The 72,089-nt window shown below is 41.3% G+C and overlaps 2 protein-coding genes and 1 pseudogene across 2 annotated transcripts; all 3 read right to left on the bottom strand.

Moving 5' to 3' along the window:
- Positions 1 to 4,342: 4,342 nt before the first annotated feature.
- Positions 4,343 to 5,698, bottom strand: LOC126061490 (elongation factor 1-alpha 1-like; annotated as a pseudogene).
- Positions 5,699 to 11,631: 5,933 nt separating this feature from the next.
- On the bottom strand, positions 11,632 to 26,841 carry CRHBP (corticotropin releasing hormone binding protein). Its single transcript, XM_049866207.1, has 7 exons — positions 24,209 to 26,841; positions 23,702 to 23,795; positions 23,259 to 23,416; positions 21,284 to 21,494; positions 19,432 to 19,580; positions 15,661 to 15,778; positions 11,632 to 12,273 (listed from the first exon to the last, which is right to left on the bottom strand). The coding sequence occupies exons 1-7, from the start codon at positions 24,287 to 24,289 to the stop codon at positions 12,116 to 12,118; spliced, it is 969 nt and encodes a 322-aa protein (XP_049722164.1). The 5' UTR covers positions 24,290 to 26,841; the 3' UTR covers positions 11,632 to 12,115.
- A 37,745-nt stretch (positions 26,842 to 64,586) lies between these two features.
- Positions 64,587 to 70,030, bottom strand: S100Z (S100 calcium binding protein Z). Its single transcript, XM_049866218.1, has 2 exons — positions 69,757 to 70,030; positions 64,587 to 67,998 (listed from the first exon to the last, which is right to left on the bottom strand). Exons 1-2 carry the CDS (start codon positions 69,895 to 69,897, stop codon positions 67,840 to 67,842), a joined length of 300 nt encoding a protein of 99 aa, XP_049722175.1. The 5' UTR covers positions 69,898 to 70,030; the 3' UTR covers positions 64,587 to 67,839.
- Between the last annotated feature and the right edge of the window lie 2,059 nt (positions 70,031 to 72,089).

Genomic DNA, 72,089 nt, shown 5'->3' with positions numbered 1-72,089 from the left:
AGAAATGGTCCTTGGCACTATTACAAGCTATCACATCAAAGAGGTAGATGCTCCTGTTTATCCTTTACATGTGGGGAAGTTGATGCTTCAAGGGGAGCAGTGACTTGATCAAGAGCATAGAGCTAGTTAGTGGTTGAATCAGCTCTCAACCCCCAAGTCTGGTGCTGAAGTCTGAGTTCTTCCCCATACATTGCAATGCCTGTACTCACAGGACTAGGCCATGCTTCTGAAGCTGTATCCCTGGTCCCATCCATTCTACATAGCAAGATTGCATTCTGAGCTGGTCCTGGGCAAAACTGAGAAAATATACCAAGTTTGTCTTTGACAACACCCCTAACTCCATAGCAAACTTTCTTTTCACTTAACTTCTACAAGCTTTCAGCCCAGCTAGTGGTTCCATGAGTACCTTGTTGGTCGTATAGGTAACCTTATTGGGCCATTCATTTGCATTTGCCTTCTTCTCATGTTATGCATCTCATATTCTTAGTTTCAGCCACCACGCTGTTTTATTTAAAACTTATCTGCCAATTCTATGCCTCAAATAATGATTAGCAATACATTATTTGGTCAAATTAACTACTGACTTGTAAGTTCATTACCTGGTTACCTCTGTATGGTTTAAATCCTTTAAAACAAGCAGGTACTCATGAATTACTTGCTTAATTAAAAACACACTTTAAAGAGTAGAAGAAAAAGGGTTATAAGTGCAGGAATTTCAGTGGTGGGTGGTATTTTCAGTCAAGTAGGTCTTTTGCTGTCCCTCAAATTGCATTACATAGGTAGCTGCTAACTTTGTGCATTTGGCAGACTTGCTCACATCTGAGCCATTAATAGCACTGGACGCAATGTCTTGTATTTTAGAAACGTCTGAGGTGGGGTGGTAGATTAGCAAGAGAGGTCCATTTTTTAATTAGGAAACCCATTCCAATACCTGATAACCCTTCTGCTTACAAAGATCAGGGTTCTATCCGGCTCATCAACTTCATGTCCTAGTGTTGACATTGTCCTTTTTCTTGAAGCACGGAACACTTCTAGTTTTCAATTTTGCAGCTGCAGAGGCATCAAGTACACTGTCACTAGGGTATACCCAGACCAAAGCCCAGAGGCCAATTTGGAGACCTTGACTTTCAGTATGTTTGTTGTTGTCGTTGTTGTGTGCCAGTTAGTCGATTCCAACTCATAGCGACTCTGCCGCATAGAGTTTCCAAGGAGTGCCTGGCAGATTTGAACTGCTGACCCTTTGGTGAGCAGCCATAGCACTTAACCACCACGCCACCAGGGTTTCTTCAGTATGTTTACAAACCCTCTAATCAAGCCTTCTTTCTCTCACCCTTATTTCCTCTTTTGCCTCTTTGCTTCTTCCCTCTTTGTATAGTTGTATTAACACATGAAGAAAAAACTTTTCAATGCAAAGAGAAAAAATGGATGGCAATCATTGCAAATGACCAATTACAACTGAGGCCATTCAACCTGCTTATTTGAACACACAGAGGGGTTTCTCTCTTCTGAAATACCCCACTGCACAGAGAAGAGTGTATTCAGATACAATTTTGTGTGATTATCTTATAATAGGAGCTCATTTCCACAACTCTCTGTTGGGTGTAGTTGAGCACATAAACACAGAAAAATCTTACTCATCAAACTCTTATTTTTCTTTCATGAAGGTTGTACTTTGCAGCTATTAAAATCCCAAGAAAGGAAAGTTTGAAGTTGGGAGAGATCTGGAAGACTCTTTGTCATAGAAAACTTGTACTGTGACAAATGTATTTCCTCCCTGGGGAAAAACTTCGTAACAAGCAAAGAAAAACTCATCTAGTAAGAGGCAAAATTAAATAAATAGACAAGCAGAAACATTAAGTTGCATTGATGGACCTATTTTGCAGCCAAACTAATGAATGAATGTTTTTAACTAATACTGAAGAGAGGGCAACTCAGTTTGAGAAGACTGGTGTGATACTGACTTTTACATCATTTATTCCTAGAGTTGGGTATCTTATTCTTGAGGCCCTTGGATAGACTTCAGAGACCTGTGAACTCTCAGAAATTGTGGAGGTATTTTTGTGTATATGAGCTTTTTTTTTTTTTTTTCTGGAAGGTGAGCTATCGTTTCTGTCAGATTTTTAAAGGAGTCTAGAAATCACTGTTCTAAAATTATTTAAAGGATATGGATAAATTGGATATAGTTATATCAGTTAAAGGTTGGTGCTCATGAGATCAAACTTGTGAATTTCAGGTATTTCACTTTGGAAAACAGTCAGGTTAGGCCTGCCTGGATAGTTACAGCAATATAAGACAGGACAATTAGGGAATAGCTAAGATTTTGATTTAGACAGGCCCACGGTATGAGGTATGATAAGTAACACTTGCTGCTATAACAACAACAACAAAAATATCAGTGGCTTAACAAAATAAAAGCTTATTTCTCACTCTCACAAACTCCAATGTGGGTAATCCTGATTAACAAGCAGGCTTCCATGTAGTCATTCAGCAATTTAAGCTCCTTGCATCCTATGGCTCTGTCTTCCTATATGGCTTTGGAATCCTCCATTCGGACCTCTGCATTTAGCCAGTAGATAGAAGAGAGAGAAGGTTTGGAGGGCCACATGAGAGAAAACTCTCTACCAAGGGCAGGCCTCACTTCTTTCCACATTTAGTTGGAATTCAGTCACATGACCAAACCTAACTGTAAGGGAGGCTGGAAGATGTAGTCTAGCAGTATACCCAGAAGGTAGAAGAAATGGATTTTGGTGAGCATATAGCGTTTCTTCCCTACCCACTAGAATGAGGTGACAGTATGAGGAAGGGGTTGGGGGCAAGGAAGACATGCCACTTTAGGTACTGGAAAAAGTCCAATGTCATAGGCAGATGAAGGTATTCCACAGATGACAGTGGCAAAAGATGCAGGCTTATAGGAGGTAGAAAAGCTTCCAGAGGATAGTATGGGTACTCTGACATAAAAACTAAGAGCAAAAATGCTCAGAATTTCAGTCACAGAGGCAGGAAGAATTTGAGGATTCAGTTATCATCAGTAGAGCCCCAGTCACCCAACTGGTATTTAGGAAATGTGCTTGGCTGTTAACCAAAAGGTCAGCAGTTTGAACCCATCAGCAGCTCCGCAGGAGAAAAGACCTAGAGATCTGCTTCTGTAAGGATTATAGCCTAGGATACCCCGTGGAGCAGTTCTACTCTGTCCTATAAGGTCGCTATGAGTTGGAATCAACTCTATGGTACACAATAACAGGGGTGGGAGTAGGTCCCTGGATGGCACAAATGGTATACACTCATCTACTAACCAAAAAGTTGGAGGTTTGAGCTACCCTCAGCCCACAGTGGTGCCACAGAAAAAAGGCTTAAGGATATGCTCCTGTAAAGATTACAGCCAAGAGATCCCTACAGAAGAGTTCTATTCTGCAGCACACAGGGTTGCCATGAGTCGGGAGCTATCGACAGCAATGGTTCTGGTTTTGGTTTAGGGGTAAGAGGTTTGGCAACAGCTAAGGTGAACTAAGAGTTGGGGAGATAAAAGAATTTGAATAAATGAGACCTCATAAAAATTAAAAACTTTTGTTCATCAAAAGACTTTACCAAAAAGTGAAAAGATGCTGACTAGAAGAATGTCTTTGGAAACCATATATTCGACAGGAATCTACTAACCAAAATATATATAAAACTTTGACAACTTAACAGAAAGAAAAATAACCCAGTCATAAAATAGGCAAAGGCCTTGAATAGACATTTCACCAAAGAGGGCATTTAAATGTCCATCAAACACATGAAAAGATGTTCAACTTCAATAGCCATCAGAGAGATGCAAATAAAAACCACAATGAGATACCATTTCCCTTTCACTAGGACGGCTAAGGTAAACAGAAAAACAGAAAATAAAAATGTTATTGAGGACGTGGGGGAAATCGGAACCCTTATCCCTTGCTGCTGGGAGTGCAAAATGTTACAGCCATTGTGGAAAACAGTATGGTGCTGCCTCAAAAAAAAAAAAAAAAGAAAAAAGAAGTACCATAAGCTGTTGCTGTCAAGTCAATCCCAGCTCACAGCAACCCTACAGGACAGACTAGAACTGCCCCACAGGATTTCCTAGGCATAATCTTTTTTTATTCTCATTAAACTGTGTTTTAATGAGTCTCAAAATTCTGTGACAGATTTTTGGTCAAGTTGTTTCCATTTTAAAAGTACTGATTTTAAAAGCTAATAATTTAATACTGCCACACACAAAAAAGAAATAGTCAACAAAACATTCCTTTCCTTCTGGAGGTTTTACCATGCATTGTTACCATTAACCACTCTTTTACTATTAAATTTAAATGGCAGGTGTTGTGGGTAACATTCATTTAGCCTTCCGAGCTTTCTGAGCAAATTTGGTGACCTTGCCTGCTCCAGCAGCCGTTTTGTCCACTGCCTTGATGACACCCACAGCAACTCATTGTGAATAGAAAAATGACCCAGAGGACAGTCACAGAAGTGCTCAGCCTACATGGGCTTGCCAGGAACCACGTCAATGATGGCAGCATCACTAGACTTCAAGAATTTGGGGCCATCTTCCAGCTTCTTACCAGAACAGTGATCAAACTTCTCTTTGAGCTCAGCAAACTTGCAAGAAATGTGAGCTGTGTAACTATCCAGCACAGGTGCATAGCCAGCACCAATTTGGCCTGGGTGGTTCAGCATGATCACCTGAGCAGTGAAGCCAGCTGCTGGTGGGTCATTTTTGCTGTCATTAGACTCATTGCCATAGTGAACATCTTTAACAGAGACATTCTTGATATTGAAGCCTACATTGTCCCCAGGTAGAGCTTCACTCAAAGCTTCATGGTGCCATGAACAGACTTTACTTCAGTGGTGACATTGACTGGAGCGAAGGTGACCACCATGCCTGGCTTGAGAACACTAGTCTCCACTCTGCCCACAGGGACAATGCCAATACCACCAATTTTTTAGACATCCTGGAGAGGCAGACGCAGGGGTTTCTCATTTGGATAAGTTGGTGGTAGGATGCAATCCAGAGCTTCAGCAGCATGGTTTCACTGGCATTGCAATCCTTTTGGGTGAATTTCCATCCCTTGAATCAAGGCATGTTAGCACTTGGCTCCAGCATGCTGTTACCCAGAAATTGGCACAAATGCTACTGTGTCTGGGCTGTAGCCAATTTTCTTAATGTAGGTGCTGACTTCCTTAACAATTTTTTCATATCTCTTCTGGCTGTAGGGTGGCTCAGTGGAATCCATTTTGTTAACACCAACAATTAGTTGTTTCCCACCCATTGTGTGAGCCAGAAGAGCATGCTCACAGGTCTGCCAATTCTTGAAGATACCAGCTTCACATTCACCAACAGCAGCAACAATCAAGACAACACAGTCAGCCTGTGATGTTCCTGTAATCTTGTTTTTGATAAAGTTTCTGTGCCCTGGGGCATCAATGATGGTCACATAATACTTGGGGTTCTCAAATTTCCACAGGGAGATATCGATGGTGATACCTTGCTCACATTCAGCTTTCAGTTTATCCAAGACCCAGGCAACTTGAAGGAGCATTTTCCCATCTCAGCAGCTTCCTTCTCAAATTTCTCAAGGGTTATTTTATCAATCCCATTGCATTTGTAGATTAGGTGACCAGTAGTGGTGGACTTGGCCAAATCTATGTGTCCAGTGACGACAAGGTTGATATGGGCCTTTTCCTTTCCCATTTTGGCTTAGACTTTGCAATAGTTTTCACCAACACCTGTGTTCTGGCAGCAAACTCATTGTGAAAAAGCGCTAGGTGTAATCATTACAGAAGCAGACTGCCACAGCTTTCTCCCATGGAGCGACTGGTGGGTTCGAACCACTGACTTTTTGTTTAGTAGGTGACTGCTTAACCACTGCACCACCAGGGCTCCTAATAGAACTACCATGTGATACGACCCAGCAATTCCACTCGTAGGTATATACCTAAAAGACCTGAAAGCAGAGACTCAAACAGATACTTGTACACCATTGTTCATTGCAGCACTATTCACAATAGCCAAAAGGTGAAAGTAACCTAAATACCCATTAGTAGATGAATGGATAAACAAAATGTGATACATACATACAATGGAATACTACTCAGCCAGTAGAAGAAATGAAGCCTTTTTTTTTGTGTGTGTGTGCTTTAAGTCAAAGTTTACAAATCAGGTCAGTCTCTCATACAAAAAGTTATACACAGTTTGCTATGTACTCCTAGCTGCTCGCCTAATGAGATAGCACATTCCTCCTCTCCACCCTGTATTCCCATTCAACCAGTTCCTGTCCGGCTCTGCCTTCTCATCTTACCTCCAGACAGGAGTTGCCCACATAGTCTCATGCATCTTCTTGAGCCAAGAAGCTCACTCCTCACCAGTATCATTATCTTATAGTCCAGTCCAATCCCTGTCTGGAGAGTTGGCTTTGGGAATGGTTCAAATCTTGGGCTAACAAAGGGTCCGGGAACCATGACCTCCAGGGTCCCTCTAGTCTCAGTCAGACCATTAAGCCTGGCCTTTGTATGAGAATTTGAGATCTGCATCCCACTGTTCTGCTCCAACAGGGATTCTCTGTTGCGTTCTCTGTCAGGGCAGTGATCAGTGGTAGTCAGGCACCATCTAGTTCTTCTGGTCTCAGGCTGATGGAGCCTCTGGTTTATGTGGCCCTTTCTGTCTCCTGGGCTCTTCTTTACCATATGTCTTTGGTGTTCTAGAAGTGTAGTCTTAATACATGCTACAATATGGATGGAACTCGAAGACATTATGCTGAGTGAAATAAGTTAATCACAAAAGAGCAAATATTGTATGACCTCACTTATATACACAGACAAGAAAAGGCAAATGTATGGGAACCAATGTTTATTACTGCTTACCAGGGGCAGGAGGGAGGAAGAAAAGGGTGGTTAACAGTGATGGAAAAATCACATTGATTAAGGATAGGGTTTCACAGCCAATTATTTTAATTGCTATCAATAAGTTGTACACCTGTAAAAAGTTGAACTGGCAAAAGTTGTGTGCAGGTATACTTACAATGATACACACAAAAGAGCAGCTGCTGAGGCTGCTTATGTACAACCAAACACCTCATGGGATCTGGCTCCTTGGTTTGGAGGTTTAGGGTCATAATTTCATGGAACATCCCAGTCAATTAGACTAATAACGTGTTTAGCGCTTCTGTTCTCCTTCCTAGTTTGTTGCATTGTGCCTGGGGTCTTAAAAGCTTGCAAGCAGCCATCCAAAGCACAATTGTTCTCTATTCACCTGGAACAACAGAGGAATAAGGAGAGTCAGGAATAGGAGGATATGGAACTTCTGGCTAATTGCCTCCATGAACAACTACCTCCTTTGCCATGAGACCAGAAGAAATGAATGGTGCCCTCCTACCATTACTGAATTTTTTGATCAAAGATTCTATAACAGAATCCTGATCAAAAAGGGGGAAAATGCAGAACAGAATTTCAAATTCTCAAGGAATCCAGAATTTCTGGTCCCATAGAGGCTGGATGAAACCCTGAAACTTTTGTCCTGAGATAATCTTCAAACCTTAAACCAAAAATATTCCCCAAAGTCTTCTTAAAACTGAACAATAGTTTAGCTTAACTAGTAAAGAATTTCTGCCTTGAGCATTGTGCTTTTTTTATTATTATTATTTTATTTTATTGTGTTTTAGGTAAGAGTTTACAGTGAAAATTAGGTTCTCATTCAAAAATGTATACACAAATTGTTTTGTGACATTGGTTTCAATACAGCAATAGGTCAACACTCTCCCCCTTTCCCTTTCCATCCTAGGTCCTCTGTGTCCACTTTGTCCAGTTTTCTTGTCCCTTCCTGCCTTCTTGTCTTTGCATTTGGGCAGATGTTGCCCATTTGGTCTCATATACTTGAGTGAACTAAGAAACATGTTCCTCACAAGTGTTATTGTTTATTTTATAGGCATGTCTAATCTTTGGCTGAAAGGTGGACTTTGGGAGTGGCATCAGTTCTGAGTTAGCAGGGTATCCAGGGGCCATAGTCTAGGAGGTTCCTCCAGTCTGTCAGACCAATAAGTCTGGTCTGTCTTTCTTTTTTTTGTGAATTTGAATTTTGTTCTACATTTTTCTACCACTCTGTCCAGGACCCTGTATTGCAGGCCCTGTCAGAGTGGTTGGTGGTGGTAGCCAGGCATCATCTAATTCTTCTGGGCTCAGGCTGGTGGAGGCTGTGGTTCATGTGGTGCACTAACCCTTTGGACTAATATTTTCCGTGTGTCTTTGGCTTTCTTCATTCTCCTTTGCTCCAGACATGATGGGACTGATGGACGTATCTTAGATGGCCACTTGCAAGCTTTTAAAACCCCAGATGTTACTCACCAAAGCAGAATGTAGAACATTTCCTTTATGAACTATGTTATGCCAATTGACCTAGATGTCTCCTAGACCATGGTCCCCCAGCCCTCAACTCCAGGAACTTGGTTCCTCAAGATGTTTGAATGTTTCTAGGAAGCTTCTATGGCTTTGCCTTGGTCAAGTCGTGCTGACTTCGCCTGTATTGTGCATTGTCTTTCCCTTCACCAAAGTTAACTGTCTACTATCTAGTTAGTGATTTCCCTTCCCCACCCCTCCGCTCTCTCATAACCATCAAAGGTTTTTTTTTTTTTTTTCTGTGTGTAAACCTTTTCTTGGGTTTTTATAATAGCAGTCTCATACAATATTTGTCCTTTTGTGATTGACTTATTTCACTCAGCATGATGGCTTCCAGATTCATGCATGTTGTGAGATGTTTTGCAGATTCATCATTGTTCTTTATCGCTGCAAGTATTTCATTGTGTGTATGCACCATAGTTTGTTTATGCATGTGCCTGTTCATGGGCACTTAGATTGTTTCCATCTTTTGACTATTGCGAACAATGCTGCAGCGCACACGGATGTGTGCATGTCTACTTGTGTGATGGCTCTTAGTTCTCTAAGATATATTCCCAGGAGTGAGATTGCTGCATTACATGGTATTTCCATTTCTAGCTTTTTAAGAAAAGCATTGCCCTCTTTTAAGATTTTTCTGTATGGGATCAAATTGACAACAGCAACTTGAAAGATTAGATAGGAACCTAAGGGGGCAGTGAGTTCATGTTAATGAAGGAGGAACAACTCAGAAGGGTGAGAAGGTTGTACGACGCGAAGAATGTAATCAATGTCACTGAATTATACATGTAGAAACTGTTGAATTGGTGTATGTTTTGGTGTGTTCTCAACAAAAACAAAAAAAAGAATAAGGGGACCTGTGGTGGCATATTTCTTAAAAGTAAGAGATAACAACAATAATAAAAACCACTACTACTACTAACACTTATGTACAAGACATAGTTCTGGGCTTTCTATATAAATACTTAACCATTTTAGTCTGGACAACAACTGAGCAGTGGAGACTTTTAAGTGACTTGCTCAAGTAAGTGGCAGTACTGAGGTTCAAACAGGTTAGGCTCCAGAATCTATGATTTTAACTATTATGGTTATGGAAGCAGTGGTCAAGAAATCAAACGAAGTATCATCTATAGTACAGTAAAAAAAAAAAAAAAAAAATCAAATGACATATTGCGTTGGGCAAATCTGCTGCAAAAGAACTCTTTAAAGTGTTAACTGTCACTCTGAGGACTAAGGTGCACCTGACCCAAACCAGGGTATTTTTAATTGCCTCATATGTGTGCGAAAGCTGGCAAGTAAGGAAGACCAAAGAACTGATGCATTTGAATTATGGTGTTGGTGAAGAGTATCGAGTATACCACGGGCTGCCAGAAGAACAAACAAATCTGTCTTGGAAGAAGTACAGCTAGAATACTCGTTAGAAGCAAGAACGGTGAGGCTTTGTCTTAAGTACTTCGGACATATCATCAGGAGGGACCAGTCTCTAGAGAAGGACATCATGCTTGGTAGAGGGTCAGAGAAAAAGAGGAAGACCCTCAATGAGATGGATTGATAAGTGGCTGCAACAAAATGGTTCAAACATATCAACAATTGCGAGGATGGCACAGGACCAGACAGTGTTTCATTCTGTTGTACACAGGGTTGCTATGAGTTGGAACTCACTCGATGGCACCTAACAACAACAACCATCTTTCTGAAAAAGTCAAATTTGGCCAATGTTTCATATAACCTTTTATTTGCTCAATGGAGGTGCCAGTGAAAACAATCTTGTAATTCTTCCTAGAGATTTTATCTGCCATTTTGTTTCCAGAAATCTGTCACATCCTTTTGGAACGAAGAATAAATCAAGGACCTCTAGTGGGGTTCACTGCAGTGGCCGTCTTTCCAAAAAATGTAAACTATGGTATAATAACAAGCTTTGAAGTTAAGTACGTCTTAAGTGAGTGACCATAGAATGCCAGAGCTGGAAGGAAACTCATAGAGACCACAGTTCCACCTGTCTCAGGTATAAATAAGTGCAGAGAAACTAAGTAGCTGGCAAAATGTCCCCTAGGAATAAAAAAAAAAAAAAAAAAATAGGTTGTCTTAATTTCCATGGTAAAATCCTTACCTCCTTACCATGAACTGTTTTCAGCATAAGGGAACTACAAGGGTTAAGAGCCAGTCACTTCTAGTGGTGATATAAGTGACTGCATTAATTCTTAGGTAGTTATTACATGCCATTGATTTGGTTTTGACTCATAGTGACGCTATGCACAACAGAACAAAACTTTGCCTGCTTCTGAGCCATCCTCACGATCGTTGCTGTGCTTAAGCCCATCATTGTAGCCACTGAGTCAATCCACCTTGTTTTAGAGGGATTGTGAATTTAGTTTCTATAAACTGAGGAAGCTAATCTCTTATATAACTAGTCAGAAATTACATAGTCATCCCATCCATCCACCTACCCACCCAGGCATTTATTTACTCATTTGCTAAAATATTTGCTTATTCCAAAGTACCTATTGAGCCAAAACTTGTGCTAAATTCTGGGTATTTTCAGCACTTTCAATGAATATTTTTCTCTTTGCACAGTTTTCAGATTTTGATAACAAGCCAAGGATATGAGATTCCAATACAGTCCATTATAACATGACTTTATATGAAATATGTTTTGGGAATTCTGATCCGGTCATTAATGATGGCATAGTTTGCTGCTTCCATCATTAATCCTAAGTAAGGAGCTCACTTAGGAGTATTTCCTTTGTTGCTCAGAGCTTCATTTTTTTGCTGCAAAGTTTCTTTTGCATTCTATATGCTTAGTCTCAAACACGAACAAGGCTCAGGAAAGACAATAGTCAACAGCAAACTGCCTCCAATACCGGAGAAGTACCCAGATTTCATCAAAGTTGTGACCCTGAGAGTGGTAAGGTCCTTGTTGTAAAGTACATAGACTGTGTTCAAGACATGCATTCTGGGTTTTCTCAGGTCATGGAAAGCTGATCCCTGTACCCTGCCAGGACCAATCAGTTAGTGTTGCTTGCACAAACACTGCAATTCTACCATCTGTTCTAAGTAATTCTAGTTCAATCGAGAGTTCTCCTAGCTCTAAGAAGTGCAAAATGGCTTAGTCCAGCATTCGGTTCCGCACCACATGACAACATTATTATCTGATGACAACAAGGGTGAAAACTACTCAGGAAGGGAAACAAAACACAATGTCAAGGGGTCAACATTCTGAGTATATTTATTTATGTTTGTGTTTGTGAATGAGAATTTTCTCCATGCTACAAATTTTGTTAAAACAACTTGTTAGAAACCAATAATAGACACAACTATTATCTAGAACAATAAACAGAAAACAAATGCTACTACTTTAGCACACACAAGACTGATTTTTTTCTGTATAAAATTTATATGAGGGCCACTATTTTTCTTCCAGCGTGGTATTTTTCCCTTGAGATACAATATATTGCACATTGCTTTGTCTTTGTCTTACTGTTCAGGCTTGTAGCACACGAAAGAATTCTAAATATTTCTATTCTTAGTGTTTTCTACCAAATGGGTGCTTCTTTTCTGCCACATGATCATTTATATATTACAAATGAAATAGAAGCAAGGTACAAAAATTAACACAGTCATGTGGATGTGGTATGCTGGGAATACTGACTGGTATGAGCTTGTAATAAGCTGGGCATCAAAATCATATGCAATCGCCATGTAACCAGCAGCATCGGTTGATTATTCAAAGATGAGATAAACAGAACTCCCTGATACTGTTCCCATTTGGGTTTTCCAGTTCATATGGTTGTAGCAGACGATACTCAAACGTCACGCGGTTTATGTGTTTTCCACTAGAGACCATGCGTACCACGGTGTTGTCACAGCCAATTTTCATTTGGGCTATAATTGACAGGAAAAAAAAAAAGTTTCCCAGAAGGTTAGAAACCACACAGCCAAACCATTTCTGTTGACCAGCATAATTTAAGCACGATGAAAGCAAGGGAGCGTATCTTATTCCCGTGTACTCAAACCATGGTAGTTGAACCAATTACCATCAAGTTGATTCCGATTCCTGGCAACTCCACATATGTCAGAGTAGAACTATGCTCCATAGGGTTTTCAGTGGCTGACTTTTCAGAAGCAGATCACCAGGCCTTTCTTCTGAGGTACCTCTGGGTAGACTTGAAACTCCAACCTTTCAGTTAGCAGCTGAGCACATTAACTGTTTGCACCACCTTGGGTCTCCCATTTTTAGTATAATAGATAATTGATTTCGAATAGTGAAATTGGAATCAGCCTTTCTCCCTCATGTCCAAGAATACTGTCACCTAAATAAAACTGGCTGGAACAGGGGAGAAGGTACCTCCTGGGCTTTGCCTTGTTTTTCTACCTGCAAGACTTTGTAGGTAAAGACAGATGAAGGCAGCAGTCTGCCAATCCCGTACCTTTGTTCTAGTTGAGGGTTCTCAGGGGACAGTACTGCCCTGTAGGGACAGGTTGGAAATCCATAGGGGTAGTTTTGGATTATAATATCTGGGGGTGCAACTGGCATTTAGTGGGCAAGGGCTACAGGATGGAATATCTGCTGGACATTTTTGCAGGTAAAACAAACAAACAAAAATGCTGTTTTGTTTATTGTTTTCTGAGCCTAGGTAATAACTCTGTTATACACATATAAACAGAAAACATCTTTTGCATGGTTTTAGTATAGACTGAATATACTAGTTCTTGTTCTATTGTCCGCCTGTACTTTTTCTCTCATTTTTTTCCCCTATACTTCTTAAATGGCATGGCTTCTTACCTCCTTACTTATCTTAATCCAGTCTTACTCATTATCTGAATAAGAACCTGACGACTCATATATATCTACTAGTGCAGATGTACCTGAGCGGTTATATATTGACATTTATTTTATTTTGATTAAAAATTACTTTCATTTTATATCTCTGGCCTCAAGTTGGTTCCTGAGGCAAACCTTACCTGCCCTACAATATTCCTTTCTTCTATTTTAATTTTTCTCAGTCTTTTTTTCCCCCTACATTGTCTTTACAAGGCCTAAGATCTGAGAAACACTAGCACTGCCATTGTATAACAAGTACCTCACAAACATATACCTGGGTTTAAATGAAGTAATCTGGCCAGAGTCGCTGAAGTAAAAGTCAATTTGGGGATATTAGAACTATAAACCCTGTGATCATTATTTTACTATGAGCACCAGGGAGTTCGGGTCAAACCTATACCCGGAGGTCCAAATGTATTTTTCTTTAAATGATTCGGAAGGTCATTCTTTTTCTGATGTTACTCTGAACTTTAATCTATTTAACATGCCCTATTTCCTTTACTTAATGTACATATTATTTCAAAGTATTTTGACAAGCTTCCTAAGAAAATCCAATTTAAAGGGCAGGGTTCCTAATAGTTCTTCATTGTCTGAACAGTTTAGGAAGGGCTTATCAAAAACATGGTGAAGTTTAAAATGAAGCAATGAGTCATATAATTCAAGCCTTAAAATTGTTCTGCCTTCAATTATCTAGGTAATTTTAGCCTAAAGTGGTTTGTTGGCCTCAGTCTCACAACTTTACCTAATTCGAGCCATATAATCCAAGCAGAAAAATTACTCTGGCTTCAATTATCTAAATTTTAAGGCATGAGTGGTCTTTAGTACTGTTCACCTTTTTACCCAGCTGAAATGCATCTCCTTAAAGGTGCTCTCCAGCTACCACCATGGAAAGAACTCAGTGCCTCAGAGAGTGCACCTCAGAGAGTGCATGCAAAAGGCGAGAGAAACCACCTGCGCTGACAGTTTAAGCCACGGCTCAAATGTAAATTAGCATAATTTTCTAGTTTCAGCAGAGTAGGTTTTTTACCTTGATAGGAAAGTTTGCCTTGAGCCCAACCAGTAAAAAAAAAAACCAGTTGCCATTGAGTCAATTCTAACTCATGGGGACCCCATGTGTGTCAGAATAGAACTGGGCTCCATAGGGTTTTCAATGGCTGACTTTTTAGAAGTAGATTGCCAGGCCTTTCTTCTGAGGTACCTCTGGGTGAACTCGAACCACCAACCTTTCAGTTAGCAGCTGAGGACTTAACTCATCTGAAACTTTATACAGGTATATGGGAAGGAGGAGTACATATCACACCTCAGTCCTTACCAATGTATATTAATCCTATTTCAGAGGGTGTTTCATTTATTAAGTTCCCAGCATTAACTCAAAGAGACAAAATAAATAATGGTGGGCAAATCTGGTATTATTTAAAACAGGGAATAGCTGACCGAAAGGACTATGTGTGGCGTACACTTTCTGATCTGTAGCTTGATTTTCTAGCTTGTTCATGATCTGTGGTGACAGGAGAGAAAGGGCTATGGCAAGAAGTAAGAGTTAACTATGAGATTAGAGATTGTTGTTTTTCCTCTTCTGTTTTATTTTTGTCTCTTTGAAAATAGTCTAACATTCCTGCATTTGAAGTGAAGATGTGGGAACTGACCTTTATAGAAATGTTTCATGGAATCTTTGCCCTCCCACCTTGGACTTCATTAATCAGTTTGATCACCAGTGGGTCAGTGGTCGGTAATTCCCACTCGCCCTCACCCCACCTGAACACAATCCAACAGAGCGCTTTCCCTGGCCCATGACAAAGATGCGGTTCTGTTTGGCATGCAGTGCTCTAAACCAGTCTTTTATCATCAGTCAGTGACCACTTTCAGACTTCAGAATTTACCTCTAAGTTGTAGCAGCCTTTGAAAGGCTGGTTAAGCTGCTAGAAATTGCAGGGGAGATTTCAGCAGTTCTGAGAATTTCTAATAAAGTTTACATCTCTACTGTATATAAAAATATATATATACATGTATATGTGTATGTATGCATATTTACGGAAAACTTATTTAGATATTACTTCATTATTATGCTACTGCTAATTGATACAGCTACATAAGCTTTACAGTCGTCAGACAAAATATTTAATTTCTAGAGGATAAAAGCAGGGATCCCCAAGAGGGTGGAAGGACACAGAATAGGAAAGCTTTGTCGTTTTCATAGTTTTACTTAGGGCCAACCTTGAATACACATCTTTATGACTCATACGTTCCTCTCCCAGTGTCAGATATTTGGGGAATGGATTCTATGCTATGCACAGTAGGATATAGGTGCAAATGTAAAACCCTTACACTGGCTCAAGGTACAAATTGAAGTTTTTCTGGTGAAACTTGCTTTTCAATCTATAAAAAATTTAGGATGTTCAATTTAAGGAAGTAATTTTGATAGGCACAGAAATAAAGAAACACCTCACCAGGGCCATGAAAGGGGTAGCAGAGGTCAGCCAGAGGCATCATCTTGGAAGGGTCCAATCCAGCTCCTCCCAGCAGCTCCACGAAGTCTCCTACCCCGCCACAGCCTGCTGAGGATTTCTAAAAGAACAAAGCAGCAGAAAAAGACATTTAGACGAGTTATGAAAGTCAAATCATCCGGCCAACGGCCGGCTTAGAGAATTTACTCAGTCAGCCCCAGGCACCCTGCCAGTGCCATTTAATTTCTCATCCAGGATCCCAGAAACTAAAAGACATTTAAAAGGAAAAAAAAAACTCATAAGAATTGCTTTCCTAGATCGATTGAGTAATCATTTTTTTAAATGTGTCTGCACGTTTTCTTTTTTTAAGTTTGAGAACTGGGATGATGGAACAGGCGTCTGTAAACTCCATAGCAGGCATATGAAAATGGAACTGGAAAATGCTTTGCTTGCCAAATCATTTGGCCATATGTACGGAATTATTTGAATTCCTTAATGTAGATAGCCAGGGTTAAAGGAAGTCAAATATCTGCATTTTCTAAATAAGACTTTCACATCAGTTTTTTCTTCAACTCACCTCTTTTCTTTATGAAGGACGTTTTACGCTATTAGGACACAATATTTCTACTGGTAAGAACTTAGATCAGTTATAGAAATATTAAAGAGAGATTCCTAATTTGGGGCCTAAGTGAGCCAGAATTTCCATGATCTCTTTGTCAACTAAAACAAATTTATTTCAAGCTACTCAAAGGAAGAATCGATTCTAAGACTTGGTGACCCACTGTACCCACCTTTTTCTGCTTCTCTTCATCTTTCCACATTGTCTCATCCATCCATAGCAATTCCTTGTGCCTCATTTTCCCACAGAAACAAAGCAACCGCTTTCAGTCTCAAATGTTGCACTTTGGGCCTCCCATCTTTTGTGATCAGAGCTGGCCTCATGGGTGTGTGGCTGCAGCACCTGTGCCCGTGCCCAGGCTTAGAAAGGCCCCGTGCTTGGTTTGATGCTCTCCTGTCACTGTCTTGAGATTCTTAATTTTTTAACTAAGGCGCCTTGTGCTTTCATTTTGCGCTTTGCCCCACAAATTGCATAGCCAGTCCTGCCTGGAATCCCCTTCTCCACTGAGGCATACTCATTAAGAGATCCAGTGGAGGGTGGCAAGGTGTTCAGAAGTTAACCAGATAGTCCCTGACATGCAGGAACCAAAATCTAAGTTAGAGAACTTTAAGCACACACATGAATGCACAGACATGCATACACAAACACACACATTCAAACATTTAGAACACTGAAATGCAATTGGAATGAAACAACAAGTTAGAAAATAATGTAACAGCAACTGTTTGGCCAATGAAGGGAGGCAGGTAGGACTGCATATTTTTAAATTAAAGGGTCTGCCATGTGCTGGAGTCTATGCTCAGGTGCTTTCCGTGTAATTTCATCAAATGAATAAACAGAGGTTTAATTAGCCCCACTGTGTACAGGACTTCATGTCCTTGTATGGAGAGCTTAATAAGTTATTTAGGGGTGAAGGAAAAAAAAACAAAGCTTAATCGTCTTTCCCTTGAGTAGATGATGTTCAGGGGGAATATCTCTTAAGACTAAACTTTCTACTTGACTCCATAGGTTCCAAATTTTGGCTGGCAGTGAGGGGAAGGAAACAGACTTGGCAGAGAAAAATGGGAAATAAGGAAATTGGGAAGAAGTGGAAGCTAAAATGAGGAGAACAAAACAAAGAAGTTGGAGGCACCTAATCCTTGGCATACAGTGACTTTTCTCTCTGCTTCCCAAACCTCTCAGCTGTTCTTAAACACAAGGCAAAAGTTGTGTTGGGGTCTCTCGGAGGTTCAGTTCTTCAACAGCAATCCTCTGGATTTTTTTGTTGAGGTTCTACCTCCCTGGAATATGCCGCTATCATCTCTTGGCTAGACTATGACATTGGCCTCCTAAGTGGACTCCTTGACCACTCTTGTCCTACAGCCCATTTACCAGGTGGGAGCCAGAATGATATTATAGTGTAAATGAGACCATGTTGCCTACCTGCCTAAACCTTCAGTGGCTTCCCACTGCTCTTAGGATAAACTCAAACTCTTTAATATGGTCTGCAGGGTCTCCATGACCTGGCCCCGTCCATCTCCCTGATGTTACTATCTCATACCACTCCCCCTCTACCTCTTCCTTCTCTCCACTTCTGGAACACAGCAAGCCCATTGCTGTGTCTGAGCCTCTGCACTACTGTCCCCTTTGTTTCCTGCTCTTCCCATGGCTTCTGGGTCCTTCTTGCCTATTGCTCAGATCTCACTTGAAATGCCTCCTTCTCGGAAACATCTCAAGTAGCTCCCCAACTCTCCCTCTACTCCCTGGTCCCTAATCAATGTCTATCACACCACTCTGCCTCAGGTTCTGTATAGCACTTATTGCTACTTGAAATACTGTATCATTTTGCTGTCTTCTCCCTCTAGAATGTAGGTTCCCTGTGAGTAGGACTTGTTTCGTTTATTGATAATTTCCAGCCTCTAGAATAGTGCCTTGCATATGGTTGTTGTTGTTAGGTGCTGTCGAGTCGGTTCCAACTCATAGTGACCCTATAGGACAGAGTAGAACTGCCCCATGGAGTTTCCAAGGAGAGGCTGGTGGATTTGAACTGCCGATCTTCTGGTTAGCAGCTGAGCTCGCTGTTAACCACTATGCTACCAGGGCTCCTTGCACATGGTAAGCACTCAAAAATATTTTGTAAAGGAATACTAGAACACCATAGATGCTAAATTCATAAAAGGAAAAATACCAAGGTTACTTGCTATAGCGAAGAATAACTTAAAACGCTGCTCTCCCAATCTGCTTTCACACTTATACAGCTGTACTGAAGACACCTGTTTATACCTTGTCCTTACCAAAGGGTTATTCTTCCATTAAGGCCCAACTAAAAAGGCAGACACCTGCCCACGAATTCAGGGCTTTAAAGAAAATGGATATATTCCTTTTCTCAGTCCTGCTCCAATTTATTTGGTTTTCACTGAATTCTGTCTGAGTAGGAGCCATAACTGTCTTTGATGTTAACAAGTGCCTGGGCTTTCTTAACCTAGGCTTATGAAAAAGCAAAAGGAAATGAGGACGACTTAGAGGGAAGAAGCTAACAGTGCAAGGAAATGTGGTTAGGCCCAGTGTTAACTTTAAAGTCATGGGAGGACAAGTTGATAGGGATCCTCGGTTAATATTTTTGATACAAAATGTATTGAATTAAATGGAATGTAAAAATAGTTCTGAAAAGTTTACTGTATTCTGCAATATAAAAATCCAGTTCCGCACTTTATGCTACACTAAGCATTCCTTCATAGCACAGTTCAATGAGAGAGATACTTCCTTCATGTCAAAAGAAAATTCCAATAATCAGAAAAGCAGCTGTGTAGATGACTCATCCTAGGTTCCGCTAGGAGAGAATTTTTGTAAAAGAGGCAGGCACAAGAGAATTCAATTGTAATTACATACCACAACTTTACCAGTTGAAAACATTTTACATCACAAGAAAATATTCAGAGAGTCAGATGGGGCACCTGAGTATGTGACGTGCACCATAACTGAAATAGAAGAGGCAGGGAGGATGATTAAGAGCAGGGAAGGCAAGTATGGGAGATTTAATAGCCAGTCAGAGGTGGGATGATTGATGAACACAACTGATCCAACCTGCTGATGTCCCGGTTCATTGTGTACGATCAAATTTGCTCTGATAGAGCCGGGGTCTTAGGAAATGATTCAGAAGCAAATAGGTAACTCACCTTTAACTGAAGACCATTTAAATGTCCCAGGGTGAGATCAGATATTTTTATTGCCACGGGATAAATTATGGAGAAGCTGCAGTTGCGATGCTGATGTGGGACTACCAGGGTAAACCTTCCATTTGGGGTCTGGGAGATGACATTGCAGGCTTTGTAGGGGAAAACAAAAACATACCACATTTGTATTACTTCATATGCTGGGTTTTTATTTATAGAAACTCATTCTATCTTTTTTCTAGGCTCTTCATTATGGCCTAGGACCTGTGCCCAGGAAGACAGTATATATCACAAAGGCAATCTGGAGACAAAGAGTTGGGGAATAAAAATCATCAATGACGTGGACATTGTCAGGAGGCTTGAACTGACAAAGGGGCTTCTAATCTCAGGGGGTTACCTTGTTTATAACAATGACAAAACAGAAATCAATACCCAAACAAACAATACTATCTGGAAGTAGTTCTAGGAGTACTTCCATAAGTAGGGTTCTGGCCCAAGCTGGGGAGTCTGAAAGAACTGAGGCCTCAAGGTGAAGCCAGAACTCAAAAGCTGTCTGTCTGAAGCCTTCATGCATCAGATCAAGAGCCATAATGTTACTCTTTAATATAATACATGAATAATAAAACAGTCACAGGTTAGGCTGAGGAAGATTAGAGAGACAGCAGGCTTATGTCTGACAGAAAAATAGTTGCTAGGTATTAAATAAGTTGACTAAAAGGTAAAGTTTTAATATTTAACGTATTCCCAGGAATTTCTGAAATTTTTTGTTTTATGCCTCCAACTTAGGTTTAGAGTATGATTCTTCCAGCTATGAAACTAGAAGCTGCAGAATTTGTACTTTTTTTTTTTTTTTTTGCCAGTTATGGAGACATACGTTTTCTGATTGATCAGAACAGGTCAGAAGTGCCTCTTGCTGCCTTTTTATATTTTTAATTACACTTAATTTCAAGAAGAACTAAAATTTCTAAATGATTATAGAAGCTTTCTGAATTTAAGCCAAACAAAATATAAAAGAAACAATTCATTTTTTCCTCTAGGATTATTTTGCTCCAGGGCTCTGAAATAGCCTTTTCTGGGAGGCTTCTTTCAAAAAAAAAAATTTTTTTTTTAAATAAAAATCTGAAGATTAGTCAGTCCGTTATTCTTGGGCAGATTAGGCTCCATTCTTCAACCACATAATATTGTTAATGTTAACATTATATACAACCTAGGATGAACGTTTTAGCTTTTTATTTTTTAAAGAATTTTGTCTTGATGAGAAGAAAACAAGCAGACAAACAAACTCATTTTGATTAAAAAATGCGGTCAGGCCTAACCTAAAAAAACCTAGTGCCGTCGAGTCAATTCCCACTAGGCTGTTCAGTTTTACAGGGTAATTAGAGTGGTAGGCTCAGAATCGGGGCAACCTCTGGTCCAACCCTGTGTCCAGGGAATGAAGTCTGTGTACCACATCCCAGACAGACAGCCTTTCAGCTTTTGCCTAAATAGCCCTAGCACTGCTAGTTCCTATCTGATCCCTCAGCTTAGCCTGCATAAATGTAATGACTTGGAGGGATCAGTTGGTCACTGAACGCATTATAGCACCTTAGGAGATCAGAACAAGACGTTGGGGAAAAAACAGAATTTTAGCTGCTGTAATGTGTAGCACAAAACTTAGCCTGGGAATAAATTAAAAACTGGGATTTGATTTTCATGATAATGAATAGAAAAATATCTTTTAGGTCATTTCTGATTACAAAAGAATTCCCATTTAAATCATTCTTCAGCTCAAATTTCTTAAGTCTATGCAATGATACTAAGCAGGCTTGACCCTCAAAGTCTTGCTTTTCGACTGAGAAGACAGGGGCCCACTTACGGAAGAGGTTAGGATCAGTCTTTATAGTTAATGTGAATCCATTTCCTGGTTCCTGGACTCGAAAGAAGATCATGGCCACGTTCTGGGAGGATCTGACGCTCCTTCGGCTAAGACCATTCTCACAGTAATCTATGTACCGCTCAGTCATGGGGAGAGGATGATCCTGGGAACTGGGGAACTTCTCCCCCTTGAGAATCCAACCATCAAATACCTTCCAACAACAACAACAAGAAAAACAAGCAATCATTTCTATCAGCTGCTGATATCATGGGTGTGTTGAAAGAGGGGAAAAAGTTATCCAGCAATGGACGTTCAGTCATAAGTGAGGAACTGACACCTACACTCCCCGCCTGCTTGCTTCTGACTTGTATGTATTTTGACTGTGAAGATTGTTTCACAAGTAATATGTTAGTTTTTTCTTTATACTCCTTAAAGTACATATAGCTTTAAATAAAAGTACATAACTTTACTATACAGGCATTACCGGGTTACTAATAAGATCTGGTCCTAGGTGTGTCTTTAAGTAAAACTTGTAGGTAGGTCAGAACAGGTGCATATGGCTCTTATTCAGACTTACTTCAGTGCAAGAACAGGCTCCGAGCCTTTTCAAGGATTTAAAAGCCGCACCTGCAGCAAGCGCAGGTGATTGCGATGAAGAAGAGAGGTTGTTCAATTGTTTCAAAATGAGGGCAAATTTATATAACATGAAAGTGTAAGTCAGTCAGGTGTTTGTGGATATTAGGAACTCAGGGACTTACTATATACATTTTTATCCTGGTCACTTTTTGCCATCCCACCTTCTGAAGAATTCCACAAAAGCATGACTTAACTTTCACTCCTCTCTTTACTCCCGGAAATGTAAACCACAAAATACCTCAAAAATAGCAAAAGAAAAAAAACTGAAGCAGCAACTTGACATGGTAATGGCTATATACACCGATTTTCCTCACTTTAAACTATTATCATGTATTACTTTAAAATATCAATAACTTGCTTCAACACTCAAGACAATGAAGGCTGGTAAGCCACTTAAAGACTGTTTTCCTTGTTAACATTTACATTTGGACAAAGGATTGGTTTTACTCTCAAAAACCACAGGTGGGCAGGATCTCAGTTTAATGAGTCCATCCCAGCCCATATTAGCAAAATTACTAACAACCCAATTACGAATCACTTCACCAGACCATTCCCCTTCTAATGTGTTTGACAGGTTAAAAAAAAAAAAATTCACATTGGATGTTTTATCACGATTATTTTAATTGGGCAATAGAACTCTACCAGCCATTCTAAGCTGACCTGTGAGACTTAAGGGGAATATCTGGAAGTTCAAGTGGGGATATTGTGAGGTTGGGCGCCTTATCATCCCCTCCCACCTGGCTCAGATTAGTTTCTCTCTCAGCAGCCAGTGCTCTACTGCTCCCAAACCTAGCCGCCCTGGCATTGAAAACAGACTGTGAGCCTTGAACAGCTCGGCTGAGAGAGGAACTAGCAGGAGAGGGGCAGGCAGATCTCAGCCGGGTGTGGCTGGCTTCTACCTAGGACCGGCTGGCTTCGGAGCGCCAGTTCAGTTACGTGTTTTCATATTGTTGTTTTCATTTATCGTGCACCCTAGGTTGCACCACAGCGTTTCGTATAGCGAGTTCAAGTTATTTGGGAGCGCCCAGGTCCCTGAGAGCGCACTGACCAAACCAAAAACCAAAGCCACTGCCATTGAGTCGATTCCGACTCATAGCAACCCTATCGTTATTTAAATCTCTGCGGCGTCCAAGGCACCCGACCCTGCTGGGTGTGGGACAGGGGCTCGGGGTTGGGAGCGACCTGGGGGTGCCTCTCAGACTCGGGCACTGACGCGGTGTTTAATGAAGAGTTACCACCCGTGCCCCACGCTCGGCAGCCCCACGTTGGGCGCAGCGTCCCAGCCCATCGCACCCTCCCGTGTCCCCTCGGCTGGGGCTGCGCGGCGGGCGCGCCTCACCTTCAGGAAGTCCCCGCCCTGACAGTCGATGGAGACCAGGTCGTAGTGGATAGTGATGAACTCCTCTGGCTCGCCAATGAAGAAGGCGGCGCAGTGCAGCTGCGGCTGGTTGGCGGTGAAGGTAAACTGGCCCTGGAGGCTCAGCATGTCCACGCACCCTGGGGGGAAGGCGGCGGGGCCAGTGGGTCTTGGGGTTGCAGCCACCGCGCGCCCTGTGTTCTGGCTCGACAGTACCCCGCGCCCCGACTCCCAGCCCCGGGCGCGTCACTCCCTCTCTCCCCTAGCGCGCCTCAGCGGACCGATCTCTAGCCGGGGAACTGCGCCCCGGCCGGTGCTAGCCATCCCTTTCCTCGTGGCGTCCCGAGCCAGCAGTCTCCGCGCATAGTCCCAGCCTCCCCGCCTTCCTCCCGCCCGCGGACTCAGGCCGGGCGGCGGAAACTCACGCAGAGCGCGGCGGTACAGCTGCTCCCCCGCCAGCTCCCGCTTCAGGTTGGCGCTGAAGAGCAGGAAAGGGTCGTAGTCAGCCGCTTCCCGCAACTGGAAAGAAAAACGCGTCAGTCCGGAAAAGTTCAAGGAGTGGGAAAGAAAGGGACCCAGGGGAGCGGCACCCTCCCTGTCCTGCAAGAAAAAATAATAAAGAGAGGGGATCAAGGTCCTCCCGGGTCAGGAGAAGCCCGGGAGGTCTTAGATCCTTTCTGTCAGGCCAGGGTATCCAGCTGCCGGGCGCAGGCAGGCAAGCGCCAGAGGAAGGCTGGCAGGGATATGCTCAAAGACAGCAAGGAAGACCAGTCTAGGGGAAACAGGGAAACTAGGGGGCCAGCAGGCAGGGAAGAAAGAGCTAAGACCAACAGAGGCTGAGAAAAGAGGTCCAGCAGAGGCAGCCAGCCCATTGCCCATGGCAGAACACTTATGCAAGGAAGATGCGATGGGTCATTGTAGGAGTAGCTCACCTCCAGGGACCGACTATCCCCTCTTGGAGCCATCAGGAAGATCAGAATGAAGTGACACTGAAGTTTGAAGGTAGATGACATGCTGGCCTTGCCTCTGCAGCTGGTGTGCTCTGCTCCCGATGTCTAGGGGTTTCCTTCCCACACCTTCGGCTAGGCTGAGAGCTGGAAGCTGGTAGGGTCCCTTGGCTGGGTCTCTTTATAGTGCAGTGGGGAGGGGAGGCTCTCTGGCCCTCAGCTGAGCCGAGCTCAGTAACCATGGGTTACCCTGTCTCAGTGACAATGTGCGTGGTGATGACGAGGGTCCAGCTCTCAGCCACAAATTTTCAGCGTGGTCCAGCATTTTTCACCAAGAATGATTTCAGTCACTATAACTTGGTGAACAAAAACGTGGGAGAAAGAAAGAGAGAAGGACAAAGAAGAAAGGGAGCATTTTACTTGGCCTCCCTAATGATGCATTCCACTCTCCTGTGGACATTGGGCTAAAGTGGTAGCAGATGGGATTTTTGGTTTTGGAAAGCAAAGTGACAAAGTTACACACATGCATAACATATCCAAACACATATAACTTTATCGTACAGCCTTGTCCCATAACCTTGGATGGAATCATTCAGGAAATTGTCAGAGAATATAGTACTCATTCAACTGCCTGTGCCTCTCAAGAAACTGGAAGTGTTTTTGGGCTCCAAAGAGAAGCTGAACAAGGGCTGCAAGTCTGATTTTAGGGAATTTTGCAGTGTTGCAGTTCAAACTTTTTTTTTTCTGTTCCTAAATCTTTGCTTTAGCCTGGTCCACATTTCTTACAAGCATTTCCTTAATGGAAAGCTACCTCTCTGGTCTTTGGACTGCTGGGCTTTAGCTGAGCCCTGACACATAGCCTGAAGTTTACAGGATGTACACACTCCTGGGCCAGGTAATTACAGCCACGACCTTAGCCTTCGCCCTAATCATTGAGAGATGAAGCCATTCCATTTCACCCCCTTATCTACCTGGATTACTTAAACACTCTTGTAGAAAGAATTGCTGAGAAGCTTTATTATAACTGCTAAAATTTATTAGGCTAAACAAATGAATTTTTTTGCTGTTGTTGCTAGTTGCCATCCAGCCGATTCTGACTCCTGGTGACCCCACGTGTGCAGAGTATAACTGCTCCATAGGTTTTCAAGGCTGTGACCTTTTGGAAGCAGATTGCCAGGCCTGTTTTCTGAGGCAATTTTGAGTGGGTTTGAACCACCAACCTTTTGGCTAGTAGTGGAGTGCTTAACCATTTATGCCACCTAGGGCTCTATAAACCAATGACTTAAGGATCCAGAAATAAGTTACTAAGTATAAACTTTGCTGATTAGAAGAGAAGAAAATTGCTTCTCTTTTATATCCAAAATTGTGGAAAATATGGGAATACTCCACTTTTTGGCTTTCCCACCCCTTTCCTATCTACTCTGTAAGCAAGGCAACTGCAGGTTCTAAAACTTTCTTGTTATTTTACCTTTGCCTGACAGAAAACAGTTACTATCTATAGCTTTTTTGTAATTAAAATTATTACAAATCATGAAACCGTAATACAGGGTTTTAACTCAAGAAAATGATTCTATTTTTAGTTGATCACTACTCAACATTAAACAGTAATTTTCCTAGTAGTGATGTCAGAGGTCAATATTTTCATACACAAAATAATTGACCCTGGAGGGACTACCTCTTAGTTGTTTAACCATAAGGTCTTCCTTGTGTGGTGCCTTTCATGTTGATATGATTCAACAATAACCACAATAATGGACTCAGACATACGACAATCATGAAGATGGTACATGACTAGGCAGTGTTTTGTTCTGTTATACATAAGGTTGCCATGAGTCAGAGCCAACTTGATGGCAACTGTCAACAACCATAACTATAGTCCATCTTTGTAAACAATCCTCAGACTGCAGAGAGGCCGGCAGCAGAGATATGCCTGAGAGGAGAGGTGTGGGAGATAGATGCTGAAGCAGCAGTGAAAGGGGGAAGAGCACCCAGTGGTTTAGGAACATTGGCCACTGTGTGCTTCTCCCATTCCATGGCCTGCTTAGACTTCTGAATTTTAGAAAGGGTATAAAGAAACCTGAGAGGAATAAAGGAGAAGAAAAACAAACGACTGAACCCCAACTTGGCTTAGCCTCAAACATGTCAGGCCTTCTTTAAGTCTATCTCCTACCTTGCTTGTTCCTGAAGGGAACCACCACCTGCTCTTAGAATTCAGTTCAGCACTCACCTTGGAACCTTTGCCACTTTGAGGGTCTGGCACCTGGGTGTCGTTCCAGATCAATGCTGCTTTCTTAGCTTAACCATGGGGACATTCTTCTCCAACACCTCCCCCACCAGACACACAAATAAGCACATGGACAACGAAGATGTTCCTAAAGTGTATTCATGATGCTTCCAGCTCAGGACGCACACACAGGCAGAGCTGGGAGGAATGATGGTGAACAGAATGACCCACAGTAACCTCCAATTTTACACGACAATCCACAAAGTATAGCATAATGTGGACTTCAACCCCACCAAATCCTATGTGGGGAAAATACAATGCGTCCTCTTCAACCAGCTTGGTGGATATCTACTAGGTCAGTGGAAACTGATTTTCTTTAATTAAGGGTAATTAAAAGATGAAAACTAGAACCTAAGGGCGAAAATTAAGATAAAACTGGAGGACCAAGGAGAGCCAGCTAGCCATTTTTTATGAATATAAGTGTTAAAAATTGGCAATAGCAATGGAAGAGTATTTTAATTTAGATAGAAGGAAAAGTTTCTGGGCAATAAGTAGGACTATGTATAAGGACTGAAGACAAATTGTTTTTGTGGACTGATTTAGCCACTTAGACAATTAGCTTGATATTTGAAAGCTAAGTTGTTGTTAGTTGCTGTCGAGTTGGTTCCGACTCATAGCGACCCTATGCACAACAGAATGAAACACTGCCCCGTCCTGTACCATCCTTACAATCGTTGTTATGCTTGAGCCCATTGTTGCAGCCACTGGGTCAATGCACCTCATTGAGAGTCTTCCTCTTTTCCACTGACCCTGTACTTTGCCAAGCATGATGTCCTTCTCCAAGGACTGATCCCTCCTGACAACATGTCCAAAGTATGTAAGATGCAGTCTCACCATCCTTGCTTCTAAGGAACATTCAGTACAACAAACTGACAGACATGTGGGGGTCAAAAGCTATAAAAAAAAAAAAAAAAAAGTTCAAACAAATTGGATGGTTGTTTTGAAATATGTTCTGGGTAAACTCAGAGTCCAAGCATGCTGGTTGGAAATTATATGTACGTCCTCCTACATTCTCTGGACACGTTTTAATTTGTCTCCAGATTTTTCTAGACAGTCTCTTCAATGCTGATGTTCGTATAGTGTCTGACAGGTGTTTTTTAGGTCTTTAACTGTTGTGAGGCGGGATTAACGTTTTTGTTATTGTTACATGATTAAAACATTTTTTCTTTCACCAAGTCCCAGAGCAAATTGTTGCCTGTGCTAAGCCTGAATGTCAAGGTGGTCACACAATATCAGATCCATAGTCAACCTATGAACACGGGGTAGGGGATTAAGAACTGTGCTGAGAATGAAGGGTGCACACGGACAACTTCGAACTAGCATGCGGAGGAACTCTGTGTCACCCTGGAAACATGGCCGACTACTTGATTGTGACAGGCCAGTGGAAGGCTGTGCACTGTCTGCATATGCACTGTCTGCAAGTGCAGGCTTATGCACTGAGGTGTCAGAAACAGCAAGGAGACTAACCTCAAAGCCCTCTCTATCCTAGAACCCTATAACACCATTAAGCGCTTCCTACCTGTGAAAAGGAGCCCTGGTAGTGCAGCGGTTAGGAGCAACAGCTGCTAACCAAAAGGTTGGCAGTTCAAATCCACCAGCTCCTCCTTGGAAACCCTATGGGGCAGTTGTACTCTGTCCTATAGGGTTGCTGTGAGCTGGAATTGACTTGACGGCAATGGGGTATACCTGTAAAAATCAACTTTTTATTTTGTTGGTCTTAACAGAAGATATGGACGACGCACGTTTGCAGACCTTTTTTCCCCTATTTCCTGATCAATTTTTTGAAATGTTGGGAAATGAGACATATGATTGAGTTCTTTAAGAAATAAAAAAAGGTAATCAAACAAAACCGGTCGTAGTCAGCCAAAAACAATTTTTTTCGGTTGCTTTCAAGATGGCTTGTTTGAATGAATTTGACTATTTTTATAGCTAACATTTATTTTTCAGACCAGGAAGGACGAAACTAAGCAAATGCCCTTTGGGGGAAGTAGTATAAATTAGTCTGTGAATGAAATACTTATGCACAAGCTATTTTCAACCCAAATCCTTTATCTTTTGCTATGATTCAAATGACCAGGGGGCAGTAAAATTTAAGACTTTGGAAGGTTCCAAGGGGCTGATACTCAATTTGAGCTTAAGCCAAAAGGGGAGTTAATTATCAGGGCACAAGGATGTCTTGCAGAATGTATGGGTGACAACACTAAATACTGTTGTTAGGTGCCATCAAGTCGGTTCTGACTCATAGCAACCTTATGTACAACAGAATGAAACACTGCCTGGTTCTGTGCCATCTTCATGATCGTTGTTATGCTTGAGCCCTTTGTTGCAGCCACTGTGCCAGTCCATCTTGTTGAGGGTCTTCCTCTTTTTCATTGACCCTCCACTTTACCAGACATGCTTGTCCTTCTCCAGGGACTGATCCCTCCTGATAACATGTCCAAAGTATGTGAGACGAAGTCTTGTCATCCTCGCTTCTCAGGAGCATTCTACCTGTACTTCCAAGACAGATTTGTTAGTTCTTCTGACAGTCCACCATATATCCAATATTCTTCTACAATACCACAACTCAAAGGCATCATCGGTTGTTCTTTGGTCTTCCTTATTCATTGTCCAGATTTTGCATGCATATGAGGTGATTGGAGACACCATGGCCAAAGGTAGGGGCTTGAATGCTGCTCCAGGCTCTCTGTCTGCAGGCTCTCTTCTCCCATTTCTGCAGTCCCTGTAATGGTAAACTAACCACCAGCAATTCCTCAGCTCTACATGTCATTGTTGGACAAATAAAAATGCCCTGAACCCTTGGTCTCATAATCTTCAGTCCACAGAACTTGGTGGGAAGAGGCTCAGAGGCCAGAGGGTTGGCTCCTGTCATAGGAGTTCCCATGACAGCCGTATTGGTGGAGAAAAGCAGCAGCAGTTCCCAGAAGAGGGGATGCTAGATTTACAAAATAATCGGTATCTTAAACAATAATAACAAAAATCTGAGTTCAACAGACTCTTTGTTCATTAGTTTTCTCATTTGTAAGAGGATTATATGTATATGTACATATATCCCTTTTACAGATGAGAAAACTAATGATCAAAGAGGCTAGCAGCCAAGCACTATCTACCCATCCATCCCTCCCTCCCGCCCCCACTCCCCACCCCTACCCATTGCCATCAAGTCAATTCCGACTCATGGTGACTGTCATGGATTGAATTATGTCCCCCCTCAAAATGTGTGTATCACTATTATAAGATCTTGAGAAATAGTAAACCTGAGAAGAACACATACTTTTGTGGTTACGAGGGGGGGAGGGAGGGAGGGTGGGAGAGGGTTTTTTTATTGATTAATCAGTAGATAAGAACTGCTTTAGGTGAAGGGAAAGACAACACTCAATACATGGAAGGTCAGCTCAATTGGACTGGACCAAAAGCAAAGAAGTTTCCGGGATAAAATGAATGCTTCAAAGCTCAGCGGAGCAGGGGCGGGGGTCTGGGGAACATGGTTTGCGGGGACTTCTAAGTCAATTGGCAAAATAATTCTATTATGAAATCATTCTGCATCCCACTTTGAAATGTGGCGTCTGGGGTCTTAAATGCTAACAAGCAGCCATCTAAGATGCAGCAATTGGTCTCAACCCACCTGGAGCAAAGGAAAATGAAGAACACCAAGCCCACATGACAACTAAGAGCCCAAGAGACAGAAAGGGCCACATGAACCAGAGACCTACATCATCCTGAGACTGGAAGAACTAGTTGGTGCCCGGCCACAATCAATGACTGCCCTGACAGGGAGCTCAGCAGAGGACCCCTGAGGGAGCAGGAGAGCAGTGGGATGCAGACCCCAAATTCTCATAAGAAGACCAAACTTAATGGTCTGACTGAGACTGGAGGAATCCCGGCGGTCATGCTCTCCAGACCTTCTGTTGACACAGGACAGGAACCATCCCTGAAGACAACTCATCAGACATGAAAGGGACTGGTCAGCGGGTGGGAGAGAGACACTGATGAAGAGTGAGCTAATTATATCAGGTGTACACTTGAGATTGTGTTGGCAACTCTTGTCTGGAGGGGGGATGGGAGGATAGAGAGAGAGGGAAGCCGGCAAAATTGTCAAGAAAGGAGAGACTGAAAGGGCTGACTCAAGACGGGGAGAGTAAGTGGGAGTAGGGAGTGAGATGTATGTAAACTTATATGTGACAGACTGATTGGATTTGTAAACGTTCACTTGAAGCTTAATAAAAGTTATTATAAAAAAAAAAAAAAAAAAAATGTGTGTATCAGTTGGGCTGGGCCATGATTCCCGGTATTGTGTGATTTTCCTATATGTTGTAAATCCTGCCTCTATGATGTTAATGACAGAGGATGGGCTGCACTTGTGTTAGTGAGGCAGGACCCAACCTACAGGGTTGGATGGTGTCTTGAGGCAATCTCTTGAGATATAAAAGAGAGAAGCAAGCAGAGAGACAGGGGAACCTCATCCCACCAAGAAAGCAGTGCCGGGAGCAGAGTGCGTCCTTTGGGCCCGGGGTCCCTGCACCTGAGAAGCTCCTCGACCATGGGAAGTTTGAGGGCAAGGAATCTTCCTCCAGAGCCCACAGAGAGAGAGAGAAAGCTGTCCCCTGGAGCTGACATGCTGAATTTGGACTTCTAGCCTACTTTATTGTGAGGAAATAAATTTCTCTTGTTAAAGCCATCCACTCGTGGTATTTCTGTTATAGCAGCACTAGAAGACTAAGACAGTGACCCTATAGGACAGAGTAGAACTGCCCCATAGAGTTTCCAAGGAGTGGCTTGTGGATTCGAACTGCTGACCTTTTGGTTAGCAGCTGAATGTTTAACCAGTGCACCACCAGGGCCCCATATATATATATGTATGTATGCATGCATGTGTGTATATATACACACACACATACACACATATATAACACACACCATTAGGTTAACAGGTAAGCATACTATATATATATATATATATATATATATATATATACATACACATGCACACACACACACACATACAGTATGTTTGGCTGCTAACCTCAAGTTTGGCAATTTGAACTCACTCAGTGGCAGAAAGACATGGCAATCCACAAAGTTCTGCTTCCATAAAGATTACATACTGGGGTTCTACTCTGTCACTTGGGGTTGCTGTGGCACTTAACAAAATTAAATTTTTATAGAATTCAATCTTATATGTAACATAAAGGCAATAGCATTAAATGGTAGCTTTTATTAAATTATACTAATCATATGTATGTCTTTATCATTAGGGTCTGACGTCTGTGATAATAGTTTTATAAGAGTGCACACATGGGGCATACGCTTTTATATTTTCATTAAATTAGAACAAATGACTTCCTGTTAGAACATTAACAGACTTAAAATCTGTAGGTAAAGAGAGAAATAAGTTGAAATATAGAACTGCATTTCAGAAAACTAGATAGGAATGGGTCCCATTAAAGATTATGCACAATAATGGATGGGAGCCTTGTTGCATAAGACAGGAAAGCTGAAATGTAGAGAGTAGTGAAATTGAGAAAGATTGAGGGAAGAGGGCAATTGAAGTTTTAAAACAGAAACAGAAGATAATTAGGAACTGCCCAAAGAGAGTAGTATTTTGAGTCCATACCAAGAACTACTGAATTTATGATCTAATAGTTATTATATACCATCCAGTCGATTTCAACTCATAGCAACCTCATGTGGCAGAGTAGAACTACCCTATAGAGTTTTCTAGGCTGTAAAATTACCGAAGCAGATTGCCAGGTTCTTTCTCCCACAGAGCTGCTGAGTGGATTCAAACCTTCAATCTTTTGGGTAGCAGCCAAGCAAAGGTTTCCAAAGAGTGATGATGGGAAGAGAGAAGGAGAGATTTAAGTGATCTGAGTCAGAAACAAAGTCCAGACTAAAAAATCTCTCTATATCCAGTCAAGTAATCAATCCTTCTTCAAAGATAACAGCCCCGGAAATTAACCCAAAAAATCATATTCTAGGTTTCAAAAATTGTTATACTAGTGGCAAAAAATGAGATGGCACGGTTCAAAGCAACAGATGCTGGCAGATGAATAACGAATGCTAAAGGAGGTTGGGGTTTATTCGTGTTTGTGGAATGGTGTCCTTGACTTTGGAGTGACGTTTTTTATCTCAACTCCCTTCAGGCTTACTCTAAAATATGCCATGACTCACATCTAGCCAGTAGGTCATAATGAAATGCTGTTTACCAACCCTCAGTGCCTGCATCAGAGGGAAAAGTACAGCGGGGTCCAGGAATGTCGGTGCATATGTCATCAGGTGAATCAGCACGTAACGTCAGCCTCTTCTCTGACGGAAGAGAAACGAAGTGTAAAGCTGCATTCTTCAATGCCTTAGAATAGATCTAAAAGAGAAAAATCTGCCAGCCGTGTGGAGTGACACCAGAGGTTCTAAATAAGGAGACGGTAGGGAAAACTGCAAGCTAGGCAATGGTTAGCTGTCTGTGGTGCACTCTTACTTCACTTTTGTGGGTCTGGCCTGCTTCTCCCCTGTGCCAACCTTTCCTCCTTCCCTTTCTCCCTTCCCTCCATCTACAAACTCTGAGCAACAAATTTAGTTGCTCTGTATTTGTAGTGTTTTATGTATACCCTTGAATAGCTTTTATTGTATTTTACTATCATTTTTAATGTGTCTTTCTTCAACCCTAAATGTAAACTCCTCAAAGTTCAGCTCTACATCTGATCCATCTCTATCTTCAGCACCTAGCACATGCCCTACCTGACTCCCCTGTGTGGTGCCTAAAAGCAAAGTGAATAAAGGGCCTTCTGTTTCTACCTAGTAGCAAGAATGTTGTTGTCAGATGCCATCGAATCCATTTGCCCTGTGTGACAGAGTAGAACTGCCCCATAGGATTTTCTAGGCTAAGTAGAACTGCTCCATAAGGTTTTCTAGGCTGAGCAGAACTGCCCCATAGGGGTTTCTAATCTGTAATCTTTATGGGAGCAGGTCTTTCTCCTCTGGGGCTGCTGGGTGGGTATGCATTGCCTACCTTTTGGTTAGCAGCTGAGAGCTTAACCATTGTGCCACCAGGCCATCTTAAATTATAGTCACCAGTAAAATTTTAGCTGACAACATCTAAAGGTGGGACAGCAGCCAAGCAAAGAAAGTCAAATGGTAAGACTTCAGGAAAGACAGAGAAGAGAGGAGGTACCAAGACTGTTCTGGGAGTCCACTCAGGAGTGCAGTAGTGGGGCAAGTGGGGGAATGGAGCTGGAGGCACAGGGACAGACTAAGGCAAGGCAAGTGAGGCACTCACCTGGAGCATAAAAGTAAAAGGGGTGCCAAAAAATTCAGAAACCAAGATAAATAATATTATAATTCAACATATTACGAAATGAAAATTAATGCAAAAAAAATCTATGATGAGCAAAATATCAAAATGTTAAATAAAGGCACGATCAGTATTAGTGATTTTTCCTTTTGCTTCAGGCTCCGTTATGGCTCGGCACAGCACTGTGGAGGTAGCATGTAGGCAACACCTCACAGGAGTGATCAGGAGTTTTAGGGGTTACGTTCTGCTATCCGAGTGTGTTAGCTGGCAATACAGAAACAAAAAAAGACCTGGATTAGGTGTCCCAAACCTGGGTCACTGACTGTCAGCTTGAGTAAATCATCTGGCCTCATCTGTAAGATAAGGGATGTGGGTGTAACTGTTAAGATATAGCAGGAAACAGATGGCACTCTCAAAGTGGGTAATTTGAGAAAAGTTTAATAAAAGGACTGTTTATACAGTGTAGGCAGTGTGCAGGGAAACCACAAGGAGAGTACAGGATCCCAGGACTCACAGCACAGAGAAGCAGTTACTCAGTGTCCTGGGCCACAGAACAGGGTAGAGGAGAGTGCACAGAGGAATAGGAGGCGCCAATGGAAGACGTTCCAGCCCAAGGCGGCTACTGGATCTCTAAGGTTTTGCAGTGGTCTTAAAACATGTCTTCAAAATTTTTTGCACTTGTAAATGGGGAAATTCTACTGTGTCCTGTAGGCGTGCTATGAGTTGGAATCATTTGACAGCAATAGGTTTGGTTTGGTTTGGAATGAGTTAATAAATATACATAATATGTTGATTAAAAAAAAAAAAGATATGTTGAAGTCCTAAACTCAAGTATCTGTTGACATAACCTTGCTTGGAAGTAGGGTTTTTGAAGATGTTATCAGTTAACATGAGCTCATACTGGAGTAGAGTGTGTCATAATCCAGCGTGTGTGATGTCCTTATAAAACGAGAGACACAGACACACAGAGGGAAGATGGCCATATAAGGATGAAAGCAGAGACTTAAGTGATTCAGCTACAAGCCAAAGAATGCCAGAGATTGCCAGGAACTACCAGAAATTGGAAGAGATGAGGAAGAATCTTCTCTTCAGAGAGAGCATTGCTGTACTGACACTTTGATTTTGGACTTCTGGCCTCCAGAACTGTGAGGCAATACATTTCTGTTGTCATCCAGTTTGTGGTACTTTGTTATGATAGCCCTAGGAAACTAATTCAGCACTCTTCCCACAAAAAGTGGCGTTTTATTCCCTTTCCCTAGAATATAGGCTAGTCTCAGTGACCTTCCTCCCCCAAATCCTTAACCCAGTCTAGTAACGAGAAAAACATCAGGCAAATTCCAATAAAGGGATATCCTACAACATAAAAAAAAAAACATAGGATTATATATATATATTTTAAGCATTCTCCTCAAAACTGTCGAGGTCATCAAAAACAAGGGAAATCTGAGTAAGTGTCACAGCTAAGAGGAGCCTAAGGAGACATGGTAACTAAATGATGGAAGTATCCTGGAATGAATTACGGACAGAAAAAGGACACTGGGTAAAAACTGAACAAGTCTGAAAAAAGTATGGACTTCAGTTAATAATAATATCTCAGTATTGTTTCATTTAACATGACAAATGTAACAACTAATGTGAGAAGCTAGTAGTAGGGGAAACTGAGTGTGGGGCATATGGAAACTCTTTGCACTGTCTTCTCAGTTTTTTCTGTAAATCTAAAACTGCTCTAAAAAACAAAGTCTATTTTTTTAAAAGTGCCTGATGCATGCTATAACATAGATGAACCTTGAAAACATTATGCTGCGTGAAATAAGTCACAAAAGAGCAAATATTGTATGATCCTACTTATATGAAATGTCTACAATAGGCAAGTGTATAGAAATCAAAGTTTATTAGTGGTTACCGGGGCAGGTGGGAGGGGGAGGAAAAAGAAGACACATGGCTTCTGTTAAAGATGATGGAAAAATTCAGAAATGGTGACGATTCAACAACACGACGAACATATTTAATGTCACTGAACTGTATATGTAGAGGGTGTTGGAATTGCAAGTGTTTTGTTAGCTTTTTATTTACCGTAATAAAAAAAGAGAGAGAAAACAGAAATAAACATCAATTTATGGGCTTCCTGGCATCAAAACGTATTTGACATTTGCCAGGCAAGCTTCAAGGAAGTCTTATCTACAGAATATCTCAGGCCTTCCCTACTATCACTTAAAAATTGTCTCTTACTTGAAAGCAGAAACGCAAGCAGATACATGCACACCGGTGTTCATTGCAGCACTATTCACAATAGCAAAAGGTGAAACAATCTAAATGTCCATCAATGGATGAATGAATAAAGAAAATGTGGAACACACATACAATGCAATGTTTTCAGCCATACAGAGAAATGAAGTCCTAATCCACGCTACAGCATGGGTGAAACTTGAAAACATTATGTTGAGTGAAATGAGTCAATTTCAAAAGGACAAATAGTGTATGATCTTGCTTATATGAATAACAATGGGCATATGTTCAGAGACCAAAGTTTATTAGTGGTCACCAGGGTTGCAAGGGATGGAGAAAGGGAGACTTGTTGTTTAGAAAGCAGCGAGTTTCTGTTGATGGTGATGGGAAATTTGGAAACAATTATGGGTGATATTTGCACATTATGATTAATGTAATTGATATCACTGAATTGTACACCTGAAAAAGGTTGAATTGGCATATGTCGTGTTATATGTATTTTTACAGCAGTAAAAAACATCTCTTAATTCTTTTGTTTTGCCCTATTTTTTCTTAGCCGCCTTTACTTACTCTGGCTTCTGCCTCCACCATGCGGCAGAAACTTCCCTCACCTAGACCATACCTAATTTTTATAGCTATTGATCACCTTCGTTGTTCCTGATCTATCTGCATTGTTTTGACACTTTTTCCTTTTTGTTTGTTTTTGAAATTCTTATTCCTTTGGTTTTTGTGAAACTTTTTTTTTTTTTTAATGAGCTTCAAACATATACTGGCATTCCCCGGGTTACCAACGAGATTCACTCCTAATTCTGTCTTTAGGTCGAATTTGTAGGCATTTATTCGGCATCAGTTAGTCAAATGTTTGTTTACCTTTCTATGCATATAAAACACTTCAGAAACACTTCCAAACCACGCAGTGTTTTCATGAACATCACAAAGTAGTGTGTGCGTTATTTATTTAACTCATTGTATTTAACTCAAGTTTTTAATATAATAGGTTTTATGGCAGTCTGTTCTTAAGTATGAGTTGTTTGTAAGCTGGACGTTCATTAGGTGAAGACTGCCTGTATTGAAAACGCTGGAAAAAAATGAATTAAACTCCAATCTTATTTCATACTATTTCACCCTTTATATGATACATATAAGTTTATAGCACTAAACTTAGCAATTGATTTTGTTTCTAACTGTTAAAACTCATCAAAATGACCAATGTCACCAAACAATATATTGTCTAATGAGAAACTAATTTGCTCTGTAAACCTTCATCTAAAGTGCAATAAAAAACTACCAAACTAAAAAAAGAGAAACTCATCAAAATGTACAGTTAAGACCTGTGTGTTGTATCATCCATAAATTGCTGTATTTTTACTTGACTAATGCTCAAATTCTACCTTTTTTTTTTTTTTTTGCCAACTGTGCCCTCCCACCTGGAGGTATTTTCATAAGCAAATTATAAAAAGTAACATAACACGCTTACAAAAACACCTCATCGGGGGAGGGCATGATTGGCAAAAAAAAGCTTAGTGTGTGTTATTTGCGTAAAATATGGTAATATCTCCAATAAAAGACAAAGACTATCGGGAAAACACCGTAAGAAACAAATGGGTGATACATTTTAAAATGTTCAAGAGACATATCAGCAAAATTTGTTCCCTGAGGAATGCTATGGGTTGTGTTCGAGAGATCTAAGCTAGGATGAGAGTAAAAAAGAAAGGAAAAACAGGGAATGAGAGAATAGGGGAGAAAAGAATAGAAATGAAAAGAAGGAAAAGAGAAAAAATACACAGAGAAGAAATTTTAAGCTGCCTAGTGCTGGTGTTCATCCAAGTATTATCTTCTTAGGAAATCACCAACTTATTTTTTAATTGTAGAATACGTAATACATAGGAAAGAGTATATAAAATGTACATTTATAGCTTAAACAAAAATAATAAAATGTATTAGCACCCATATTCCTACAACTGAGGTTTAGAAAAAAAACTACCAGGGCTCTACCCCAATTGAATTCTTCTTCCTTGGAAACCTTGGTGGTGTAGTGGTTAAGTGCTACCGCTGCTAATCAAAGGGTTGGCAGTTTGTATCCGCCAGGCGCTCCTTGGAAACTCAATGGGGCAGTTCTACTCTGTCCTATAGGATCACTATGAGTCGGAATCGACTCAGTGGCACTGGGTTTGGTTTGGTTTTTGGTCCTCTTCTAGTGCTGCAGTAACATAAATTCCACAAGAGGTGGCTTTAAAAAAGATATGTTTTCTCATAATTCAGGAGGCTAGGAGTTTGAATTCAGGGCCCTAGGGAAGGCTCTCTCTCTGTTGGCTCTGGAGAAAGATCCTTGTCTCTTCCAGGATTCCTTGGTTCCTTGGTGATCTTCACGTGGCATCTATTCTCCTCTGTTTGTGCTTGCTTGTCTCTGTGTCTATGCTGTTCCTTACAACTCAGGAGAGATTAGGTTTAGGACACACCCTATGCTGGTATGGCCTCGTTAACATGACAAAGGTAACCTTATTTCCAAAGGTATAGGGGTTAGGATTCCAACACATATTTTGGGGGGGACACAATTCAATTGATAACAATCACCTATATGTATGTATCTCTAAATAATACATTGTTTGATTTTGAAATCTCGAAGAGCAAGCACATGTTTAGCTTGTACAATCTAGGAGGGTAAGAGTCTGACTGTTGGTGTTCTGCGAGCTGAGTGGAAAGAAAGGTCTGCATTCAGGATTGGTGTACATCAGGCCACTAACTACTTCTGTTTTGTGTATGACACTCGGACTTTCACTGCTATCTGGTGTTCCACAGTACAGAGATCTTCAGAGAATAAGCCTCCAAACTTCTGCGGGGGTGGGAGAAGACAGTCTCAGATGCTGAGGACTCATGATAGACTGCATCTTGAGATCTAGCAGCTTCTCAAACAGCTTTCACCAGTTCTCTTTACTTTAGCTTCCTCACCTCCTCCCCACTGCCCACCGTCCACTTCCTGCCCCCACTCCCATGACCCTCAATTCCAGTGGCAATCCCTGGGAGGATTCTGCAGAATAAAGCATGTTGGCTTGTAGCATTCCCCACCTTGGGGCCAGCTTTCTCTAGTCTATCAAACCAGTTACTGTTCTCACATCTACTTTCCAGCTTCCAAAATGCTGTTGACTCCTCCATGGTGCTGTGTGTGTATGTGTCTGAGTATTTTTAACATCATTTATAGGAACTTTAATGGAGTTCTCGGAGAGAGTGAAATTGGATGCTCGGTTCAATCTGCCATCCTCGCTTCACGCTTTAAAAATGTATTAGTTTTTTTCTCTTGTTACTTTTTGTCAAGTTGGCTCCAACTCATGGTGACCTTATGTATAACAAAATGAAATGTTGCCTGGTCCTGTACCATCTTCATGATTATTGGAGTTTTTTCTCTATATACAAAAAGAAAAAAGTATTTAAGGTAAAAAATTAAAAAAAGTAAAAATGAAGAAAGAGGAAAACCATAAATCACTCTAATCCTGCTCGGTAGCTATAACCATGGTTAACATTTTGGTATTTATCTTTCCAGACAGATATATACATGATTTTTCCTTATAAAAATGAGATTATAATACCCCTCTATTTTGTAACCTGCTTTCTTCATGTCACATATCACAAACATATTTTTATGTCATTAAATACACTTTTCTCACATCATTTAAATGGTTGCATAGCATTTTATTGGCATGGTATATCATCTTATTTAACCAATCCCCTTTGGTTACATTTCTATTGTTCCCAATAATTTACTATTGTAATCAAACTGATGCATGATTGAAAGTCCCTTATTTTCCCTTCTCCACACTTAAAACTAAAGTGGAGCATTCATAGATTCTCAAATGTGATATATCTTTGATTCTCAGATCAAGGATAAATCAACACACCAGGGAAAAGTCAGTACCATATATGGTATGGGAAGAGAGATTGAGCAATTACTTTTCATAAAATCATGAACACTCTGAATGGGATAAACCAAAACCAATAAAATCCTTTGCTGTCGAATCGATTCCAACTCATAGCGATCCTATAGGACAGAGGAGAACTGCCCCATAGGGTTTCCAAGGAGTGGCTGGTGGATTTGAACTGCCAACCTTTTCGTTAGCAGCCAAGCTCTTAACCACTGCACCACCAGGGCTCTCTGAACGGGATACCTCCTCCCAGTATTCACTCATTGCCTTCTGTTCAATTTAGAAGAGAGTTTGAAAGGAAGGGAGTAGAAGCATACAGCCAGACTGGGCAAAGTTGTTGCTTTATGTATGAGTCTAAGAGGGTAGATTTTAGAGTCTACATATGGCATCTCATATCACACTATGCCCATCTGTAAAGACCTCTGGGTATTCTGAGAGGCAGAAAAATCAAATTAATCTCAATGATGTGCCAAATTAGTAATCATATTAATTCCATATTGTCACCTGCTCTTTGGCAGGTTTGATAAACCATATGTTAAATTGATTATGCAAATTATCTTAGGTAAATTAAAACATCTGTTCCACACATCACCAGATTTCAAGGTGAAAGTCTTCCTGAAGGTGAGTTTTCAGTCCAACACTAAATAGGACATATCTTTTGGCTACCCTGTGTATTGGTTTGCCTGCATCTCAACTCGCCACTCATATCTTTTCTCATGCCACACATCACAACACTACCTTTTGGCAGCATCTGAAGATAAGCTCGTTTGTTTTTCATACATAATACAAGTTGACATGAACCATAAAAATGGGAATGAAAAATTTGGCATAACTATAAGAAATTTTTTTCACTTCATAAAAGGATAAGTCATGAGACCACAGAGGAGATAAGGGGTGGACAGAACGGAGGTCTTTCCAGGAGAGCCCAACAGAATATATAGGTTTGACAACTCTCAGAGCCTTGTTTATTCATTTCTCCCTTTCAGTGAGATCACTCGAGTTTGTTGTTAATGCCTTCATGTTCTCTGCCACTACCTATTCTCAGCTGCATTTTCAACAGAGAAGAATGAAACCATTCTCAAACTTTAGTTTTACATAAGAATTAACTGGGGAGGTTGTTAAAAATAGTACTGCAAAAGATTATCACTTAGTAGCACTGGGTGAAGCCCAGGAACACACATTTTTTTAAGCACTCGAGTTGATTCCAATGTGTAGTGGCCTGCATTTGGAGAAACACTCGTGCCAAGATGGCTAACAGCATGGGCTTCGGAGTGTGACAGCCCTGGCTTTGAATTCTTCCTCTGCCACTTATTCATTCTATGGCCCCAAGCAAGTTATTTTATGTAAGTCTCAGTTTCCTTGTCTATAAAATGAGAATAATAATTCCAAATTTTTTTTTTTAAGGTTGTTTTCCACCGCTTGTCTGTCAGTTTGTTGTAGGGTAGTGGCTCATGTATTGCTAAGATGCTGGAAGCTACGCCACTGGTATTTCAAATATCAGCAGGGTCACCCACGGTGAATAGGTTTCAATGGCACTTCCAGACTAAGACAAGACTAAGAAGAAAATCCTGGTGAGCTACTTCCAAAAATTAGCCAATGAAAATCCTACCACTCACAGCAGAATACTGTCTGATAGAGTGCAGGAAGATGAGCCCCTTAGGTGGGAAGGCATGCAAAATACACAGTGGCTGCAACAACGGACACGAGCCTACCGATGATCATGAAGACGGCACAGGACCAAGCAGGGGCAGATTAACCAGTAAGCAAGGTCCACACGGTCTTACTTGTGTTTACTTACCAATATGTAGCCAACAATTTCACATGGGTCTTACCACATCTTTGATGTGGTAAAAAAACAGGTGGAATTGTTCACTACAGATTAGCAAATTTGCACAAGTAAGTCGATGCATACCTTGCTTGTTAGGTAATCCGGCTCTGGGACTGGGCAACGTTTCATTCTGTAGTACGTGGGGTCACTATGAGTTAGAGCTGACTTGACAGCAACTAACAAAAACAACAAAGGTTGTTGTGACTATTGAATGAGATAATATTTGAAAAAATACTTAATAGAGGGCCTGGAGAGTAGCAAATATTCAGTAGATGGTTGCTACCACCTGAGTAAAAGACAGCAGCTCTTGCTATACACAGCAATGTTCCCCAGGCTGCACTGAGAGGGTGAGTGGGTATACACCAAGGCCCGTCAGATCAGGCAGGGACTTGGTTAGATCAAAGTCTTTCTCAGTTTTCTAAGGTGCCTTAAGCTGTCTAGGAGGCAACCCCACAATTCCAGAACTGTTTCTATAAGAGGCTGTCTCACTCCATTGGATTCTCCCCTTTGTACCTGCTCCTGGCCGAGGAGACTCACCACTAGAACAGCATTCTCTTCTCCATACTGTCCCTTGAGTGAGAGGGCTCCACCCAGCAACACGACAGAGAACAGGAGAGGGGAAGCCTTGCCCTGTAGACCCAGCCTGATGTCAGGCACCCTGCCTGGCTTCTCTGAGGCTCAGAGTCATCCCACCAGCGACGCAGGTGGTTGAGCTCACCCTTCCTGAAGTCTGAGCAGCTGCTTTCATCTCAGGCCACCTGCCTGTCCCGATGCCCTCGCCTTTCTCCCTCTACTTTGATTTATCTTCACGCTCTACAAAACTTAGCAAATTATTGGCTCTTAAAAAAAAAAATACATCCTTGAACATTCCTTTTAAAAAACCTCTCTCAGTTGCAAATAACAGGAACCAAGATTATTACACAGAATTAACTTTAATTAAAAAAGTACCACTTTGTTTTCCCTTGGATTTATTTTAGCATTGATGAAGTGAATGTAATTTTGATTTCTAATTAGTTTTTAGCTCCCACTGGTACTGAGCGGCTTTGTTTAGGTCTTAAATGCTACAATATACCACGAAAAGTGTTTCTTTTAAAAAACAAATCTTTCATCTCAAACCCCATTAGCAAAAATAAACCTAGCTTCAGTTAGTTTTTATTTTTTAAATGTTGATGTATAAATAAATGCCTTTTCTTTGAAAAGGGTAATGATGAAGTCATTCATCTGTGGGCTAGGGATGAGTGGGCTTAATTTTTCTAAGGGAGTATCATAAATGACCTTAGTTTTGTCTTGTCACAATAAGGCGATAAAAATTCTCACGTTGTTGAAAGTCTATGGGAAAGCTCAGAAAAATCCCTATTTTTCAACTGAAGTTATAGTACATAGCTTGTACCTAGAAAAAAACCAAAGTCACTGCTGTAGAGTCGGTTCTGTCTCAGAGACCCTATATGATGGAGTAGACCTGACCCATGGGGTTTCCAAGGAAGCCCCTGGTGGATTCGAACTGCCGACCTTTTCATTAGCAGCTGTAGCTCTTCACCATTACACCATCAGGTGTAGGGTATCAAAGTGGCCAGTCATTCCTGCACGAAAACCTCGGAATGAACAGCGGCAAATTTCATGTCAATTCAGTGGAAAAAACAAAAACCAAGAGTTACATTAAATGCTTGAATTTACAACCTATTGTTTTGAAATATGTAGACACAGTACAAGTGACCTTTGAAAAAGCTACAGACGGGAAAAGATATATTGGGAGGATCGTGAAAACCGGGGAGCACAGCTCTACTCTGACACGTGGGAGATGGTCAGGAGTCGAAACTGCCTCCATGGTAACTGGTATTTGTGTAGTGTATGGGCCTATATATATTTCTAATATATAAAACAAGCTCATTTTTGAAAGAATCAAACACTATAGATGAATGTAAAAGATAACTTCACCGTCCAGAAATAACTACCATTATAGAATCTAATCCTATTTTTGTTCCTCTGTATCTTTCTTCATATGTGTTTGTGTGTGTGTACATGGTAGAATCAAATTTTACACACTGTGATTTAGGTGTACAAAAAAGAAAAGAAAGAAGAAAAACTTTATTTCCTGTAAGGGATCTCATTTTGTTCTCAAGACTGCGCCTTGCACCTAGTTATTAGTAATCAGCAGCTTCCTAATTCCAGCTCTGACGTTCTCAGATTCCCTACCCATCTGGTTGTTTCTACAGCACTTCTCCATCTCTGCCAGTGTTCAACTGCACGAGGGAACCAGAAAGTGAGGACACCTCCACTTTAGCTGTGCAATTTCAGGCAAGTTATTTGCCTTTTCTGCTCCTGGGTTTTTTTGCTGTAAAATAAGGATAATCTTACATACTTTTTAAGTTGTTGGGAGGATTAATTGAGATAATATACTAGAAGAGTTATATCTCTACTGGGTACAAAATGGAGTCCCCAAAAAGAAAGACCAGGCTTGCTGGCCTGACAGAGACTAGAGAAACCCTGAGAGTATGGCCCCTGGACACCATTCAAGCTCAGTAATAAGCTCACCCCTGAGGTTTGCCCTTCAGCCAAAGATTTAACAGGCCCATGGAATAAACCAAGACTAAAGGGGCGCACCAGCCCTGGGGTAGGGACTGGAAAGCAGGAGGGAACAGGAAAGCTGGTAATAGGAAACCCAGGGTTGAGAAGGGAGAGAGTTGACATGTCGTGGGTTGTTAACCAATGTCATACAATAATGTGTGTACTATACTAACGGTTTGATGAGCAACTTCTTTGTTCTGTAAACCTTCATCTAAAGTTCAATTAAAAAAAAACAAAAATCCTCACACCTGGACCAATAAGCAACATCATGATAAATGGAGAAAATATTGAAGAAAAAAAACAAAACAAAATGGAGTCCCTGTGTGGTGCCAATGGTTAATGAGCTCAGATGCTAACTGAAAGGTTGGATGTTCAAGACCACCCAGAGGTACCTTGGAAGAAAGACCTGGCAATCTACTTCAAAAAATCGGCCATCAAAAATCCTATAGAGCTACCCTGACACACATTGGGTCACCATGAGTTGGAATCAACTCTATGGCTATTGGTATTTGTACAGTATATGGGCATATAGCTAATTTTTTAGGTGTCAGTTAATCAAAAGCCAGGTATAAAATGCACTCAGTTGTTAGCACTTACATTTGTTGTGGGGGGCATTTTGGATGATGGAGGAACACTTTCTATAAAGAGCGGCATCTTTATTTTCAGGGCTTTTTTGTTCTCCAAGCACTGGGCAGAATTTAAAAACAGTTGCTGCGGAGTCCATTCCAACTCATGACAACCTCTTGTGCGTCAGAGTAGAACTGCGCTCTATAGTGTTTTCACTGGCTGATTTTTCAGAAGTAGATTGCCAGGCCTTTCTTCCAAGTGCCTGTCAGTAGACTTGAACTGTCAAACTTTTTTTTAAATTGTACTTCAGATGAAGGTTTACAAAACAAACTAGCTTTTCCTTAAACAATTAGTACGCATTATTGCTTTGTGACATTCGTTATCAACCCCATGACACGTCAATACTCTCCCTTCTTGACCTTGGGTTCCTTATTATCAGCTTGGCTCTCCTCTCCTGCTTTCTAGTCCTTGCCCCTGGGCTGGTGTGCCCTTTAGTCTTGTTTTGTTTTATGGGCCTGTCTAATCTTTGGCTGAAGAGTGAACCTCAGGAGTGACATCATTACTGAGCTAAAAGGGTGTCCGGGGGCCATACTCTCAGGGTTTCTCCAGTCTCTGTCAGGCCAGAAGTCTGGTCTTTTTTTGAGTTATAATTCTCTACATTTTTCTCCAGGTCTGTCTGGGATCCTCTGTTGTGATCCCTGTCAGAGCAGTCAGTGGTGGTAGCCAGGCGTCACCTACTTGTACTGGACTCAGTCTGGTGGAGGCTGTGGTAGTTGTGGTCCATTAGTTCTATGGACTAACCTTTCCCTTGTATTTTGGTTTTCTTCAGTCTCCCTTGCTCCAGATGGGGTGAGACCAGTAGGGTATCTTAGATGGTTGCTCACAGGCTTTTAAGACCTCAGACACTATTCACCAAAGTAGAATGTAGAACATTTTCTTTAGAAACTATGTTATGCCAATTGAGCTAGATGCCATGGTCCCCACAGCCCTCAGCCCAGCAATTCGTCCCTCAGGGAGTTTGGATGTGTCTATGGAGCTTCCATGACCTTGCCTTGGACAAGCTGTGCTGGCTTCCCTGGTATTGTGTACTGTCTTGCCCTTCACCACAGTTACGACTTACCTATTGTCTGTTAGTGTTTTTCTATCCCCACCCCTCCCCTCCCTCGTAACCATCAAAGATTGTTTCTTTTTGTGTGGAAAGCTTTTCATGAGTTTTTATAGTGGTGGTCTTATACAATATTTGTCCTTTTGTGATTGACTTATTTCACTCAGCATAATGCCCTCCAGATTCATCCATGTTGTGAGAAGCTTTACAGATTCATCATCGCTCATTATCATTGCATAGTACTCCATTGTGTGTATATACCATAGTTTGTTTATCCATTCATCTGTTGATGGGCATCTAGGTTGTTTCCATCTTTTTGCTTTTACGAACAATACAGCAATGAACATGGGTGTGCATATGTCTATTTGTGTGACAACTCTTATTTTCTAGGTTTTTTATTCCTAGGAGTAGAATTGCTGGATCATGTGGTATTTCTATTTCTAGCTTTTTAAGGAAGCACCATATCGTTTTTCAAAGTGGTCATACCATTTTGCATTCCCACCAGCAGCGCATAAGACTTCCAATCTCACCTCAGCCTCTCTAACATTTGTTATTTTCTGTTTTTTGATTCGTGCTGGTAATACTGGGGTGAGATGGTATCTCACTGTAGTTTTGATTTGCATTTCTCTAATGGCTAGTGATCACGAGCATTTCCTCATGTGTCTATTAGCCCCTTGAATGTCTTCTTTGGTGAAGCGTCTGTTCATTTCCTTTGCCAATTTTTTAATTGGATTTTTTTTGTCTTTTTATTGTAGAAGTGTTGGATTTTTCTGTAGATTTTAGAGATTAGAACTTTGTTGGATTTAAATAGCCATTTTTCCCCCCAGTCTGTAGGTTCTCTCTTTATGCTTTTGGTGAAGTCTTTTGATAAGCATAAGTGTTCAGTTTTTAGAAGATCCCAGTTATCTAGCTTATCTTCTGGAATTTGGGTGTTGTTAGTTATGGTTTGTATCCTGTTAATGCCATATATTAGGGCCTCAAGCATTGATCCTATTTTTTCTTCTATGATTTTTATAGTTTTTGGTTTTATGTTTAGGTATTTGATTCAATTTGAATTAGTTTTACTTTACACTTCAGACAATGGTCAATTGCTCAAAAATACCAGAGGTGGGTCAGATGCAGTGATCAATAGAACGAGCTCCTTGGTATTAAATAAACTTACAATCAAAAGGCAAAGTTAAAGAACTTCAGTGGAAGAACTAATCAGGACTCTTGAGAACTGGGGTTGTCTTATCTTTTCTAGGGTGTCATTTGAGAGCCCGGTAAAGAACTTTCTCCTGCAGGCTGAATAGGAGGGATTGCCTAAATCACCTCCTGCCCTAAGCCCTAAAACCCACAAGGTGGAACTTCTGCCTATTCATATGGAAATTAAATTAGAGCTGGCTTTATGTGCTCCAGACTGGAGTTCAGTCCTGGCTCTGATGTGACTCAAAGGACCTTGGGTATGCCACTTCTGTGGACCTCAGTTTCCTTATTTGCAGACTTGCAGTAGTCACGTTAGTAGACTTGCCCAAGTGTTAGAATGGAGCACAAAAAACAAACATAGGGTAGATAGATAGACAGACAGATAGATAGATAAAAACCCTTGCCATGGAATCGATTTCAACTCATAGCAACCTATGTTTGTTAAATAGATCCCAGCCATTTCCCTGGAGATTCTGGTGGAGTCTAGGAATCTATTCCGAACAAGCATCACAGAGCTCTTTAGGAAACAGTGGATTTTAGTGCTTGCTGGGATCTTTCCTAACTCTCAGTTTTCTTTATTTTAAAGATGAAAAACTACTCTGGGTGGGAGTAGGAGACATCTTTACCACAGCGCCTCACTATGTTACAGGAAAAACAGGCCAGCAACTGGGCGCACGAGATAGTTTCACTAGCATTCGCCTCTTCACACGAAGGTCTACACGTCTGTTACCCATATGCCTATCTCCTCTCCTGTCACCTGGTTCTGGTAAAAAAAAAAAAAGGTTCTGGTAGCCCCTATGAATTGAGCCTCCTTCTTTTAGTGAGGATCCTTGGGTGGTAGAAATGGTTAATCACTCAGCTGTTACCCCCAAAAGTCGGATGTTTGAGTCCACCCAGAGGTACCTCAGAATAAAGTCCCGATGATCAACTTCTGAACATTCGTAGCCACTGAAAACCCTATGGAGCACAGTTCTATTCTGAAACACATGGGTGACCATGAATTGGAATCGGCTCAACGGCAACTCTCTGGCTTTTGGGTTTCCTTCAGTAGAAGGAAGTTAGCATCTCTTTCTCTGAAACCGTCAGGGGATTTGTAGGTGAAGTAGACACACACAAGTCAAAGCCTCACTAAGGAACTTTTTGTCAGCATCTATCTTGTCCTTTCTCCCTGCCACGTAAAAATCTGGGGATGAGTATGTAACTTGAAGACAAACGATTTCTACCTGTGTGTTTTTCCGGGTGTTGGGAGCATTGTTAAACTAGCAGCTTTCATTCCACATTTGAGGCCCCTGTAATTTTCTTTCTGCTGCACCCATCAAACCCCCAAAAAACCCCAAGGAGGCTGATTATTAAGTTCCTTCTACTGTGACTCAGACTCTACTAGTGAAGGTAGCACAGGAGCCAGCCAAACCATCACCTTCAAACCCAGTCAGTGACATTAAGAGTTTGCAGAAGATTACAGAGCCCCATCTGAATATGAAAAGAGCTCTTGTTTTTTTACTAAACCTGAGCTGCTTCTGCCTTCTATCATTTTGAAAGGGGAAATGGAAGCTGTGTGTGGCTTTGACAGTTTGCTACTTTCTGCACCATAATTTGGAAAGAAAGCAGAGACTTTAAGTTGCTTCCCCTCTCGGTGGCTCACCCGTTTCTCATACAGGTTTCTTATTATTACGTAAAATATGTCAGGAAGGACAGAGGATTTTCTCCCCTACCTTGAAGATGCGTTATCTCATTTTCTAAATGGGCTGTGAACCCACAAGCACAATACCGCTTACATTTAATCCTGCCAAGTGAAAGATTACTTGGGAAGCAATCAAACTCTAAAACTTCAGGCATTTTTTGCAGCTTCAATGTTCACCTCCTCTGCACTGGGGAGATTATTGATGGTCCAGTTATAGGCTTTGCTTCTGTTGCAATCGGAGGACCAAAAAGCTATAATTTATAGAGGTCTCTATTGTGTAAAAATGACAGGGAATTAAACTCTTTGTTTCAAAAAATGCAGGAGGCAGTTCTGACTCTGGTGCTTCTAAAAGATACTTGAAATCAATGTAGATACAGAGTGTGTGAGGTGTCCTTTGCTCTGATTCCCATGGGCGTTTTAACAACTCCATAATGTCGGCACACACCCCCACCTCCCACATCTTCAGGGCATACAGGGCAGGGTTGTGGAATGAGACACACACACACACACACACACACGAGCTTGAACCCTGGCTTGCCACATATTAACTGTATGATTCTGAGAAATTTGCTTACAAGGGGTTGGTTGGTTGGCCCTTACCTATAAAATGGGGCACTAATTCTTTTTTTTAATTCTTACCTCATAGCCTCATTGACAATTTAAGGGTGGCAAACAACAAACTCTGCCACGCCCACTACAGATATTTTTGAGTTGTTTTTTAGCTCCTAACCTTCCTGGAAAATCCTGGCCTGCGTGTTAGAGACTGGTGGCTTGAACCTGTTAAGACCAGCTGTGGCCCCCAATGCATGCAGAGAGACGCTTCCTGCATCTTTAAGATGACTCATCTGGAACAAAAATGTCATTACAAGAGTGGAAGGAACCAAAGTGCAACAGTACCAAACTGAGCGAAAACATTCAGAAGTGAGAGGTCCAACACCAGCATCTGGCCCAGAGATCTTCCGCCTCCCTGCTGTTATTATGCATACGATTCCCCAGAAATTTAATGAGTGTGTATATCTTCCTTATTCTGCCACCCCATAAATGTGCAGCACACCCCTTGAGCCAGGAGCTCTGAGAAAATTTCTCCTGGCTCCATGCTTGCTGGCTTGCAATAAATGTTGCTTTCCATTTCCCAAAGGCCCGTGTCTTGGTCATTGGCTTTCCTTGCACGCCAGGCAAGGCCCTCATTTGGTCCGCTTGCAAGAAGAGTCAGCGTCATAACATGGGTAAAACACGGAGACAAGGCATGGACCTTAATGTTAGTCCTCCTTCCCCTAGACCCCTTCCCGTACCTGTCATTTCATATGTTGAAATTCAAATCCTTGTCTCTTTTCTTCCTTCACTGAAATGCTGTTTGGATTTTCTTTTATAGTTTCCCCACAGTTTTCCTCTGGGCCGAAGCCACCACCAGGAGGACTGTTAACTTCCCCAGGCCTTTGAGGTGAATTATTTTATAACATAGTCTGATAGCGTCTGAAAGCAGTAGTAGAAGCTTAACTTGTTACCAAGACAGGATTTAAGTATAAAGAGAATGGGTCAGCTTGACCTTTTGAGACTTGGAACTTTTCACCATTCACTCATGCATTCAATGAATCATTTTTGAGCATTTACTAAATATTGGTAACATCATAAGGAATCCCTGGGTGGAGCGAATAGTTAACTGCTCAGCTACTAACCAAAAGGTTGTTGGTTTGAGTCTACCCAGAGGTGCCTGGGAAGAAAGTCCTGGCAATCTACTTCCAGAAGGTCATAGCCACTGAAAACCATATGGAGCACAGTCCTAGTCTGAAGTATGTACTGTCACCACGAGTCAGAATCAGCTCAAGGATGTCTGGTCTGTCTGGTCTGGTCACATCGTTCTAGACGCCGGGGTAACAGCAGTAGACAAGGCAACTCCCGTTTCCTGGAGCTCATGATCTGATGAGGATAGACACTTCATGATCAAATGCATCAACCAACTACCTTGTGATTCTAGAAATGCACTGAAGAGAAAGCAAGGAAATATGACCAAGAGTGACAGGGGAAGGGTCCTTTAGATAAAGGGCCAGGAATGGTCTCTCTGACAAAGTAGCATCTGAACAGAGAGGAGGAGTCAGCCACATGCGGACCCAGGGCAGCGCACAAACGTGGCATCCTTGATTGTACCCTCAAACCCCAGGAAGAGGCCAGTGGGCTGAGCCTGGGGGAACACAGCGTGAACTGAAGATGGAGAGATAGCTAAGGGTCAGGTGACAAGGACTTTGCAGGCCAGACTGAGGAGCTTTTCTTCAGAACACCATCACGCAGGAGAGACCTTCAGTTATTCAAATGCCACGTGCTTTAGGGTCTTCCTGGACAACTACGTTTATTTACATGTGTCATTTCTTGTGAGTCAGCATTTTCCTTTGAGTCATTTTTTCATTTTATTTTTTTGTGGTAAATGTATATGTAACAAAACATTTGCCATTTCAACATTCTTTACGTACAATTCTGTGACCTTAATTATTCCTTTGGATCTTGATGTCATGCTGAAGAGTTTACAATTACCCTTTACCTGAAGAATTTTGTCTTTTCCCTCTGTTCCTGAATGATAATCTGTTGTTTATTGTTGTGTGCCAACAGGTTCATTCTGACTCTTAATGACCCTATATGACAGAGTAAAACTGCCCCAAGGGGCTTCCTAGGCTGTAATCTTTAGCGGAGCAGACTGCCATATCTTTCTCCCTTGGAGCGGCTGGTGGGTTCCAACTGCCAACCTTTCAGTTATTAGCTGAGCGCTTAGCCATTGCCCCACCAGGGTTCCTTATGATAATCTCTGAAACCTTGGAATTTCCCCAGTGCCTGGAGTCTTTGTTATCCCTGAGGTCTCCAGACTACAACTGAGGGCTTATGCTAAGGAGGTGACTCTAGTAGGGGCTGGCCAAGCCAGAAAGACCTGCCCTGTGATATCAGCCTGACCTCAGGGGAAGGGGGTTGGAGGTTGCATTCAACCACTTCAATCATGCCTGTGCAATGAGAGGCCCGATAAAAGCTATGGACACTGAACCTCCACGAGCTTCCTGTTTGGTTAAAGACATAGAGACATGGATGCATGGGAGAGGGTAACGCACCCTTTGGGACATGGAAGCTCTGCATTAGGAACCCTCCAGACTTCGCCTATGTGTCTCTTCATTTGTATCCTTTTTGCTGTAATAAAACTGTAATCTTGGGTATAGTGCTTTCCTGAGTTCTGTGAATCATTCTAGTGAATTATCAAATCCAACGGGGTAGTGGGAATCCTCAAATTTGTAGCCAGCAGGCCAGAAGTGAGGGTGTCACGGGGGCCCCCAGGCTCGTGGCTGACATCTGAAGCCTTAGACTGACCCGGCAGTCTGGAGGACAGTGCCCTTTAATTTGGGAGGTCGGACCTAGCTCTGGATGATTAGGGTCAGAGAAAAATGTGCTGCAAGTGCTGTCAGAGGAGATATTTAGAGTTGACTGAGAATTTAGAGTTGGTCTTACAGAAGGCAGACAGATGGAAATCCATTACGCATGCTCTTACCACTATTAACGTAAGGAATGTCTTAGAGAAACAAACACCCAGACTCTGTCAAAATAAAGCAAAAGAGATTGATTGAAAGCACAAGAATATTTGAATGGGGAGTTATGGACCTCCAGCAAGTAGAGACCACAAATCCAGAGAGGAGTGGTTTCAAACCCATTATTACAAGACTAAAGGAGGAAATTAAGATACAATATTTGGATTGGTCTAAAAGCTGTCAATCAGAGTGGGGGCAGAACATCTCAGAGCAGAGCTTTTCCTAAGATTGGTTACAATGCTATAGGTGGCTTTACGTGATTTGCAACGAGGCTAAGTTGCGGGAGGACAGGCTGGGAAAGGGGCCGTCAGTCACAAGATGATTACAAAGTGAATATTTCAAGAACAGGTTGTCAAAATGTGTTGCTTTGGGAAAACATTTCCTGAGAACACCTTACACATTGGGCTGTGATACCTATCTTTGTCCAAAGCCCAAATGGAACATGCTGGTGACCTACTGGGGCCTCTTAACTAACAACAGAGCAAACATTCCGGAGTTATAGGCTTGGATCTGTGTAAGAGGTTATTAGCCTATCAGCAAGAAGAAGAAATTAAGATAGGTCATAGGTCAGACCCTGGATCAGCTATTTTACTACAGTCAAAGTCCTATGATTTGGACTCCATGACAGAAGAAAGCAGAGAAAAAATACTAGAGCCATGCACACCTGAGAGAATAACAAGCAGACTGAATCGGGCTGTTGTCATGGCCATTATGCTAAAGACAGTGTCAATAACAGTACTGTTACTGAAAGACAACAACAAAACACTGTGGTGACTGACAACAAAGTCAATGACAAAACATTCAGAGGAACAACAACAACAAGGAAATTAAGACAGGATGTTGCTGGGTGAAAACCCCAGGTTTTGCTCAGCATGACTTGTTACAGCCGATAAAAAAGAGGCCAAGGAGGGAGATCAGAAATATGCCTTTATTTCGTTGTACAAGGAAAGGAGCAATCGGGGCTGCTTCCTCCAGGACTGCTCACAGGCAGCTTGGGGAGGTGGGCTTTTACAGAGAGCAGACAAGGAAATGTAAATTCATCATAAATATTCAGAATTGACCTTCATGAAGTCGCTCAGGGCTTGGGGATGACTATGAGTTCTCTCTAGACAAGGGTTTGATTCTCTGGAATGGAGGAAGGGGTTGATTTTTCTTCATTAGGATGTTAAGTCTCCACCCAGAGGCAGGTCGAGGCCATCTATGGACCGTTCTGTGGTTATCTTGTCAAGGACAATTTCAGAAGAAAGTGCAGCCTATTCTGATCAGTGTAGGAGGATAAGCTAGAGTAGGTGTCTCCTGGAAGGGTTGGGCTCTGAGGCTGCCTGCCTCAAGGACACTTAGAGAAAGAATACCTAACACTTCACTTACTATGGAAATTTCTAACGAAATAAAAAGCATAAACCAGATAACTTTGCAATTCTTTAGGGTAATCTTTTCCTTTTTTATTTTGGAAAGATGACTCCATTGCTTTTGGTTGGAAACTCTTAATATCCTTGTAAGAGAATTTCAATCAGATCCTCAGCAGCCTGTGCTCTCTCCAGAATCCCTCTTACTCAGCCCCCTCTCTGCTTTCTCCTCTTTCAGATGTTCTGTTGTTGATGCTAGATGCTGTTGAGTTGATTCCAACGCATAGCGACCCTATAGGACAGAATAGAACTGCCCCATAGAGTTTTCAAGGAGCAGCTGGTGGACTTGAACTGCTGAACTTTTGGTTAGCAGCCAAGCTCTTAACCACCATGCCACCAGGGCTTCTCAGATGTTGGACCTACTTTGTTCTTCTCCCATCTCTAGTATTTAGCCTGTTCCTCAAGGCTGGCCATTAAGCTGTTCATGCTTAGTTTTCTCTGCAGCCTCTCTCCCAACTCAGGATCTCCTAACCAGGTTATAGGATGCTGTGTTTTTGCAAATTAGAAAAAGAAAACCTACAGGCTCACAGCAGCTCATCAGTAGAGCAACCAGTGAAGTAAGAGCTAAATTTTAACGACCACTCACACCCTCAGCCTTGAACAGCTCCATCACTCAACCACCACTTTCATTTCTTCCTAAAGTCCATTACTGGAATATTGGGGGGGAAATGAATTTGTTTTTTATTTCTTTATTGGGGAAACATACATAACAGTGAGTCATCCTGGAGTATTATCAGCTTCCATTTGGCAGTCAGGACTACAGCATTACACTTTCCAAAACCCTCGTGGTCATTAATCACCAACTCTGAGCTTGACACTCACCAGATTGGATAATTCTATTCCTCTAATATCTGCAATTAGGCAAGGTAGCAACATAGAACGCCAGGAGAGTTCTAATCATCGCTCTTTTCAGAAAGAACAAGCTTCTCCACTGTCACTTATCTCAATCATCCCGTTACTCTGAGTAACTTTCACCTTAGGGCTCCCCTCTATAGCCCAGATGCCACAATTACATGCCACAATTATATCTATGGCCCAGATGTCACAAAGGGACACATGGACAAAACTTCAAAAGTATTGTGCCCTTATGTTTTTATTATTATTATTATTATCGTACTTCAGATGAAGGTTTACAGAACGAACTGACTTCTCATTAAACAATTAGTACACATACTGCTTTGTGACATTGGTTACCAAACCCACATCACGTCAACACTCTCCTTTCTCGACCTTGGGTTCCCTATTACCAGCTTTCCTGTCCCCTCCTGCCTTCTAGTCCATGCCCCTGGGCTGGTGTGCACATTCAGTCTCATTTCATTTTATGGGTCTGTCTAAGGCTGAACCTCAGGAGTGACTTTATTACTGAGCTAACAGGGTGTCTAGGGGCCATACTCTTCAGGTTTCACCAGTCTCTGTCAGGCCAGTAAGTTTGATCTTTTTTGTGTGTGAGTTAGAATTTTATTCTTCATTTTTCTCCAGCTCTGTCAGAACCCTCTATTGTGATCACTGTCAGAGCAGTCAGTCATAGCAGCCGGGCACCATCTACTTGTGCTGGACTCAGTCTGGTAGAGACTGTGGTAGTTGCCGTCCATTAGTCCTTTGGACTAATCTTTCCCTGTGTCTTTGTTTTTCTTCAGTCTCTCTTGCTCCAGTGGAGTGAGACCAGTGAAATATCTTAGATGTTTGCTCACAAGCTTTTAAGACCTCAGACACTACTCACCAAAGTAGAATGTGGAACATTTTCTTTATGAACTATGTTATGCCAATTCAGCTGGATGTTCCCTGAGACCATGGTCCCCATAGCCCTCAGCCCAGTATTTCAGTCCCTGAGGGAATTTGGACGGAGCTTCCACAACCCTGTCTTGGACAAGCCATGCTGACTTCTCCAGTATTGTGTACTTTCTTACATTTCACCTGCCCTTACATTTTTAATGTAACTATCTTAAGTGATTTCTTACTGTCAACCATTTAAGTTTTTCCTAAGAAGAGTAGTATAAGATGTCCACAAAGTTACTAAAGAAGAAATCTGTAACTTTTTTTTTTTTTAATAGCACTTGTGGGAAATGGGAGGTTGAGAACAAATCAGACACATACAAGAGAAACAAGAGGCAGACAGGACAAGTGAGAAGGGGCCTAGAAATGGTAAAACCACGCCTATTGCTTCTGGGATAAGATGAGTGAGTGTGAATGTGACTCTGTTTCCAGGGACAAGTCTCCTGTGCTCCTCACAACAAGGCAGAAGCTCCGATTACTACTGCGGTAGTGAGCCCACGTGAGACATGGGTGATTTGGTGGTAGAATTCTTGCCTTCCATGCAGGAGACCCTGATCTGATTCCCAGCCGATGCACCTCATACACAGTCCTCACCTGTCTGTCAGTGGAAGTTTGCATGTTGCTTTGATGCTGAACAGATTTCAGCAGAGCTTCCAGACTAAGACAGACTAGGAAGGAAGGTCTGGAGATCTACTTCCAAAAATCAGTCAATGATGAAATGGCTCTCAATAATTCCTACCCCCTGGTGTTCACTGTCTTTATATAATTCCCTCCCCCATTATAACATGTGTGCGACCAGTAGAATTCAGTACAAGTTATGGTATGTCACGCCCAAGGTTATTCATTTAAAACACTGTGACTTTTCTCTTTTTCTCAGCCACCCTTGTGTCAAGTAACTGAAGCCTTCTGCCAACATCACATGAGTGAGCTTGAAAGTTGATCCTTGGGCTCCAGTCAAGTCTTCAGAGACTGTAGACCTGGCTAACAGCTTGACAGCAACCTCATGAGAAACCCTGAGCCAGAATCACCCAGCGAAACTACTCCTGAATTTCTGACTCTCAGAAAGTATGTGCAATCACAGATGTTTATTTTTTAAGGGACTCACTTTGGGGGTGATTTGTTACACAGCAACAGGCAACTAATACAACTGCCCTCATCCCTCTAATTGAAGCCTAACTTCTCTGGGGTCCTGTAGACCAGTGAGCCTCAAATTTTAAAATGCACGTTAATCACCTGGAGATCCTTGTTAAAATGTCGGTCCTGATTCAGTAATTCTGGAGTGAGAGTTTCTGCATTTCCAACAAGCTTTCAGGCGATTTTAACGCTGCTGGTCCACAGACACTTAGAATAACATCAAGGCTGTAGAAACAGCTTGCCTGTGATGGGGCTATGGAGGCATTGTGAGTTGGATGAAAAAATCTTCCTCAAGTCGTCTCAAAGCAAAGTCCCTGCACCCCTGAGGATAAGTCAGACCTGGAAGAGGAATCTCCACGTGTGGGAGGGTATTTTGCATTTGTCTTGGTATTTCCCTCCCCCCACCCTCCAAACCAAACCAAACCTATTGCTGATGAATCAATTCCAACTCATAGTGACCCTATAGGACAGAGTAGAATTGCCTTATAGGGTTTCCAAGGCTGTAACCTTTTTATTATTTTTTTTAATCTTTACGGAATCAGACTGCCACACCTTTCTCCTGGAAGTAACTGGTGAGTTCAAACCACCAACCTTTCAGTTAGCAGCCGAGCGCTTAACCACTGTGCAACCAGGGTTCCTTCCCTCTGGATCCACTTACTCTAAAAGTGGGCCATCAGGCATTGTAGAGCTGCTAATGCCATCTCGACTACACAGCGCCACTTGTGAATCACTCCTAACAAAAAAGTCCAACTTCCTGGAGCCATGAAAGTTGGATGAATCCCTGTAACTATTGCCCTGAGATAATCTTGAAATTGTAAACTGAAGTCTTCTTAAAACCAAACATTGGTTTAACTAGTAAAAAATATCTGCCTTGAACTTCATGCTCTTTTAAAATCTATATGGGACCAAATTGATAACAGCAACTGTAAAGATTAGATAGGAACCTTAGGGGGCAGTGAATTTATGTTAATGGGGGAGGAACAACTCAGAAAAGGAGAGTGAGAATGGTTACACAACTGAAAGAATGTAATCAACGTCACCAAATGTGCATGTAGACACTCTTAAATTGGTGTATGTTTGCAGTGTATAGTCTCAACAACAACAAAAAAATAAATACAATTGTATCTAAAGAAGAGTCCAACTCTAATCAAGGCTCTAGAGCTCACTTTCATTGAATGGAAATGTGAGTGATACAGGAACCAATTAAATGAAATTAAACCAAACCAGTTGCCCTCGAGTGGAGCCGTCGAGTCGATTCCCACTCATAGCAACCATAGAGGACGGAGTAGAACTGCCCCCATGGGGTTTCCAAGGAGCGCCTAGTAGATTTGAACTGCTGACTTTTTCGTTAGCCGTAGCTCTTACCCATTACGCCACCAGGGTTTCCTAAAAGAAATCAGACGGAAGCAAATAGACAAATCCAGAATACAAGGGGCATTTCACAGGTCTACTAAGCTTGTTTCTGCAGACTGGCAAGTGGGTAAAATGAGAGAGAGGACTGCTGAGGAGTATAGTAGCCTTAAGAGAAAACCAAATGTAATTTGTGGGCTTGTTTTATTCCTGATTCAAACCAAGTTATGAGAAGAGATTTCTTTTTTTAAGACAATCATGGAAATTTGATTATGAACTAAGTTATTAGATGATAGCATGGAATTAGTATTAAGTTATTAGGTGTGATCTGGCATTGTGTGAAAATGTGCAGAGTTTTTTATATAGGCATACTTAGACATGTAGGGATACAATAACAGGATGCTGAGGATTGTTTTAAAAGGAAAGAGCTGGATGGAGCAAATATGACAGAATCTTGATAATTGGTGAATCTGGATCTTTATTGTAACCATTTCCTCTTAAAACTTAAAAATAAAAGGATGTTGTGATTTTACTATATCCAGTGCCGTATTATCCACGTATTACTTTTATAATCAGAAAAAAAATTAATATTTTAAAAGAATTAACCCTCAAAAAGGAAGAAGAGGAAAGAATAGAAAATGTTGCCTAGTTCTTTCTCTGTTACCTTGTAGGATGTAATTTCCTCATTTGTAAAATTAGGCGTTTGGATGCCCATCCAACAAAAAAGAACAAGGATTTATTCAGCCTTCTAATATACTGACTTGGTGTCATTAATATTAGAAAATTTAGAAATAATCCATATGCAGTGGGTAATTGAGTAAATGTAATTTTTTTTTTTTAGTACATCCAGTCAAACACCAGGCAGATAAAAATAATAATTGAACTGTATATATATTGATATATATAAATCTCAAAATATGTTTTTCAAAGCCATCTCATTTTTATAAACCACAGGAATGCATGGGAATATTTGGAGGAAGATATTAGCAGTGATTATCTCTGAGTGATAAGATTATGCTTGATTTTTTTTCCTTTCTTGGTTCTCTGGTTTTTGTTTTTTTTTTTTTTCCCTTGCAATAAAGCTGTGTTACTTCTGTATTGACAAATGGTCTAAAAAAATTCTTTGTTGTAGAAGCTGTGAGTTTTGGGGTAAAATCAGAGAATCCATTTCACACAGCTCTTTAGGCAGGTCACAGCTGTGGAGGCTGGTGTAAACAGTTGCTGCTTCCTTCCCATTTATCAAAAGCACCCAGGGCTCTAGCCTCTACTTAAGGCATCCGGTACTATTCCAGGCAGACCTCCTCCTGAGAGCCATGCAATCCCACTCTTAGGTATTTAGCCAAGAGAAATGAAAATTTATGTCCATGCAAAAACCTGCTCACGAATATTAATAACAAATTTACTTATGGTCACCCAAATGTCCTTCAGTTGGTGAGTAGGTAAACAAACGTGGTACATTCATGCAATGAAGACTACTCAGCAATAAAAAGGAAGAAACTACTGATGCACACAACAACGTGGCTGAATTTCAGATGCATTTCATTAAGTGATAGAAGGCTAAGATTGGATAATGATTCCACTTATAGGATATTCTGGAAAGAGGCAAAACTACTATATAAACAAAAAACTGACCAGGGGTAGCCAGGGGCTGACAGAGAGTGGGGGTGGGGATGGGGTAAAAGAGACAAGTTTTTTTTTTCCTTAAGAAAAATGCAAAGATATTTCTTGTTTGCTTGCTTTTTAATTCTCTTCTTTAAAAAAAAAAAACTTCACTACAACCTGGTGGATGGAATACCACTGCACGTGTGACCAAGGCTGATGCCACTTACCTAATTTACAAAATGCTCTCATTCCCCAAGATGATGTGCCTACTCTAATGTTGTGCAGAAAGAGAGCCTTTAAAATGGAAAGTACTTAAGTGGACATCAGGGGTTTTAAAATGTTCTTGGGCATTAACTTTCAATTATTTCTGTGATGGCATTAGAAAATGTTTGATGGCAAGATTTCTATCATTTGGGGATTGTTGATAGGGACGTTTGCCAATAATCCCTTTAAAAAGATCATTTCTTGTTTGTCCCCGTGGAACTTCACAGACGAGCACATTACAACTTGCTCTCAGTTAAGGGGCAGATGGCTCTGTTATTTGGTTGGCACTATAGCTGCACATGGAAAACCCGGTGGAGTAGCGGTTAAGTGCTATGGCTGCTAACCAAGAGGTCGACAGTTCAAATCCGCCAGGCGCTCCTTGGAAACTATGGGACAGTTCTACTCTGTCCAGCAGTGTCGATATGAGTTGGAATCAACTCCATGGTAGTGGGTTTGGTTTTGGTTTTTATAACTGTACACACCAGAAAAACTTTATAACAGTGATGATGTTAACAAAGAAAATCCTTGGCATTCTCAAGATAAGTTCATTTTAAAAAACGTAGTTAGCCTCTTTGATGTGCGGGTGCTGTGCTGGGTGGAAGGGTGTTTACAAAGGAAATAAGACAGTGCTGAGGAGAAAGCACCAGGAGCGAAGCATGGCTGAGGGCGTAATCTCAGAAAAAAAAGACATTTTAGATGGGGAATTCTCTAACAGAAATAAATAACATAGCACTTCAGTCTCATTTTTCATTGTTAAAACACCAGAAATGGCATAGAAGTATAAGGAAAAATTTTAAATTGCCTATAATACCACCACCCACTCACAACCGTGGTGAACATCTTGGTGGGCTTGTATCCTGCCTGTTCTGTGTGTATACGTTAAAATTTTGGCTGAGGTCTCAAGATAGTAGATGCCACATTCAAAGGGAAACTCTGAGAATGCAATGTGAACTTACAAAAGAAAAAAACCAAAAACCAAACCCATTGCCATCAAGTTGATTCCCACTCATAGCTCCCTACAGGACAAAGTAGAACCACCCCATGGAGTTCTCAAGAAGCGGCTGGTGGATTTGAACTGCTGACCTTTTGGTTAGCAGCTGTACCGCTTACCTGGTAGAAGACCAGAGTGCACACTGATCACCCACCTCCAGTCTGTAAGAGAAGATGGGGAGGCCGAGGAAAGGTTAGATATTAGAAGAGTGTTCTTGGCAGAGGTCGTGTGAGTGCTGGGAGGCTCACCCTCCTCCATGGGTACCCATAAAGCTCTCTCTTTTCTCCAGAGCTCAGGGAAAATCCCTTTTTATTCTCAAAGGAAATCCTTCCATCAGAATCATCCCTTTTCTAAAACTTGACATTTTCCTCTAAGGCACCTAGCATAATTGCCTCAATGCCTGAGGCTCTTGAAAACGAAGCTAGAAAAGGAAGTAGTTTACTTTCCACCCTATCACAGACCTTCCCTATGCAGGGAAGCCTATTCTTAATTAAGAAAAGGAAATTGTAAGTAGAAACAAATTAATACCTTTGAAAATTATGCTGCATCGTTTTAAAACCAAATTGACACCACATCAAACATCCTGCTGTTTAAAGTTAATATTATATAGAAGACATTTTCCATCATAGTATAATTACTCTTTGGAAACAGTATGCCACCTTTTGAAAAGGACTCCTTTGAGAAGGCTGGAGAAAGCAAAGGAAAAATAGCCATGTGAGAGTGTCCCACTTTCCCTGTGGCAGTCGGCTACCAGGCATCTCTGGTAGGGACCAACCTGAGACAGAAGTTTGGAGAAGACCGGACTAGCCATGCAATGTGGAAACTAGGCTAGGCCAGAGATGTTCACCCCATCAGTATTACCACCATTGCCATCATCAGAGTTACCATTGATTGAACACTTAACTATGTTTCAGGCACTTGCTGTCTGATTTTGACCATCAGAGCTCTAGTTCTCCAACTTTAGGGTGCAGAACAGTTACCCAGAGTGCTTGCTATCAGTGCAGATTCTTGCCCGCCCCTCCCCCATTCTGACTGATTTGGTTTGGGCTGGAGCCTGGGAATTCCAGATTTCAATAAGTCTCCCTAGTTGATTCTGAGGAAGGTGAGCCATTGTAGTTGAGACATTCAAGAAAAATGAGGCTTAACAAGGTTAAATACCTGGCCCGAGACCTTTGACCTCTTCATGGAAAAAGCAAACTCCCTTATTCTGAATTAGGGAATCACAGGCACCAGGGTGTAGGGCTCTTGTTCTAGCCACCTCTCCCCACAGAGGATTTGTCCTCCATTGCTGTGGTGGTTAAAGTTGTGTGTCGTCTTGGCTGGGTCATGATTCTCAGTGGTTTGGCAGTTATATAAGGATGTATTTTTGGCAGTTATGTAATGATGTAATTTGGCAGTTACATAATGATATAGTCATCTTCCATGATGTGATCTAATGTGATCAGCCAATCAGTTGTAAGGGGTGTTTCCTTGGGGGTGTGGCCTGAATCCTTGCTATGATGTCTGCAAATTGCAGATGGTTCAGGAAAACGTGCAGGGAGATGCATACAGAGAGAGGAGACAGGAAAGCAAACATGACTTGATATTAACAATTGAGGAACCTAGGTAAAGGGTTTCTAACCATTAACAATGCTGTTCTTTCAACTTCTCATTTGAAAGTTTTAAAAAATTGGGGGAAATTTTTTTTTTACAGTTTAAGCTTGGGTGCTTGTTTTTAAAGATTTCTAGCTGTCTGCATGGTCAGCCATACCTCAACTCCTGGGCCCCATGCGCTGCCCTAGTAACCACATTAGGAAAATGTTAAACATCAGATATACTAAATTCAGGAATGGTCCTTGAAGGTTCTTTAAAGTTTATTTAAACTCTAGCAAATGCAAAGATCAGTGCTGCTGGGCACAATAAATAATCATTTGCCTCCTACACGCCTGTTATGTGTACCTGAGACTAAAAAGAAAGCTTTTCCTTTACTAGAAAAGAACTTTTGGTCAACCATGTAATTCTTAATCATTTGAAATAGAATTTGAGACATAAATTTCATTTTTCCACTTTTGATTGATTTTTAGAAACATCATGAAATGAACATCCTGTTTCCATTTATTTCCTTATGCTGAAAATGTCCTTCCTAAAATACAACATGAGAAATTTTTGGATTTAATTTGTTGTCATTAGGTGCCATCGAAACACTCCCCGGTCCTGCGCCATCCTCACAATCATTGCTATGTTTGAGCCCATTTTTGTAGCTACTGTGTCAGTCCATCTCGTTGAGGGTCTTCCTCTTTTTCACTGACCCTCTACTTTACCAAGCACGATGTCCTTCTCCAGGGACTAACCCCTCCTGATAACATGTCCAAAATATCTGGGACAAATTCTCTCCATCCTTGCTTCTAAGGAGCATTCTGGCTGTACTTCTTCCAAGACAGATTTGTTCATTCTTCTGGCAGTTCATGGTATATTCAATATTCTTCACCAACACCATAATTCAAAGGCATCAATTCTTCAGTCATCCTAATTCATTGTCCAGCTTTTACATGCATAAGAGGTGACTGGAAATACCACGGCTTGGGTCAGGCACACCTTAGTCCTCAGGATGACGGCTTTGCTTTTTAACACTTCAAAGAGGTCTTTTGCAGCAGACTTGCCCAGTGCAATACATTGTTTGATTTCTTGACTGCTGCTTCCCTGCAGTGGTATCACTGTGGTTGATGTCACCCAGTACAGTAACTCATGGTGTCACCCACCCCCGTGCTAATTACAATATTGTATCTAAAACACCAGAAAATTTGATGAAATCAGTGACTGTAAAAACACCTGCAGCAACAAAAATAGCACGTGTCTGTGGCACATGCAGGCGAAACCACGTGATTCCAAGTGTCGTTGTAATTGGGTAATAATGACACCTCTGACCAGAAAGGAAATTAGCATAGATTTTTAGCCTTACATATGTTGATATATGTAAGCTAGGCTTATGAAAAAAGAATTTTTTTGTTATAACTAACTTTAGGGATATTTTTATAAAAAATAATAGCTTTCTGCTGGAACACTACCCCAAAAATTTCATAGACAGTCATTTCGGTGTCACCTCCCTGATAGTGCCACCTAATGTGGCCACCACCCATCATGGATTGAATTATGTCCCCCCAAAAATGTGTGTATCAACTTGGTTAGGCCATGATTCCTAGTATTGTGCGGTTTTCCTCCATTTTGTGATTGTAAGTTTACATTAAGAGGATTGTAACACCACCCTTACTCAGGTCACCCTGATCCAACATAAGGGGAGTTTTCCTGGGGTGTGGGCTGCACCACCTTTTATCTCTCAAGAGATAAAAGGAAAGGGAGGCAAGCAGAGAGTTCGGGACCTCATACCACCAAGAAAGCAGCACCAGGGGCAGAATGTGTCCTTTAGACTCAGGGTTCCAGCGCAGAGAAGCTACTAGTCCAGGGGAAGATTGATGAGAAAGACCTCCCTCCAGATCCAACAGAGAGAGAAAGCCTTCCCCTGAAGCTGACACCCTGAATTTGGACTTGTATTCTACTAGACTGAGAAAAAATTAATTTCTCTTTGTTAAAGCCGTCCACTTGTGGTACTTCTGTTATAGCAGCACTAGATAACTGAGACACCACCCCCTACACCCCCCCACCCCATGCACCAGTGACACACTGCTTCCATGGGTGTTGACTGTAGATCCAAGTAAAATGAAATCCTTAACAACTTCAATCTTTTTTCCATTTATCGTGATGTTGCTTATTGGTCCAGTTGTGAGGATTTTTGTTTTCTTTGTGCTGAGGTGTAACCCATACTGAAGGCTGTGGTCTTTGACCATCATCAGTAAGTGCTTCAAGTCATTTTCACTTTCTACAAGCAAGGTTGTATCATCTGCATATCCCAGGTTGTTTATGAGTCTTTCTCCAATCCTGATGCTGTGTTCTTCTTCATATAGTTCAGTTTCTCAGATTATTTGCTCAGCATACAGATTAAATAAGTATGTTGAAAGGACACAACTCTGATGCACACCTTTCCTGATTTTAAACCATGCAATATCTCTTTGCTTTGTTTGAATGACTGGCTCTTGGTCTACGTACAGGTTTCACATAAGCACAATTAAGTGTCCTGAAATTCCCATTCTTTGCAATATTATCCATAATTTGTTATGATCCACACAGTCGAATGCCTTTGCATAGTCAATAAAGCACAGGTAAACATCTTTCTGGTATTTCCTGTTTTCAGCCAAGGTCCACCTGACATCAATAATGATATCCCTCATTCCACTTCCTCTTCTGGACCCAGCTTAAATTTCTGGCAGTTCCCTGTTGATGTACTGCTGCACCTGCTTTTGAATGATCTTCAACAACATTTTACTTGTGTGTGATATTAATGATATTGCTCAATAACTTCCACATTCTGTTGGATCACCTTTCTTTGGAGGGGACACAAATAAGGATCTCTTCCGGTCAGTCGGCCAGGTAGCTGTCTTCCTAATTTCTTGGCATAGATGTAAGTGCATCCAGCACAGCATCCATTTGTTGAAACATCTCGGTTGGTATTCTATTAATTTCTGGAGCCTTGTTTTTTGCCAATGCCTTCAGTACAGCTTGGACTTCTTCCTTCAACACTATAGATTCCTGATCATACACTACCTCCTGAAATGGTTGAACATCGACCATTTCTTTTTTGAAAAAAGATATTAAAATCAAAACAGGTCCACAGGAGCCAAAGTACAAACTTGAGTATATCCCACCTGAATTTAGAGAGCATCTCAAGAATAGATTTGACAAATTAAACACTAATGACTGGAGACCAGATGAGTTGTGGGATGACATCAAGGTCATTGTATATGAAGAAAGCAAAAGGTCATTAAAAAGATAGGAAAGAAAGAAAATACCAAAACGGATGTCAGGAGGGACTCTGAAACTTGCTCTTGAACTTGAGTAGCTAAAATGAAAGGAAGAAATGATGTAGTAAAAGAGCTGAACAGAAGATTTCAAAGGATGGCTTGAGAAGACAAAGTATTATAAGGAAATGTGAAAAGAACTAGAGTTAGAAAACCAAAAGGGAAGAACACCTCGGCAGTTCTCACACTGAAAGAACTGAAGAAAAAATTTAAGCCTCGAGTTGCAATATTGAAGGATTCTATGGGAAAAATATTAAACGACACAGGAAGCATCAAAAGAAGGTGGAAGGAATACACAGAGTCACTGTACCAAAAAGCACTGGCCAATGTTCAACCATTTGAGGAGGCAGGATATGATCAAGAACCAACGGCACTGAAGGAAGAAGTCCAAACTGTACTGAAGGCATTGGCGAAAAACAAGGCTCAAGGAATTGATGGAATATCAACTGAGATATTTCAACAAAGGGATGCAACACTGGAAGTGCTCACTTGCCTATACCAAAAAACTTGGAAGACAGCTGCCTGGCCAACCAACTGGAAAAGACCCATATTTGTGCTTATTCCAAAGAAAGGTAATTCAACAGAATGAGCAAATTATCAAACAATATCATTAGTATCACATGCAAGGAAAATTTTGCTGAAGATCTTTCAAAAGCAGTTGCAGCAGTACATCAACAAGGAACTGCCAGAAATTCAGTTGGGATTCAGAAGAGGACGTGGAACCAGGGATATCATTGCTGATGTCAGATGGATTATGGCTGAAAGTAGAGAAAACCAGAAGGATGTTTACCTGTGTTTTATTGACTACGCAAAAGCATTTGACTGTGTGGATCATTACATTATAGATAACACTGCAAAGAATGGGAATTCCAGAACATATAACTGTGCTCATGAGGAACCTGTACATAGACGAAGAGGCAGTTGTTCGAACAGAGCAAGGGGATAGTGTGTGGTTTAAAGTCAGGAAAGGTGTGCATCAGGGTTGTATCCTTTCACCATTCTTATTTAATCTGTATGCTGAGCAAATAATCCGAGATGCTGGGCTATATGAAGAAGAACGTGGCATCGGGTTTGGAGGAAGACTCAATAGCAATCTGCGTTATGCAGATGACACAACCTTGCTTGCTGAAAGAAGAGGACTTGAAGTACTTATGAAGATCAAAGACCACAGCCTCCACTATGGATTACATCTCAACATAAAGAAAGCAAAAATCCTCACACCTGGACCAATAAGCAACATCATGATAATCGGAGAAAAGACTGAAGTTGTCAAGGATTTCATTTTACTTGGATCCACAATCAATGCCCGTGGAAGCAGCAGTCGAGAAATCAAATGACTTATTGCATTGGGCAATTCTGCTTCGAAAGACCTCTTTAAAGTGTTCAAAGCAAAGACATCACTTTAAGGACTAAGATGAGCCTGACTCAAGCCATGGTGTTTTCAATTGCCTCATATGCATGCGAAAGCTGGATAATGAATAAGAAAGACAGAAGAATTGATCCCTTTGAATTATGATGCTGGCGAGGAATACTGAATATATCTTGGGCTGCCAGAAGAATGAACAAGTCTGTCTTGGAAGAAGCACAACCAGAATGCTCCTTAGAAGTAAGGGTAGCGAAACTTCATCTCACATACATTGGACAAGTTATCAGGAGGGAGCAGTAACTGTTAGAATCATGGATGGCTGTCTTAGAAATCTGCCAAGTTTTAGCCTCATTTGAAAATGGCTAAATTTTTGTGATGCACTCTTTTTGACAGGCAAAAATATGTATATAACATCTTTAATAGGAAAATTTCAAGTACGGAATATAAGATTTGAAATAGTTGTTTGAAGTCAATATAGTAAGGTACATGTCATTCAATAACATTAGCAATGAATTATATGCATACTGTATCATTAAATGGTGTTACCATGTCTATAAATCTACAGAGTGTATACAGATGAATTCTAATTAAATAATCTTGGCTATATCTCTGCTTTTATATTAGCTTACTACTTATCTTTACTTTCCTTTTTTCTTCAATTGTTCTACAAAGTAATCATTACAAGCAAGGGTCAGAGCTGCCACCATGACCACGAATTCATTAAAATCCACTTCGTTGTCCTTATTGGCATCCAGGTCCTGCATTATCTTATCAACCAACTGGGGATCCTTCTGGCACTAAAAGGAAAAAGAAAATCTCTAACTCCCAGGTTTGGAGGCTCATGATGACAGTTGAAATCGCATCTTCGTTTTATTTCCATTACAGTTTTTATTCCCATTTTAGCATCTAAAGACAATGTCTAAGAGCCTATTTGCTGGTAGCTTTGTACCAGACACACATTCTAAAGAAGTCTAGCCTCTGCCCCAGGGCCATATAATCCTGGCTCAGACCTAAAGACCAATAAAAACAAACAACAGTTGATTAAAATGAGCTAGCGATACTGAAAATGCATTTGCACCACACCGCAGGCTTGGGGGCCGGGACACTGGGAGGCAGTCGGGTAGTGCACAGAATGGGAGGCTTTGCACCCAACCAGAGTAAGCAGCTCTACCATTTACCAACAATGGGACTTTGAGCAAATCACTTAACCTCTTTTTTTACTTCTTTATTTGTGAAATGGAGATAATATCTACCCGAAAATTTGGGGGATATTTCTACACAACTTTCAAAAGTATTTAGCACCAGAATTGCTAGATTTAGCAACTAAAAATAGAGGATACCAGTTAAATTTGAACTTCAGATAAACAACAATTGCACAGGATATACTGTATTTTATCTGGCAGCCCTGCTTAGCACGATGCCTGACACGAAAAAAGAAACCCAATAAAGCATAGCTCTTATAAGGATGACTGCATTTTATGGGATTCAGAAAGGGTGGGACTGTGACACCCACCTCTTCTATGGTTAGTAGTTGATAAGAAATGTTTCCAAAAGGTCTTCATTTCTTCCAGAAATTTCCCATTGCCCTCTCATCAGCTGCCAACCATTAAATGGTTGGAAAGTTTAATTGATCAAAATCAACTTGATGGAAACAATCATAAATTTCACATGAATAAATCAGTGTGCCAAGTTTGATCTACTCAGTGTTGACTTACTCTAAATGTTGTATGATACAGGAGTCAAACAGGGTTTCAAGAAAACAAAAACAAGCGCAAGTTCCTGGGGACTTCTTAGATGACTCAGAAGATACCATGATGTTATTACATTAAAAAAAAAGTTTACTTTAAGCTCCTACCATAGAGAGTGGGGACAAAAGGAGTATCAGAATTAAATCACTGTAGTCTTAATACATGGCTATAGGGATGATAAAGTAACATCACGCAAGGGTTGTATATTATGCTAAAATCAATTCAAGGCAACTCCGTAAAAATCAGAGTGAAGTGTTTTCCTCAGAGGAGGCTCCAAATACTGGACTATAAGGCTTCACACAGAGATTTATCAAACCCCTTGCTTTTTTAAGACATGAATCTGCTCTTGTACTGACTAACATCCCAGACACATTCTTGCCATTGATTCCGATCCGCTTGTGTTTGGCTGACAAAGCTCTCTAAGCATTTGTCATTTGCTAGAAAATTTGCCACCATGACATAAAGCACCCCAGGTTTAATTTCTGACCCAATACCTAAGATTAATTTACAGACATCTGGACATACCTCTTGGTATAATTCACTTTGTCTGCCACTGGAGTACCATCATGTGGGATAATTGATGAAAGCCTCAAATAGAATTTTTTAACATTTAGAAACTCTAGCCAATATAGAAGAGTGCACACAATAATATCCACAGAAAACAAAGGTCCCTAGTGTTGGCTTCCCATGTACTTTGAACCTCCATATGAATTCTACTGTTTTTGTGACAGGATCATAGGGAGGTTGGTCCCTGAAGCCATACCTCACCCACCTTGGCCTGAATGGGGCAGAAGAGCCGTGACTCACCGAGAGGAATTCCGTGAGCTCTCGCTGCAGAAGTAGTTTCAGTTCCCCCTTGTTGAGCTTGAATTTGTCCCCTTCCTTGCAAGAGTACCGGTGGAAGATTCTAATCATGGTGTCCATGGCGATCTCAAGCTGGGTGGGCATGCTGACAGCAAGATTGACTGCTCCAGGTGCAGGCCACCAAACTCAGGGAGAAAACACTTGTTCAAAATAAGCAGATGGGAAAACATCAGCATTTTCATTAACACAGAATAATATTCTTCCCCTGAGTCACTCCTGGGAGTGATGGTGGTTAGACCACAAAAGTCTTCAGTTACAGAAAGCGCTCCACCCACTCCAGGGCAAACTGCAAATGAGACCTTCACCGATGACTTTTTTCTCCTCCCATCTCTACCACTCCAAGATGTAACAGGTTCAGCATGCTCATAAGTTAGCAAACAGACAACTACAGAGTCATGTTAAAACATAGGTCTCAAAAAATACAGCAAAAAGCGGAAGAAAATAGCTAACTTCATACCTATTCAGCCAACACACAACTCTGTCAACAGGTGTTTACAATGTAACTATAAGCACTTATACGTGGGGTTCCATCCAGCACACCTGTTCCCTGAGAAAATGAAAACTGTCAGTGACGAGATTCACATAGAGGTGCTTCTGTGTCTGTTTTTAATCACCAGGGTGAACAGGTGTGAGCTGCTCTCCTCTGGGGCACCCAGGAAGGGCTGGAGCCCATTGTATGCGTTAGACTAGAAGGCAAAGAGAGAAAGAGGGAGCCTCAGTTATCCCTTCATTATGGGAATTTGCTTGAAATGCAATTAGTTGCTAGGAAGTCGATGATGGGAAAAAAAAAAACTTAAGGGCTCTAAAAATAAAGAAGCGAGGAAGCAACACTGGTTCAAACCTGGAAACTCCTGGGCAAAGACAATAGCAAGTTCAAGGGAACAAACACAGAGCAGACTAACACAGCGGACCAAAACCCAAAACCAAACCTGGCCCGTAAAATCGATTCCAACTCATAGTGACCCCATAGGACAGAGATGAACTGCCCCATAGAGTTTCCAAAGCTGTAATCTTTACAGAAGTCATCCAGTCCCAGCCCCTTGCTATGGAGTTAATTCTGACTCCTAGGGACCATATATAACAGAGTAGAACTGGCCCCATAAAGCTTCCTAGGCCACAATCTTTATGGAAGCAGACTGCCACATCTTTCACCTGCGGAGTGGCTGGTGAGTTTGAACTGCTAACCTTTCAGTTAGCAGGTGAGTGCTTTAACCACTGTGTCACCAGGGATCCTTAAACAATGGACCAAAAAACAAAACAAAACAAAACCTGTCGTGTTGATTCCGACTCATAGAGACCGTAATGGACAGAGGAGAACTGCCCTCTAGGGTTTCCAAGGAGCGGCTGGTGGATTCAAACTGCTGACCTTTTGGTTAGCAGCCAAGCTCTTAACCACTGCGTCACCAGGGCTCCACAAAATGAACAGTTGTGTAAAAAACGAGGAAGCACTCCATGTGCTGATTTGCTGTTGTTGTTGTTGTTGAGTGCTGTCAAATTGATTTTGACTCATAGCGAAGACCCTATAGGGCAGAGCAGAACAGTCTCATAGGGTTTCCAAGGCTGTAATCTTTATGGGAGCAGGGTTGCCAGGTCTTTTCAAAGTTGCTGCTGTGTTTGAACAACCAACCTTTCAGTTAGCAGCCGAGCTCTTAACCATTGTACCACCAGGTCTCCCTATGTGCTGATTTAGAAAGGTACCAAACGATTATTCTAATTGTGTAAGGAATAAAAATAAGAATATGCATGTGTATTTAAAAAAAAAGCAAAACAAAACACATTGCTGTTGAGTCAATTTCAACTCATGACGATCCCACGTGTTACAGAGTAAAACTATTCTACAGTGTTTTCTTGGCCGTACTCTTTACAGAAGCAGATTGCCAGGCCTTTCCCCTGAGGTACTGCCGGGTGAATTCAAACCATCAACCATTAGGTTGTAGTCAGGCACAAACTATTTGTGCAACTCAGGGGCCTTGTGTGTATATGTAATAGGCTTGTATTTACCTAACGATTCACTGAAAGGCTACATAAGAAATAAAATTGTAACTATAAAGGATTAGGAGGAAAAAGGATGGAACTAAGTGGTTGAAGACTAGGGTAGAAACAAGACTTTTCAGTTTATACTTTTTAAACTAATTTTAACTTTTCAATTATAGGAATATATTCCCTATTCAAAATATTGAAAGAGAAAGAAGCCCAGAGCAGCTGCTTATGCAGGGATTCATAGGGGCATCTTCCAGTAAGAGAGATGGATAAAGGAAAAGAGTGCCTTGGGAAGC

The sequence above is a fragment of the Elephas maximus genome, chromosome 2 (genome assembly GCF_024166365.1).
Source record: "Elephas maximus indicus isolate mEleMax1 chromosome 2, mEleMax1 primary haplotype, whole genome shotgun sequence".
Taxonomy (NCBI): Eukaryota; Metazoa; Chordata; class Mammalia; order Proboscidea; family Elephantidae; genus Elephas; species Elephas maximus.
Note: the sequence above shows the minus strand (reverse complement) of the source record. Positions and strands in the feature narration are given on the sequence as shown.

Coding starts and splice junctions, on each gene's coding strand:
- CRHBP (XM_049866207.1), bottom strand. CDS start 24,289: ATGTCATCTACCTTCAAACTTCAGTGTCACTTCATTCTGATCTTCCTG. Junction 23,417..23,701: donor GCTGTACCGCCGCGCTCTGC/GTGAGTTTCCGC, acceptor CCTTCCCCCCAG/GGTGCGTGGACATGCTGAGC. Junction 21,495..23,258: donor AGGGCGGGGACTTCCTGAAG/GTGAGGCGCGCC, acceptor TGTTGTTGGAAG/GTATTTGATGGTTGGATTCT.
- S100Z (XM_049866218.1), bottom strand. CDS start 69,897: ATGCCCACCCAGCTTGAGATCGCCATGGACACCATGATTAGAATCTTC. Junction 67,999..69,756: donor AGCTCACGGAATTCCTCTCG/GTGAGTCACGGC, acceptor TTTTCCTTTTAG/TGCCAGAAGGATCCCCAGTT.